This window comes from Canis lupus, chromosome 16, assembly GCF_003254725.2.
Source record: "Canis lupus dingo isolate Sandy chromosome 16, ASM325472v2, whole genome shotgun sequence".
NCBI lineage: Eukaryota > Metazoa > Chordata > Mammalia > Carnivora > Canidae > Canis > Canis lupus.
The window spans coordinates 31,830,469-31,894,392 of NC_064258.1; the positions used below are offsets into that span (position 1 = coordinate 31,830,469).

Sequence of the window (63,924 nt, forward strand, 5' to 3'; positions counted from 1 at the left end):
TTCATCCTGCTCAGCACTAGGCAATAGATCAAATCATTTTCATTTTCTCAGAAGAAAGTAAGAGAGATAGAGCCATATGCCCAGGGGAACACTTAGTAAATGAGAAAAGCAGGACTTGAACTTTAAGCCCACATTCTCAGCAACTTACCACACTTGACCACCTCCCTTGAAAGCCCATGTCAGTGTGCCCCAGTGGCTAGTACAGTGCTTGTAGCATAAGTTTGCCTTCATTCCTTGGTTCATTAATATAACACCTTTCCAAGGAAATGCATAAATATTTTCACGTTTCAACCAAATATATTAAGACACACAAAAATGACATGAGTGTCACATGGATCTATGGTAGCTTTTGAAGGGTTAAGCTGACCCAGCTTTCTCATTTTAGAAGTGTTGCCATTTCCTCTTCAGGAAGGAAAAGACATAACAGGAATAAATTGTAGGCAGATGTCTCATTTCTCCAATTTATTATTCTGGGGTGAAAATATTGAGTGACATAATGCATCACAGGACTGTCATGACTAAGTATGGGACAATACATCAAACAGGCATGGCTCTTGGAAAAACTACCAAACAGACCTCTGCTAATGATGGATTAAGTTGTTGGGATGTTTTAAGGTTATTAACATTATGGGGGATGGGAGAATTATTTTAGGAAAGATTGCATATTCCTAAGCAGAAGTAATATGTGTTTCAAGTCAGGCTCAATGTAGGATCTCTGAAAAGTCACAGAATACAGATACCCTTCAATAATAAATGTAATCTGTTGGGTTCTCTGCCAACAAATAGTTTCTGAAGTGAGGATTTCAGGGTTTGTGGAAAGAAGGGAGCAGCAGAAAAATGGGTGCGGGGTAGGCAAGGAAAAATGGACTAAGGACCTTGACTAATATGTCAAGGAGCTTGGCCTTCTTCCCATGACAGCAGAGAGTCATCACCTTTTTGGGGAGAAGGAGTGACATTGAGGTGCCACATAACTCTAGATGATATAAGGGGGCATTGGGAAAAGAGAAATTTAGGGGCACTAGGAATGTAAAGAAGAGAATAGATTTAAGGAGATATAAAAGAGGAAGAATCAACAGGACTTAGTAGCCACTTGAATAACAGCAGAAAGGAGAACAAAACAACAGGTGGAAGACAAGAAAAGAAGCAGGAACACATTTGGGAGAGAAGGGAAGATAATGATGTATTAGTGTGGTTGGGGCAGGGGGAGAAGGATGGATGGAAAGAGAAATGCACTTGATGACCAGTCCTTGAATATGATAGCTTATGTGCTCCTAGACTGAGAAAGAAAGATAACCTCTGGGGTCTCTGACCATGTTGGTTTTGCCGCACTCACAGCTGGCCCATAAATATCTGTTGTTGGTGCTGGAGACACTAGAGGCAGTAAGGAATTGGAAATCAATCATACATTATCTGTGTTTTTTTTAAGATTTTTTAAATTATTCATAAGAGACAGAGAGAGAGAGAGAGGCAGAGACACAGGCAGAGGGAGAAGCAGGCTCCATGCAGGGAACCCGACATGTGGGATTCAATCCCGGGACTATGGGATCATGATGTGAACCAAAAGCAGATGCTCAACCACTGAGCCACCCAGGTGTCCCCATATATTATCTGTTGATATCACTTGTACCTCTGTGTATGCGGCTTTTCACTTTTTGTTTGTCTAGGCCTGGCTCCCACCTATGGAGTTAACTCCATAGGCATCGCTGCCAGGGATTCAGTCCAGGGCCTTTTGCATCCCCTCGAGAAAGAAGCTTTGTTCTTGTTCTCCTTTCTGCTCTTATCCAAGTGGCTGCTAAGTCCTGTTGATTCCCTGTGCTCTTTTCAAAAGAAAAGTAACCTACAAAGTACAGGGACAAGTGTTCATGATAGTAGTCTGCTCTGCTTCAGGTGATGTGGGTAAGGGGGAAACAAAATAAAAATGTTGCTGAAGGCATCACAGGAAGAGACTATTCTGAATGCCCTGAATGCTTTCTAAACGGGAATTCCTTGGGTTTTATCAGACTTAGGACAATGTGATGTCTTTTTCAATCCTCACTAAACAAAACACAGTCTCCCTTCTGAAGACTCCCCACTGAACTTATGTAACACATGTTCTCCAAGGGCTTAAAGAGAGACCTCTGGCAGTGCTTCTCTTAAACTTCCCCCATTGATGAAAGCTAGTGTGAGATAGTGTAGAGTCAAAAAGACTCAGATTCAAATCTCAGTCTTAACCCCAAGGCCTATGGGAACCAGAGCATTGTACTGAACTGCTGTGAACATCGGTTTTCTAACAGTTAAAATGGAGAGAATATCCTTTACCTTCAGACTTGAGTACCTAATAGATATTGAGTACTAGTAGGCTGACCTAGCTAGAGTAGGTGCCTAAGAATTCAAAAATTCATAACTGCAATTATTAGTACCTGGAAGGGATGGCTGGCTGGCTTAGTCAGTAAAGCATGCAACCCTTGACCTCAGGGTTGTGAGTTTGAGCCCCATGTTGGGTATAATTAATACTTTAAAATAAAATATTTGTAATCATTATTATCTGGAAGATGTAATTATTATGTGAGAAATGACCAAGCAATATTCCCCCTACATTGTAGGGCTGTAAAAAAAACAACCAACCAACCAACCACAGACCTAGAGTCAAGAGAGCAGGGTCTCTCCCTCTTGCTCAGCCTCTCTCTTAAATAAAGAACTCGCCAGAAATGTGTGCTGGGCAATGTGAATAGAAGCATAAGGCACAGAAGCTGCTCAGCATGGAACAAGGTGCTACTTCCTTCTCTTCTACTTGGTTCTCTCATTGGAACCCAAATTATCATAGTCACCTGATTCTAACAAATGCTATTCCTCACAAGTTATCTACTCTTTTTTCTTTTCTTCTTCTCATTCTCCCATTAGTTACAGAATAAAATGTTCTACCCAGGTCCTGTCAACTAAAGGCCAACACTTTCTCTGGTCACTTGGCACTTCCGGTTCCCTACTCCAACCGGCTGGTTAAGCTAGTGCTCGTTCTAGTCTCCACAACTCTGCATTTGAGCTGCCTCAGATATTATGGTTCTTCCTTAAAATAATAAAAGATATAAGCTATTTGACATACGTTACCAGTAATCGTGACAACACCATCACTATCTACCTCTTCCTCCAAGGAAACCCAAACTTAGAAAGGGTAAGTAACATAGGTTCGGGAAGTTAGACAGGTAGTAGGGAGCTGAGATGCAAACACTGTCCACCTGCAGGGCTCCCATTCTTCCCACCTACAGAAGCTGCATACTGGCAGCCCACACATGTGTTTGGTTTTAGCCCATATAATCCTAGCCTTATGGTATTTCTCAAAAAAATAGGAATTCATTTCCAACATTTTTTAAAAGGTAGATTTATTTTTAAAATCCCCCTTTTTTTAACTTCAAAAAACATATCGGAAGAACTGGCAACACTGAGCTTGTTTTCCTCTGGGAAACTATTTGGTGGAGCTGAGAAGCAGCAGCTCCCTTCACACAGACAGGATACATGGCTTCCAGCTGGCCACAGTCCTCACCACTCCCTTATGCTTCTGCACACCTCGCTCCCTTCACTCTTGAGTTCCCTGTTTGGTCCTATAGGCTTTTGACTTTGTCCTCTGTGTGAAGTCCTGGTCCTAGGGGAGAGCAGGCCTGCCTCCTGTTGTGGGTCTCAGAATGAGATACCCCCATTCCAGTCTCTGCACTTGGACCTTGTGCCTTCCCCACCATTCTCCTTCTCCTGTGGTGACTTCCTGATTCTGTCTGCTTGTCTGACACTTCAATGCATGCCTAGCCCTACGTTTTGCTGATATATGCTAAGCCCCACATTGGCCTGCAGTCAGGGTCTAATTCCCTAACTTGCTCTGATCATCCATGTTATATTGAGCTCCCATCTGAATTCTTCAGTGAGTCTGCTCTCTCATTCATCTTTAACTAATCCCATTCTACCAATCCAGTCCAAGACTCCCCTGTCATCCCAGACTGCTCCCTCCCACCTGCCCCACATAACCAGCTAGCAGTTGCTGGCTGGCTCGGAAGTAGTTTCCTTCTTGTCAGCTCTCCTGTCCCCCACCCCCATCATCTTGGCTTCCCCAGCAATGCCCTCACATCAGAGCCAAGAAAGGGACTGAAAGACAAGAAAGGATTGATAAGTGTTCCCTGAATAGTACAAGCCAAGGAGGTTTTCAAAGCCCTCTGGACTTTCTGCATTAAGGATATTTCATAGAGAACTTGACAAAGACTTGCAAAATAAATTTCATATAAGAAAAAAAAGTTGAAAAGGGCAAAAAATGCTGCAAGTCTGACAAGAAGAAAAAGAAAAAGGTACACACCAAAATATTGAGACTGAAAACCCTGTTGAAAGCAAGGCTGCCTCTGACCTCCGTGCCTCCCTAAATGAAAAAGCAAACTTCTCCTCCTCCTCCCTCATCCCTGAGTTTGTCAAGCATGATTGATGACATGGCTTTGGCTAAGGACACTCCTGAAACGTTCCCACATATAAAACGAGAGCTCACGTAGCGCTTATCTGCAGAAGAAAAGGCATGCTATTGTAAAAGATAGAGGCCTGGCAATTAAAGAGAAAAGAGTGGAAGGGAACGGGTTTGCTGGCAGGATGACATGCCACCTAACTGATGTCCCCCATCAGACTTCACTGTGACAGGCGCCAATCTTTAAACTTTGCAAGCAAGAATCATAAGGACACGGTCCTCGGTACTCTCCAGATAGACTCTGTAGTGTTGAAGAAAGAACCCAGTGATCTCCCTTTCAAACCTAAGCTATCACATATGTTCCTACAACCACCTCCTAGATTACAACTGGCCCCTCATCTTCACCACTGAATCTTACCCATCTTTTAAGACTCAATCAAATTCTATCCATTTCTCAATTATCCCAACCTCCTCCACCTTCTCCCTTCTCTAAATTTAATGAAAAATGCAACCTATGCCCCATCATTCACCAACCAGAGGGTAAGCATGTTAGAATCAAAGAAAAGACCTGCCATTTCATTCCTACTCCTGTGGTCCTGTTGGGTAGCATTCAATAAATATTGAAACCAATACGGCCCTCTGTGGTATTCTTCATTACTTCACTTTGAATATCTTTGTTAAGTCCAATAAGATTACACGTCCCTCGAGGCCAAGGATCATGACATCTGGTATTTCTTTGGTAGTCTAGATATTATCAAGCCCACAGTAGGAAAAAATATATTTACTTGGCAGAGCTGGTTGATTGACTAGAAGGAATTTTGAGCTTTCAAAACAAGTTACCCATTGTAGTGTGAGACATCCTCCACTGAAATAGGAAATATCACTTTATGACTAGCACAAAATTATGCAGGCTATGGACAGCTGCGCCGTCGTTCAATGCCATAATTTCACTAAGCTCCAGGGTAAAGCCCTGAGTTTGCCTCTGGGATCTTCAAATACCACCTCAAAATGAGTGACTGGCATCTGAGCAGCCATCCTAGGAATCTTACTTCAGAGTTCCCCAAGCTCATCCTCGAAGGGAAGAGCACATCACACTTTTTCAGTTCACACGTCAAAAGGCAGTTTTGTTTTTTAAATGCTTTTGCTATGAGTTCCACCTGGGACTTGCAAATCCATATGAGATCTTGATTTGCACATCATTGTTGGATACAGGACTCGGTGATGAGAGCTCAGCTGTCAATGGAAAGTGAAGCAGAATGTCAGCCTGCTCCTTCTTCCCTGCTCCCCCCCACCACCCCTTGAATCTCCTGGGCAGATTCAGGGGGAAAGTGGTGAAAATAAGCAGAGAGGATTTGAAGGCCTGGGATAAGACTGCATGTGGAAAAAGAAAGACTGTCATTAGGTTGTTTTGCTGTCTGTAATAACTGCTCTGAGACCATCAGCTTTAAGTAATAAGTTTTTGAAAACCAAAAATTTTAGACACAATTTTGTATAAGCAAATCATTTGTGTGCACAAAACTCTGTATTTTCTTGTGCAAACAGCATTTTCACATGCAAATTGGGCCGTTAGAGCTTGAGCTAATTGCGCCTATGCGTGGAATTCAATGCTTTTTGCAAGCACAAGTGGGAAGTGAAACTGGTATAGCTACAGAGAATGTCTGAAGATGAGGCTGGCCGTCAGCAGTACCGTCTGCCTTCAACTGAGTGGCCGGGTCTCCCTGGAATGCTACAACACTCTTGAGAGGCCCAGTTCATTCCAGACAAATTGTCTGAAATGAATACATTTTCAAACAAGTTGCTAGTTAATTATCACCAACTGCCCTCTGCATCAACTGGGTTCATTCCAGGCTCAAACTCCACATGCCACCTGAGTTAGTACTCTGACGTGGCCCAGAAGAAATGGCCTGACGGGCTGCTCTGGAGTGAAGGTAACTGCTCCAAGCCCTTCCGCCATCTTAGAATTTGCATTAACCTGGAAATGCCAGCATGCTGAAGTCAGGTACCAGAGGAGAGTGTATCAAAGGCACTCTTTACAAAGGAATGGGCAGGGATTAGGAGAGGCAACAAGGTTTTGTGCAATAGCTCAGGATTAGTAAGTGGTTGCAGTCTCTAGACCTGCAGGGACAATGAAAAGAGTCAGTTAAAAGAATCTGAAGAGACAGCTTTAAAGAAATAGCCACTCAACAGGAGCTGTGACCTGTCAGTTAACGAAGGCAGACAACCCATCATGACCCCAAAGGAGAAAGCCAGAGGGATCAATACTATGACTTCATTCCTTGCTCTCCTTCTGGTGTCCTGCCAACATCTCCCATTGACCAAATCCAGCTGGAAGGCAGAAGGCTAAGGCCTCTCTTGATAGTGTCTATACTGGTCAACCTCCCAGACATGAGATGGGACCTAGAAAAGGTATGGAGGGACAAACCAAAGATATCCTGCACAGGTTCCCCAGGGCCAAAGATTCTGCAGCAGACATTTTTCTTTATTTAATATTTCTGTATCTCTAGGCCCTAGGCTCCAGAACATCTCTGAGAGCTACATCACAATTATACCTTACTCTGCACTATTCCCCAGCCTCAGTGGTAATTTTCATGATTAACAATAGTCTGTCTTAAATCTATAAAGATCATTCTTAAGATCTCAACAATTTTAGTTTATAATGCTAATGTGGAAATGGCTGCAGGGTTCATAGATGGTTATGGAATTGACTGATTTTCCTTTATTCCCTAATCGTGGTCCAAAGCCATTTCCTGGCTAACAGAGGCCAAATATGAAGAGGGACCTCTTCTTGTAATTCCTCATCTCTTCTTCTCCTTGGTACGTTTTCCTATGAATCCTGTTCTCATTAGTTTCACTCTTTTTAAATGCCTGTTTATTTTTTAAATCATCATCACCACACAGTTCAGATTTAATTGTGTAATAGTTCTCTACTGTGTGCTCTTTTTTTCTCCCAGTCTAAACTAAGAACTCCCTGAAGGAAGAGGACGTGTATGATATTTATTGAGATATCTATAAGGGTCTCAATAACTACTTTTCCTTTAATTCCTCAATAATGTGCAAGTTCTGATAATGAATGTTCATAGGACATTTTCTTTCTATGTACCTAGAACTCTGACAAATTGTAGACTACTTGTAAGCAAAACCAACTATGCTTTATCCCAGGACCTTAGTGCAAAGAAACTTTCTATATAGTAATAACTATAATTGATCCTTGAACAATGTAAAAGTTGGAACACCAATCCCCCAACACACACAGTCAAAAATCTGTATACGAATTTTGACTACCCCCATCAAAATTAACTAATAACCTACTACTGATGAGAAGCCTTACTGATAACATAGTCAATTAACACATTTTATGCTATGTCTATAATATACTTAATTCTTACCATAAAGTAAGCTATAGAAAAAAAATGTTATTAAGAAAAATCATAAGATGGGGCAGCCTGGGTGGCTCAGCAGTTTAGGGCCACCTTCAGCCCAGGGCCTGATCCTGGAGACCCAGGATGGAGTCCCACGTCGGGCTCCCTGCATGGAGCCTGCTTCTCCCTCTGCCTGTCTCTCTCTCTCTCTCTCTCTCTCTCTCTCTCTCTCTTTCTCTGTCTCTCATGAATAAATAAATAAAATATTTTAAAAAAGAAAAATCGTAAGAGAAAATATGTATACAGTATTGTACTGGAAAAAAATCTGCATGTAAGTGGACCCACACAGTTAAAACTTATGCTGCTCAAGGGTCATTTGTACCCATGAAGGTTGCACAAAACAAGGCAGAGAACAGAAGAGAAGGAGAGAAGAGAGATAGCTAAACATGCTCCTTGTCTGTAAAGACACTCTCTGCCTTAGGTGCATGGGCAGTGGTCAGATACAAAGCAAGCAGATTGCTGGAGAATAACTTGATTTATAACTTAACCCAATGGGGTCACCTAGGTGCTGTGAAGATAATTGGCTTCTGGGTATTTAGAATATTGTCTTTGTCCTTCCTTTTATAGATGGTTCTATACATCTTTATGTATAAAAAGCCAACTTGATGTGGGTGATACCATAACTCTGATATGTGCATCCTAGAAGTTATAAAGAGATGGCAAATATATGTATAAATACCTTTGAGAAAGTATGTAACGAAGAAAACTTCCTGACAAATTAGTCAGGGCATCAGAATGCAAAGCTAATGATGTATTATTAACATCAACTCATTGATGTAAACACTGGGCAAGAATGGTACTAGGTTGAAATTAATCGGTCTAATACAATCTGGAAATTTTAAGGGAAAAAATCATTTCTTAAGGAAGATATTTTTCAAAATATATTTATTAAGACATAGCTTCATCTCTCCATTCCACTTTGGGGGCCCTGCCAACACAAGCTCTGAATTAAATAGCAGTCCTGAGGGCTAGCTGTTCCTTAAGGCACAAGATTTGTCAGCACTGCCAGTATGTTTTCAAGCAAACTACATTTGAAGATAAAAGTTTCTGAGGAGGCAAAGAGCTGCTCATACAGTGATTCTCCAGCCAGTATTCTCTGAGACAATTAGTATTTCATGAAATTGTACTCATTTCAATATATTCAACAAATTAATCATAGAACAAAATGTGATTTTATTTATTCACTTTCTTAAGATTCTTTGAAACAAACTATAATTCAGAAAGCAGAAATTTTTGTCAGATCATGTGTCAGAAGTAGTTATTACTGTAACAGAAAGTTCACCCAACTTAAATAGGACACACATACCACCACTCCCTATAATTTAAAAACACAAATTGGATTGCACTCTGTTAAGTTTCAAGTGTTGGAAATGAAAGAGTTAACAAAACAGGGAACCCTAAAGAACGTTTTATTTCAATACTGTAGGGCGACTCTGCCTTCACATAGAAAAGTTAATTCTAAGTCTACCTCTGCTCCTTCTATGAGAATGATGGCACCCATTGTACTAGCCTTCCGAAATCAATATCAGCCACGGACTCTCTAATGCTGCCCACCCTGCTAATTCAATCTCAAACCTCCAACCCTGTTCCATCTTCTCCAGGACCTGCAGGGCCTCATGACATGGATACAGCCTCTTGCTGCCCCTTCTGGGTAAATGTGTGTGTGGAAGACTGTTGCTGTTGTTTGTTTTGTTTTGCCATTGTTTGGAGAAGGGAGATGTGAGGATCAGTGGTGGACTAGGCAAAGTAAGGAAGTGGATCGTTATAGTTGCACAGTCTGGCCTAATATGGTAGCCCCTAGCCACCATGGGACTATTTAACTTAAATGAAAATGAAAATGAAATAAAATTAAAAATTTACTTTTTCAGTTGCAATAGCCACATTTCTAGTCCTCAACAGCCACATGTGTCTAGTGCTGACATGTTGGATATCATAGATATAGAACATTTATTTCTATCATCACAGAAAGTTCTTTTAAAATAGCACGGCACTATAGTATGTTACTAAGCCTTCTGGAAATCTATCCTCCTGGCTCAAGTTTCTTTACCATTTATATAGATAACAGTTTATATTCTGTCTAACATCTTCTTCCTTCACTGTGTCTCAAATGACCAACATGTTTATGAGCAGCTAATGCTTTTATAGTTTCCTCTGTATGAAATTTGCTCTTAATATTACCTCAGATACTAATTAAGTAGGATTTGAAAGTGAGAACACATTGGCACTGTTAAGGTTAATAGCTTAATCCTTTAGCACAGGAGACAACTTCAAAAGCTTGTTTGAAAGATTTTTATGAAAGCAGAGGCAATGCACTGTTTCATTATCCATGAGCATTGTCTATTCTGCTCTCCTTAGGAACTGTGCCATCTATATGTCCTTCAAGTAACAGATGCTTAGAAAATGTTTATAGGGCTTACCATTGCTTATCAGAAAAAGTAAACTGCTAATAAAATAGATTTTTTAATCTATTTCTCAGAAATAAATTTGGAGTATACAGTTGATTTTTATTTGGGAAGAGTATATAGGTAAAAGATAAAAATAGTTGATGGTGTATCAAAAAATAATTTCACTGGTTGCCAGGAGCTGGGGGATGGGGGAAATAGAGGTCAGTAATGGCTATAAACTTTCAGCTATAAGATGAATAACGCCTAAGGATCTAATGCATAGCATGGTACTATAGTGGAAAACACAGTTTTTTATAATTGAAATTTGCTAAGAGAGTAGAACTTAAGTATTCTCTCTCACATACACACACAGATTGTAAACCATCTCAATAATATTGTTTGAGGGAAGCCTGGGTGGCTCAGTGGTTGAGCATCTGCCTTCAGCTCAAGGTGTGATCCCGGAGGTCCTGGGATCAAGTCCCACATCGGGCTCCCTGAGAGGAACCTGCTTTTTTCTCTGCCTATGTCTCTACCTCTCTCTCTCTGTCTCTCATGAATAAATAAAATCTTAAAAAATAATAATAATAATTTTGTTTGGATTACATAGTGAAATAATATTTTACAACATTGATTAAATAAAATGCCATTAATTTTTTTAAGTAACGTCAAAACTGATTGTTATAATAATTCTAATTCTTGTATTTACGTGATTAAAATATTTACAAACAAAAATTTAAGGACATGAGGGGACAGGGAATGTTGAATCAATAGTTTGGAATAAAACTATTCTATTTTTGGTTGTTTTAAGACATTGCTTGTTCTTTTTGAAACTTCACCTATACATGGAATACATATGATATGTTAATCGTGATGAAAGTGTCAGATATGCATTCTAAGATATGCATCATAACTAACTTAGACAAGCACAATGGTGTATCAGACAAGAGAAATGAGGAATGAGGTGGATTGAAGGTGCATATTCCCACCACACAAATACACACATAACCCAAATTTGATGCACACAAGCTGCCAATTTGTGACCTCCATATCTTAGAGCACCATTCATTGTCCTGTATTACCCTTGTTCTGCAGTTAACTAGCATCTGTATTAGTTGAGAACAGGCTTCATGTCCTATCCATCTCTTGTATCCTTCATTGCATCTATCACAGAGATAGGTTCACCAAATGCTCGCCAAGGACTGCTAATTGTTGGCTGATGTCATAGGCAGAATAATGCCCCTCCCCAAAGATGTCCACATCCTAAACCCCAAAACCTGTGAGTATGTTACATAGCAAAGCAGAATTAAGGTTGCAGATAGAATTAAAGTGACTAGTGAGCTGACCTTAAAATAGGAAGATGATCCTAGATAATCCTAAAGCATTCAGTGGAATCATGAGGGTCTTTAAAAGGAAAAGAGAAAGGTAGAAGAGGAGTCAGAGTCACAGGAGGACATGAAGACAGAAGCAAGAGTCTGAGTGACATGATGTTAGAAAAGTCTTGACCAACTTTTACTGGCTTTGAAAATGAGGAAGAGGACCACAGCCAAGGAAAACAGATATCTCTTCTAGAAGCTGGAAAAGGCAAGGAAATAGACTCTCCCCCTAGAGCCTCTAGAAAAGAATAGAGCTCTACTGGCACCCAATTGTAGCCCAGTTAAGACCCATGTTGGACTTCTAAACTATAGAATTGTAAGATAATAAATTTCTGTAGTGTTAAGCTACTAAGTCTGTGATCATTTGTTATAGCAAACATGGAAAACAAATATAATTGAGAATCTTTTTTTCTTTGATTTCTTGAAAGAAATGTCAATTCATTATACTTATTTCTCCTAACCACTACTAAATATTCAGTTGTCTGAGGAGAGTAGAATGTTGACAGAGGTATATGCCAAAAGAAAATCTGGAATTTTACCCAAAGGAAAAGCTGCCTCACCAATTTAAAATAGTATCTCATGTCCTACGTCCAGTGATTTGCTTATTTAAGAAAATTGTCCATCTAAAACTCCTTTGAGGGTGGGAACTCAGTGCCATGTGAACATTTGTTTGCTACCATCTCTCTCCCAGGGCCAAGCATCAGCTTTACACATGGCTTATTCAATTGATTGTTATTAAATAAAATTGAAAGAACCATGATTAGCAGACTAATTGTTGACTAGTAGTTATTTGGATTTGTCTCCAATGCAAATGTCTCCTCTGCTTTTGGCTCAATGTAATCAGGCTTTTTTTTTTTTTTTTTTTGCCTATTATTATTATTATTATCATTATTATTATCTTAATCAGAAATCTTTAAAGTGTTTCTGCAGACTCCAAAGACTCCCTCATTGATATGACAATTTTCACTTGAAAGCTGGAATCTGAAGCTTTTGCCTCAGGGCAGGGAAAGGAATTTGGCAGACCTGGTTGTATTGTATTATTTTCTTAGCTTCTCTGGAGATAAGAGGGAACTGATAAAGCTAAAGAGAACTGATAAACCAGTTACCCAAGAAAACTATTTATAAGAGAGAAAAGAACCTGATAATCAAAACAGACAGGTGAAATTCAATATTGAGATAGAAATTTCTTCATGGTATGGCATATCGTACTAGATAGGGTCTATGATCTCTTACAGCAGAAGGATTCTTAGACTGATTCTTGACATCATTCTGGCAGCCTATACCTTCACCCTACCTTTTCCCATGTAATACCCCCTCTCTCATGGCTGTGGCTTACACCCCATACCTCACCTAGTCAGGGATGGGACTGTTTCATGACACCACCAGCCCTGGAGTCCTTTCTTAGTCCTTTTATTCCTGCTCACATTTCTAAACATCACCTCTTCCTTTGATAAAATCAACCTGGCACATGGCTTATAAAAATTTCTAGCCTCTACTCATGGAATTATAATAATAAGTAATGAGGCTGTCCCTTGTTACAGCCTCTCTGCAGGTACGCATGGATTGTGCATGGATCACTCTCTTTGGCCTAACCCAGTCAGAAGTCTAAAGACAAGAGAGCTGGGTAATCCAGCCATTGAAGTCAGCCTCCCAGAGCAAAAAGCAGGGCGGAAAAGAAAAGAATGGATTCAAAAGGGTGAAGCACAGACCTTTTTGTCATGAGCTATAAATTTCCACTTTTGGTCTTTATTGAAACCCTAACTCATCTTGGTTACATTTCTACCATGTTTGGGGCACATCTTTCTCTGAAATAACATAGAATATAAACATTCTACAATTGTCCCCTCCTCTTTTCACCGTCCTGTTTTTCTTCAAGGATTTCTTAAGTCCTTTTACACCTACAACATAAATAAACCTAATGTCTCCCTTCACCAGTATATTAGATTCTCCTTCACATGCTAACTGTCTACTCAACATTGACAAGTACGTTTGGCAAATGGTAAGCATGCAATAAACATTAGCGATTTTTATTTTTATTTCTCTTCTAAGCAATCCATGTCTGATTAAAAAAGAAAAGCCTTTGGGATAACAAGGACATTTGTAAGATTAAAAAAACATATATCTGGTTAATCTAATTAAGATTTTAAACCTAACTTCCAGTTTATTAAGAAACAGAGGAGATAGAGAAACAAGTTTAACATCACAAAGAAAAACAAAAGATCATACAAATTAAGAATGTGCTTCACTCTACAGGAAACCTGCTTAGTTTCTTCAACTAGGGATGAAAAGTCAGCATGGGAAAGAAAGGGAGTAAAAAATGGGGGGTGGGGGAATAAAAGAGACTTTCTAGATGAGGATTCAGCAAACTTTTCCATAAGAGCCCAGATAATAATATTTCAGGCTCTGTGGGCCATGTTCGATCTGTGGTAATTGCTCAACTCCAAACACCATAGATAGTACTTAAACGAATGGCCTGGCTCTGTTCCAATAACAATTTATTTACAAAATGGGCTGCAGACCAGATTTGGCTTGCTGCTGACCCTTGTTCTATATTTAAAGAGCTTAAGAAACATGACGATTTAACCAAGTATAAAATGGGCACTTTTAACTCAAAAGTTTTGAATAAGGTGCGGGAATCAGGGAAAGGAAATGGAAAGAAGTCAGAGGTTTCAAGGGCCTTGGGAAGCCAGCCAAGAAATGACGTCTACATAGTACTTTGCTGGAGGAAGAGCATACACACAAACAACACCACCCTGTGACTATATTTGTTATTTATGTATCTAGTGGCCCTGCTTTCACTTAGCTTCCTCTAACATCTTTCCATTATGGCTCTCAAAAACAGTAATGACAGCCTGTACCTTTTACACAGTTACTAAAGATGTAGAAATCTGGACAATGTACTGAAAGGGGACATTTGCTCTTCCCTCAGTCCTTCTCTCCCAAACCTCATCCTCAGGGTGATGGGTGTGATCTCTTTATTCCCTTAATCAATCCTCAATACCACCCCAGTTCCTCTTTATATAGTCAAAAAGAACCAGTTAAAATGGACACTTTTTCAGAACAGCAGTAACTTATGGAATCCATTAAACTCATCTGTCCAAAAAAGATTAGGACCCCAAATGGTGAAGGTCTCTTTTGTTCTTGCTTAATGTTGACCACAAATTTTAACATCTGGGTGTTTTAGTCAGTTCAGGCTGCCATAGCATATATCATAGACAGTGCGGCTTCAACAGTAAACATTTATTTCTCACATTTCTGGAGACTGAAGTCTGAGACAGGGTACTAGTAGTTCTCATGTCTGATGATGGATACTTGCAGGTGGCTATATTCTCACTGTATCCTGACCTGGTGGAAACCAGAGAGAAGAGACAAGCTCTCTCACATTTTTTCTTATAAGGGCACTAGTCTCATCATGAGGGACCCATCCTCATGACCTAACTACTCCCAATGATGCCATCACTAAATACCATTGTTTTGGGGACTCGAATTTCAACATACAAATTTTGGAGGGACATAAACATTTAGTCCTTAGCATTGGTTCCTTAGCCTCATTTTTGTTTCATTTGTGAAAGAAAGAGTTTGAAGTAGAATATACGGACTACATTCTTACATTCACTAGAAACTTTTAACTTCCTATACGTATAATAAGAACTTGCACTTTCAGCAATAATCTAAAACTATATTAAGTTGTGCTAAGATTTTTATGGAACATTCATATATGAGAAATAAAAGGATCCAGATTTCTTTAATTATTTAGAGCAACACGAAAAACATGTCAAAAATGTTAAATAAAAACAAGATCAATGAGTCACAACTTAGAAAAACTTTGTACCTGTGAGCTCAGAATCGAAGATGCAACAAGAAAAGGGAATTGTTTCCCAAACAAGAAGAAGCTGTTCTCAGACAATTAAGAAAATAAGTCAGTAACATGAACAATCTGCTTTGGAGGAAACATCCTTTGCTCTATCTAGACAAAGAATGAGAAAGAAAGAAAGAATAAGAAAGGAAAAGATAGAAATCATTCAGTCAAAGAAAAATGGAATCAAAATAGAGGAAATCACATCATAAAGTGTTTGGAGCAGGAAATGCATCACTTTTGTCTCACCTACTTTATAATAACAATACATTAACTATCGGTGGGTTTTTCTTTTTTTTTTTTTTTTCGGTGGGTTTTTCTACAGACATTTTCAAGCAAAGTGAATCATGTTTTTAAAGTTGTCTGTCTGTACAAGGTCCATATTGGTTAGAAGCAAAATACTATGCAGATCTAAGACATAAAATGAGTATCATTCGTGATGCTTTCTGTTTAATTTTAAGATTAGAAACAAACGCTATTGGATGAGCTAGCCTTCCATTCTAGAAGACACTGGCATGATTCAGAAATGAAATATCCATTTTTCCTTTCCTTCTATAGATTATCTTCCATCCACATCTAAAAGCTGGCAGAGTATACAAACACACGCACACAGATTTTAAATGAAAACACTTTATTTACCATCAATTAATTAACATATCATGTATTATTAGTTTCAGAGGTAGGGTTTAGTGATTCATCAGTTACATATACTTAATGTTTTTAAACACAAAGTGGATGGTATGGTTTATATACCTGTGCTTGATTTTGTTTCCATTATTCTTACCTACTCACTAAACCAGGTCCTCTCTCAGGGCACCTGGGTAGCTCAGTTGGTTAAGCAACCAACTCTTGGTTTGGCTCAGGTCCTGATCTCAAGGGTGTAGAAACTAGCTCCTCATCAGCCTCTATGCTCAGTGGGGACTCTGCTTGGGATTCTCCTTCTCCCCCACCCTCTCCCTCCATCTCAAATAAAAAAATTAGTAAATCTTTAAACCAGGTCCTCTCTCACTTTCACACCCCATAGTCCTTGACCTCTCCTTATGCCTCTGCTGGCCCTCAGTAGAACTTGGCAGTAATCATTCAAGGCAACACCTGCAATGACACTGCTCTCTACCAAGACATGTACTATTGTCTCAATGGTGAAATCATTTTACCATTGGGCTACCCAGAGGCACCCATGCCCAATTCACCACTCAGGACGGTGTTCTTTTTGCCCACGAGCAATTAGTCAGACCCAAACCATCATTTTATCCCTGCTTTCTCAGACTACTCTTAGTACTATGTACATTAGTTTGGATCTCCTGAGAAGATGTCGAGACAGGATCAGAAGTATAAGAGATTTATTAAGGAAGAAACAGGATAAGATAGGAGAACCTTCAGATTAGAATGCTGGTCTAAAGTGGTGGAAGGAGGGTTGGCAAGAAGAGCCTTGAACTTCTGCATGGTCCTAAGAAAGATTCAAGCAGCCTGTGAGGATGTCCAGAAGCAAAAGTCCTCTGTTGGAAAAGTCCTATAATATTTTCCAGAATGAACTTACTTTAAATCCTTTGTCATCCTCACTCAGTAGCTGAGAGCAGCCCACAAACATGTAGATTTGGCATGAATGTGACAGTGGATCAAGAAGAGTCATTATTCTGCCCACAACAAAAGATCTACGTGGCATATACTCACCTTTTTTTCCCCTGACTTCCCCTTGAGATCATCAGTGTCATCAAAACATGCAACAAGTTTCAGAAGTAAGCCAGATGAAGGAAGTATAAGTGAGGTGGTATTTTGGAGGTACCTGAAGGACCCTCTTGCTTGCATCCAAAAGTCCTTAATCATATATTTGCCTCATGAACTTCTATTAACCCAAGGTGAAGATAGACATTTTTCCACTTGAATAGTGTGAGCGTACAGTTCATTTCTTAAGCATATTTACATTTTATGGCTGATCTCTCAGTGAACTAAGGGATAGTTAATGTAGAGGAAAAAATCTTTAAAAATTAATGACTAAAACTAAGCTCAGTTTTGCACTGCCACAGATATACTATCCAACTTTGGGGAAGTTAAGTAATATCTGTGGACTCATCAGGGGTTCAACATTGAGTTAAGAAAACTAAGTTCCTGGTACTATGCTAATTTGGGGGGATAGAGTCCCTGCCCCTTAGGAGCTCGGTTAAGAGAGCTCTGAATCAAATATTCTCTATACCATCCTCCGCTTTAAAATGAACGGTATTATTTCACAGCTTTCCTTAAAAAGGAATTTTAGCTAGTTGGTGGGATAGCTGTCTATAGTATCTCACATGAAATCATTTGGAGATTAGATAATTTTGTTAAGTCTTGGATAATTGACTATTATCATCAAGGCAAGATTCTCCAGAAATCAGTCATAAATTCTTTTTTTTTTATTTTTTTTTCAGCCATAAATTCTTAAAGGGAAATTATGTATTAATTTATTTCTTACTGCAATATTCTGAAACAGTAAAATTTCTAGAACCAGGCATATATCACCAAGGCTTAAGGGTTCTGCCCATCATATAACAGAATGTTCTTCAGCTATGTCTGAATCCATTTTTCTTTCTCCCCCGATTAGCAACAGAGCATTGGAAATTCATTTTTCTAAGCTTTCAATTATTTTCATCCATAAAATGGGGATAAATATATTGGATACCGCACCGGGATATTTTGACATTTAAATGAGATACTACATGTAAAATTCTTAAAACAGTAGCTGCCAAAAGCATTTATTAAATAGTCTATCATTTTTCTCAAAAACTGCTGAGTATTTGCCTGAAGAAAGTGATATCTCTTAGCTGTATATATTGTGTTTGATTGGGTTCTCTGGAAGCAAACTCAGACAGTGATGTACATGCAGAAATTTTATTAGGAGTCTCTCTGGATCACTTGGGAAGTTAAGGAAGCGGGTATGAGCAGAGAAGGAAGCTGAACTGTAATGCATTAGCAACAAAGAATTTGAACAAATCCAAAAGGTGCTCTGGAGCTGGGACCACCCTTCAGAGCTCCACATTGACCAGCCATTAGATGTGCACTGCCCCACATTCTGGATGTGACCTTAGAAGAGAAACTTGTGTCCTCTTTGGCTGAGGAAACTTCCAGAGAACAACTCGGCTACTAACACTACCAGCTTTTGGGAGAGTCAGTCTTGTAGGATAGATCTGGGCAGCATGCCACAGCATCCACTACAATCCCATTTATACCTCTTAGATCTAGTTTCTTCATGTACTAAGTCCTTAGAACAGACCTTCCAGGATTATGGTTGATCTCTTTCCCTAAAAGAGGAGGGAATCCCTGGGTGGCGCAGCGGTTTAGCGCCTGCCTTTGGCCCAGGGCGCGATCCTGGAGACCCGGGATCGAATCCCACATCGGGCTCTCGGTGCATGGAGCCTGCTTCTCCCTCTGCCTATGTCTCTGCCTCTCTCTCTCTCTCTCTCTCTCTCTCTCTGTGACTATCATAAATAAAAAAAAAAAAAAGAAATTTCTAAGAGGAAGACAAATGGGATCTACTACAGCCACCACTTCTGAAGTGAGTCTCAGACTTTCCTCTGATACTCATCATTTCCCCTCTCTAGGACCCATTCTAGATTTCCCTCACCCTTGGCCAGTACCTCTCCAGAGTTAGGGGGCTTTTAGAGTGGAATAACCCAGAGTGTCAACCCTCTCAGCCTGTGACTACTGCACATGACCATTTGTCACTGAGATTGAAAACAGGAGAGGAGTGCCAAGAAATACATTCCAGAAGATCAATTGAGTGCCAAACATATTCTTCGCTGTCCTGTTGTGTAACAACCTTACCTCCTTCTGATAATGAAGGAAAATTGCCTATGCCAGGATAGTCACTCCTTTCTTGCCTGTTGGTATCTTGTTATGAGGATCCCAAAATAATCAAGCAGAAGTCACAATGTAAAATGTAAAGGAACCTTTTCAATGTCCCCTGTTGTAAGTGTTCTCTGGACCAGGATCTTTAAAGCCACAGAGCACATAGTTGCAGAGACAAGCAGTACAGATTCCTTAAGTGGGACACTGGGAATGATGATAAACCCAGCCACTCTCACTTCCTTCCACTTACCGGTTTCTAGACTCATGTCTTTTACCGTCTAATGGCATAGCACCATATAATGGTCATTGCCTCCAAATCACTGGTTCGTCTCTTCGAAAGATAGTGCCATGGTAGGAGCCCAGCTTTGACCTTATGGCTGACAAATTAGACAATTGGCAGAAATTGTAGCTTGATGAAGGCAGAAATTGTAGCTTGATGAAGTTCGGTAAGTGGAAGCTATGGTGTTTAGCCATAGCTCACAATCTCATCATAGGTAATAGGAAAGGGAGAGATATCATTATATCACCTTGAGAAACCTACTTTGTGATGAGAAACATCACATCATTCTGACAGTGATGGATGACAGGAGTCCAACACATGATGTTGACTAGTGCCCTCTGGGTTTTTTTTTTGTTTGTTTGTTTTGTTTTTTAATGCTTGATTCCAAATCCACCACTTCCTTCTTATGATAAATTATTACTGGGCCTACCCTACCTTATGATTTGATGGATCTGCCAGGACCCAGGTCATGAGGAACAATTCTGGTTGCCTATTCACATAGCCCAATCCCCCTGGACTATGCTATTAGAGAGAGCAGGAGAACTAACATAGCCAGAGAGTAAGATTGTAAACGTATACACTATTTTCAACCCAAAGTAGATGTGAACTATTTCTGATTTTCCTTCTTGGTAGGAATGAAAGAGGAGTGCATCGCATTGGCCACATACAAAGACCCTGTTAACTTTAATAAACATATCAGGCAGTGGGCTACTGCAATCTTCCAGGATATGATTTTATAGGGGCCAAAATGATAAATTAGTTCTCAAATGAGGACAACTACCCTTATGACTTTTAGAACTTTGATGGCAGCACTGATTTTTTTTTTTTTTTACTTTTCCTTATTTATTGTTCACCATAAATATTACAACATTGGTTTTTGTTTCTTATTTAATATCTTGGCTTGTGGGGTATTTCAGAAGTTTCCACATGGCTTCCTCCACTATTCTCATGTCACAGGCATAAGAGAGCAGCCACTACTGAGTTTCTCAACAAATCTGAGAATCCTTTCATTAGTGAATTCTTTATCACCCCAATAAACAGTGTTTTCTGGGCTCTCCCAAGAAACATAGTGGACTAGTAGGCTACAGGGTCTATCCAATCTAGTATGTCAAATTCCCTAAGCCTCTTGATAACTACTGCTACTGTCTTCCTCAGTAGCTCTGGCATTTCCAGCTCATCTAGGATGGCTATCACTTTCTCTGAGCTCTTAGAATCATGCCAACCCAGGTACACATTAATTCTATCTTCTAAAGTTCTTGCCAGTTTGATTTTGTATTACAAGGTGCTTCTACATAGATAAACTCTCCATTATCCAACCTTATAGGTCACAATCTACCTTGATCCAGCATCTCAGGGCCCAGTCTCATATGTGGCCCAGGTGATGCCAGTATGTATGAGGTAGGTCTCACAATCCCTTCATCTTCTCTTAGCTGACCCAGCACTTCCCTAACCAAACTATGTTGTAATTTAACCCTCATTATATATCTGGCAACTAGGATGGGGGGGTTTGAGAGGTTCTGAGGGGGCTGCATGTGCCTTTCAAAGCGGAGACCTCTGTGTTATCTTCAAGCAACACGACATTGTTAGCCTGTGAGGTAAACCCTTAAGGATTTTAACAATAACCTTTAGTCAGTCACTTATGTGAGCCCAGGAAGTTCAAAGAGATCTGAAGATTTGAGAAATTCAAGTGCATCTAACTCCAACATCCTCATCCCAAGTCTGATAAAGCGTCTGATTTTATAGAGCAGATTCACTGAGCCTGAGAATTCACACTTTCCTGGAGTTCTGCTACTCTTGTAATTAAGTGCCGGGCATAAGCCCCAGCTTTTTCTACACACTGGTGAGTGTACACTCTACTCTATAGATGCGGAAAGGAAATCTGGCTTTCAAACTTAACATTTCATTGTTGATCAATCACCCCAATTTTGTGTTCCCTAATACTTACATTACCCCCATAAATCCCAATCTTAATCATTATTCTCCATTCCAACCTCCCAGACATCTAAGATGCCACCTCCACCAACATCTAATCAGAGGTCAACATGGTGAAGTTGTAATGATCACATCATTTCAGCATATAGGAAGCCATCTATGCCCCTCTTTCCAACAGTGACTGGGTCCTCATTGCCAGCTCCAAAAGCCCATTTTAGAATCTGCCTCCTCAGATAACTCTTGGCATCAACAGTTCAGAAACAGACTCTGAGATGAAGATTTGCTGGCAAGAGTCTTAGTGGGGATGTCCTCAGGACCAACACAAGTGGGAGGTAAAGACAGGAGGATTACACAAGAGCTGAACTGCAATACAGTCACAACAAAGTCCTCTGCCAACCCAATGCTGAGCTCTAGAGCTGGAATGGCCCTTCCAAAGTGTTCTGTTCAGAGATAAGGGGCCATTAATTGTACATCCCCACATCAACCAGTCATTGGCAGTGAGCTGCCTCTGGGAAGGGAATTTGAGGTTGGGGGCAGCAATTCTCTTTAGTAGAGAACAACTAGTAGAGGGAGAACTCAACTGAGATTTGTTAACTGCCAACACTTTCAGAAACTGGGGAAATGAGTGCCTCAGTACTGCAGGGGGATCTAGATGGTGCCACACCATCCAATACACATAATCCTGCCATGGTAGGCAGAACAATGGGCTCCAAAGATGTCCACATCCCAATTCCCGGAGCTGTGAGCATGTTACATAATAAACATAATATATTATGTAATACATAGGCAAAAGATACCCTGCAGATGTGATTAAGGTGATGTGGTTAAGGTGAAGGATGTTGAGATGGGAGGAGTTTCCTGGATTATCCAGGTGGGTTCAATCTAATCATATATGTCTTTAAAAGAAGTTTTGTGGGGTGCCTAGGTGACTCAGTCAGTTAAGCGTCTGCCTTCCGCTCAGGTCATGATCCCAGGGTCCTGGGATCCAGTCCCACATCGGGCTCCCTGCTCAGGAGAGAATCTGCTTCTCCCTCTCTCTCTGCTCCTCCCTCAGGCTCGTGCTCTTTCACATGCGCACTCTCGTTCTCTCTCAAATAAATAAATAAAACCTAAAAAAAATTAAGAAATTTTGTTAGCTGAGGACAGGATCAGGCAAACTAGCTTTAAAAATGGAGGAAGACACAACAAGCCAAAGACTAGAAGCTTCTAGAATTTGGAAAAGTCAGGCAAATAAATTCTTCCTTAGAGCTTCCAGTCAGAGATGCAGCCCTTCTAACACTGATGTCAGCCCAGTAATACCCATGTTGGACTTCTGACTTCAGAATTTTAAGATAATAAAATTTTGTTGTTTAATGCCACTGAATTTGTGGTCATTGAATAGAAACCTGCTTTGACTATAAAGGAAATCTTATTATCAATTTTTACATGAGTAGCTCAAGTATTTATTATCATCTTAGAGAACTAGTTTTTATTTTATCCTTTTCCCCTCTTATCTGATGCTAATATCATGAACAGAGAGCCTGCATATAAGATGACTGAAAATACTTTTATGTAATCCAACCATATATAAGGGGCTCTCAAACAGGTCTTCCCTAGGCTGAGTACCATGTTTTCATTATGAGTGAGGGCCTCCCCACCCCCACCCCACTGTCTTTGGACCTAATGTTATCTTTTTTAAGATTGTATTTATTTATTCATGAGAGACACAGAGAGAGATAGGCAGAGACATAGGCAGAGAGAGAAGCAGGCTCCTCGCAAGGAGCCCGATGCAGGACTCAATCCCTGGACCCCAGGATGACACCCTGAGCTGAAGGCAGGCACTCAACCATTGAGCCAATTAGGTCCCTGGACCTAATTTTAGACTTTGAAAACCATCATAAAAAATGTCAGTGGTAATCATCAAGAAATTGTATTGTTTTCAATTTTCTGAGAAAATTTAGAAAGGTTGGGGGATCAAGTATCTAACTTCACTGTTTATACTCCTAGAGCCTAGTTTCTCGATGGCACTATTCACATTGTGAGCCAATTATTTACTGTTGGGGCTAACTCCATGAATTGTAGGATGTCCAACAGCATCATTACACCTTTACCTGTGAAATGCCGGTAGCAGCCCACGGTCCATCTTCCCTATCCCAGGTTGTGACAATTAAAAATGTCTCCAGGCATTGTCAAACATCCCCTGCAGGCCAAATCACTCCCCTCCCCTCCTAGTGAACCACTGTCCTATGGAGAGTGTATTATAGAATGAAGGATTGACAAGAGCTTTAGAAACAATTCAATCCTGCAATCTAACATTTAAAAATAGGAAGTACTTCTCAAGAGTTTATGTGACTTGTCCAAGTTCACCCAGTTAGTGGTATGACAGTGGCTACATACAAATCTAACATCTCCCTGAACCACTAGAATAGACTATTTGAAAACTAAACATCTCTTGTAAGAGTATTAATTAGTTTCCGGAGCTTCCTTCACATATGCAGACAACTCAAATAAAGCACTGTGAGTTGACCCAGTTTTCTTATCCTCTGTGCTTTTTAAGGTTTCATTCTTCAGAACTTTTGCAGATAAAATTGCTTCTAATAGTGGTTGTCAGGAAAGCATTTCTGCTAATTAGTGGTGGTGACATGACAAAGATATATGGAGCCAAATAGGAAACTCCCACAATACCAATCTTCCACCCCTTCCTTGAGTAGAAATGCCTTGTTACTGTGTGTGTGCAGGGGGAAGGGACTGAGGAACCCTTCCTTTCTGGGCAAGGAGGTCATTCCTCAAACTTCCTCAGAGATTTGATCATCAACAAGCCATCAGTTGCTGGAGGTTGGTGGGTTTTGTTAATTTGCAGCTCCATTTTCACTGAATAGAAAGGAGCATCAATAGAAGCCATGGAGATTTGTAGGTTGTTCCAATCTTGATTCTTACTTGTATTTAAAGGCATAACAATGTCAGTAGAATTAATTAAATTGCTGTCACTATTTCTCTCTCGTAAGTCACTCACTCACACACTCCTGCGTTAGCGCACATTGAGATCAGCAGAATATACATTTACATTTGCACCCACCTACACACGAAGGAAAATATGCTAATACTTTTTTTCATCCGTATCTTTTATCTGTGGTTTTGGATCACTTTGCAAGCATATTTAAAGAACACAGAGATTGTGAGACAACTAGGATTTCTGAAAATGCTAAACATTTAAGCACCCTGAGGAGCCTGCTTCAGTCCTTCGAAAACACGGGGATTTACTAAATGATTAATCAACAACCTAATCAAATATTGATCTATAATTCAAGAAAAACAGGATGCCATATCCTATTCAGTGTATCTGGAATAACTAGCCTCATGCCAGGGAGTTTGATCCCTGAAGAGAAACAGCATCGTGCAGGGTTCTCACTCGATTCAACTTTCCTGACTTAAATACTGCACAACATCAGGCAAGTTTCCAGTTGTTAAACTCAGCTGAGGAACTGTCGGGAGATATATGCACTTATATATGGTTATGTGCCTCGCCCCCAGGAAATGCTGACTAATAATGCAGCTCCCCATTGCATTTTCACAAATAGACCCAACTGAAAGGGTAAAGCTTCTGTCTGAGATGATACGTGTTTCTTTGCAGAACTGTCAAAACTCCTTTGGTGGTAGCGCTCCCCCGCCCCCCACCCAGTCTCAAGAAACCTGGCACCTGGGTTTCAATCTAAAACTACTTCAAATCATGCTCCATTCCAGGCTCCTTCAGTTCTCCAGGGATACTGCATTTACTGGTAGAAGAGCCTAGATGCTCCTTTGCTGCCACTGCTAGTTGACACAGGTAGGAGCTCTGAGCTTTGTTTCAAGACTATAACATGCCAAATCTACACCACAAGCCTCTACCCCACAAATTTGTCACCAGCTACCTCTGAATGGCAGAGGTACACCCAAGAGTGTGATAGTCTGTGGCCTGAAAAGGTAAGGCATTCCCTTCTCTTATGTGACCTAACTTCTGCCCTGAAATCCAGGAAAGCCAACAGTACCCTATTTACAAAGAATAAGATGAACCATATCTCAAAACTTTCATTTGACCTCTGCATTGTGACAATATGATTGCCATTGTGGTGTCTTTCAAATTTGTTATTATCTGATGCCCACGTCTTTCCTATAAGGTAAGTACTATTAGAAAGCATGCCATTTTTAAAAAGAGGATAGGATACAGCCTATATTTATCCAAAGGCTGACACATTTTCCCAATTCCTTTATTTCAATTGTCATAAAATTAGGAGTATCAGAATCAAAAAGGTCTTCAGACCCAGGGCATCTGGGTGGCTCAGTTGGTTAAGTGTCTGCCTTATGCTCAGGTCGTGATCTTGGGGTCCTGAGATGGAGCCCGGCAACAAGCTCCCAGTTGAGCTCCCAGTCTGCTTCTTCTTCGCCCTCTGTACCGTCTTCACCCCCACTCATGTTCTTTCCTTCTCTCTCTCTCTCAAATAGACAAAATCTTAAAAAAAAAAAAAAAAAAAGGTTTCAGACCCATATTCATGGAGCAGAAAATAGCTATGGAAGTAAACTAATACCACTCTAACTACATTTTACAGCATAGGAAATGAGGTCCAAATTGTTAGAATGCTTTCTACATAACCGGAGAGCTGGAAAGATGTAAGGCAGTTTCCAGTTGCTATCTGACCCATTGCTGTTTCTACCACCCCACCAACTATCAATCTGTAGCAGATACTGGCTTGTACTCTATCTTCAGTCTTCATACCATTCGCATGTGGGTGACTGGAATGAGTTTGGCTTGTGCGATGTACAGCAGGTAGGGAGCAGTCTTGGATTTTTCTGATGGGTGGTCAAAAGGACTAAGAAAAGTTGTGAACTTATAAAGATTTTTTAAAAGGAGCTTTGAAAAACATAAAATATCTATACAAATGATGTTATTTTTTCACCCATGGGAAATTCAAGTGTCCAATAGAACTTTCCAAGACATAAGACCTTGAAAACTCCAATTTGAAACATCCCCATGTATACTTCACAACTGTAACTGGTCCCCAGGCCCTCTTTCAATTTGAAAACCAAGGATTAGTACTGGAAAAATCCTTTCCTGCCATGTCCTTTTCTGTCTTTTATGGTTGGGCAACTGGGCTTTCATTTCTAGCAAATTGGGGAGAGACCCAAACACTCCCTCAGTGGGAACAAAAGCAGCTAAAGGACAAATAATGAAACTGCCTTTCACACTACAAGCTTCACATTTCACTTTTCTTTCCCCTTTCTCCAAGTTTTGCTTCATTGGGGAAGAAAACCTATTTTTAAAAGCACCAAACCCCCTTTCTGTCAGGGAGCTTGGCAAGATTGATAAATAAGGGGAGTCATCTTAATGGGGGTGCTGTCAGCAAACTCCTTCTTTGAAACAAATAAATGTGAGAAATGAGAACATTCAAGAGGTCCCTGTGCTCTGTAAGAGAAAAGAAGATTCATTTCCACAGCAATACCAGCCTGGACTTGGCCCAAAGGAACCTCCCTCATTATTGAAAAGGCTTGCTAATTAGCATATCAGCACTAATCCGGTCCCTTCCTCCATATGCCACAGAAATGACTTTGACAAGTTCTGGGCTGTCCCTGTCTTTACACCATTCTCAGTCTTCCTATCTGTTTTCTGGTGGGCTCCAGGTGTTGCTGTCTGCTTCAACACATGTCTGGTTACCATAGATTTTCTGGGTTTAAGTACGAATCAGACTGCTCTCGTTTATCTCCATGAAGACAGTGCCATTTGTCAAGTTCAAAAATGCCCATTGGTGTAAAGGATTTAGGGAGAGCAGAGGATTAAGTGAGGAACAAGAGACTGGTGTGGCAGATGAGCCTTTGAAGAAAACCAGTTTGATCAATCAACTGCTAGACAATACTGGTGCCCGTCTCCACCTCTAACAAAATCGTGCAGAGGCTGCTTCATGCAGCTTTTTCCACACAGAGTGGGCAGGCCACTCAGTCTCCTCAGATAAAAGCAGTAGACTGGTCCATTCAATTGCAAAGAGGAACATTTCCACTTACTTCCTAACTGAGTGCCCTACGCTCTCAGCCTGATTAGAAAGAATCAGATCCCTGGCTCCAGTTTGAGAGTAATCTGGTAAGACTGGGGTCTTAGCTCCATGGGGGTGCCATGCTTTACCACTGAATGCTCCAGAATCTCCTGCACATGTGAGACTTTCTCAGTGACTCAGTGGCTTGCCTTTATATTGTTGTAGTTATTTCCAGGAAAGTCTGCATCATAACCCTTAAGGAGATTTCAAGTTGCTTTTAGTCTGTGTGGGAGAATTTCATTAAATGCTCATCAAACTTGTTTCTTTTTTTCTGCAGGCTCACAGTTAAACTACAGTTCCAAACCTCCCTTGAAATTAAGAGAGGTCATGTGACAGAACTGTGGCCAAAGAAATACAGGCAGAAGTGCTTCTTGCCACATCCAAGCCCGGCTCACAACAGATCCCATGCAATACCCCCTTGCTTCTGTTTTCCCTTGCCTGGTAACTGATGAAAAAAAGAAAAAAGAAAAAATCCCAATGACTTCAAGACCCCAGGAGTTATGAAGAGGTCCCAGAAAGAAACTTGGATCTACGAATGTGCAGAGCTTCTCCACGAACTTATACTGGGCCAGGACAGTGGTACAAAACAAACCCTTCTGAAATTAATCCATTGAGATTTGAGAGTCACTTGTCATATACTTAGGCGGCCCTGCTGAGCACAAACAGGTGAGTGAAATATCTGTTAGTGGCACTACGTTAACACTACACTGTCATTAGCTTGAAGCAGGCCAAACCTTAAGTCACTTTTATATCCCCAGCCTCTAATAGAAAGTATATCATAGAACTATTTGGAGAGGATGAGAGGGGACAGGAGAACAAGGAAACATCTATAAAATATGGTAACATATGTTATTATATGCCATATGGCAAAATTAGATTAGCTCTATAGTCGAGGTAAAATGTGCAGTGAATAAAGAATATAGAACAATTGTTTATGACAGAGAATCTAAAAAAGCCTTCATAGAGGAAGTACAAAAGATAAGTAGGCTTTCTACAATTAGAGAAGTGGAAAGGGTTTTGGAGGAAGAAGAAACTGCTAGTTAAATAATATCATCTGGAATTCTGTGGCTGTTCTAAGAATGGCAAATGGTCAGCTGGAGGAACAAAACATCTTTCAAAGAAATAGCATAAACTTTACCAGAGTTTTAGAAAAATCAACCGCAGCAATAATACAAAAACAATGGATTTGAGCAGCCAAAGATTGGAGTAAGAAATCTGCTAAGAGGACACTGTAATTGTAAGTGGTGTAGGGTCCTCCCAGAGACACAAGGAACTCCATGTGGCCTCAGTTATAAGAAATTAAGTAAAGACATTTGGATTAGCCACTGAGTTGGCACTGGGCACAATAAAACCACCATGCAAATGTAGATAAAACTTAGCTGTGGTTGGAGAAATTTTAAACCTGAATCATGACTATATAGTTCAACTCATCATGAAGGATTTTCACTATACATTCCTAGCACAGAGAATCTTTGACTTTCTATTAGCATTAACATTAGCTCCTGTGGGTACCAGCTGTGAGCTACCAATGAGGAGTACACAAGACCCAGTTATCTACCATAGCATTAGTAAATGAAGCAAATTAATGGAAGAATTCAGCTAGATCAGGGTAATGCAATCCTCTAAGACAGTCTCTGACTTCAAAGCTTCCCAGAACTTCTTACAGCAATACTTCTCAGTTGGTGATTCTTGGACCCCCTGAATCTAAATCACCTGAAGTACCAAAAAGATATTCTCACTGTGACCTACTGAATTGTCATCACAGTAGGCAAGACTTAAGAATTTGTATTTTAAACCACAGCCTCCCCTTCTCCCACCTGGTGACCCTTGATCACATTAGAGAAACCATTGGCTTATAAAATAATTCATGCTTTTCACTATGGTCCATACAAACTCCTTCATAAACTTGCACCAGCTACCTTCTATCCCTCCTCATCCTCTCCTTCTGGTCCCACGTTCTAGCTTACAGAATGAATAACCATTTTGGAACATGCTAGGCTTTCCCCCAACCTCAAAACCCAATGAATATTGTTTCCTTTGTCTAGACAGCTTCCTAATCATTTGGCAAGATCTCATTTATTTCCATAAATGGTAGATACTCTATTACTCTTTGAAAAACATTTAGAAATCAGTACCTAACGTTTTAACTGGATGTTTGCTGCAAGCTTATGGTGATGCCTTAGTAAACTCCATATGCAAGGTATGAAAAGAGAATGGCTGAATTAGGCCTGGGTTCTCCATAGTCAAGCTGACTCAACTGTGTAACAGCAGTCTCAACTCTAGAAAGTCCTCTCCACTGGGTAGAAGTAGATGGGGTCAATAGCATAAGATAGGCGCTCGTCAGATGTTTGAATGAAAGATTAGAATAATTGTCTTGATTCCCCCCCCATTTCATTGTGGCTAATTTAAACACTTTTTATGCTTTTCAAAGTATGGCTAAGTCAGTTAAAAGCCTAAACTGTTTAAACATTCTGAATACTAAATAATGGATTGAGATTTTTCACTCTTCAACTGGGTAGGTTTGCTACACAGAGCCATGATCTAATATAGAACACAAAACTGGCCTTTTGTCTTTGCTGACCAGCCAATGCAGGTGCTGTTCAGATCTATGGATGATTCCAAATAGGCCTGGATTATTTATACAGGTGGAACTTAGCCCACTGTGCCTGTAGCAAGCAGGTGAGACCATGGGGCAAACACCACGTGCACCTGTCTCCGTGGTTATGCCACAGCAATGAGCCAGCCAAATATGAAGAGGCCAAGAGTTAAGGAACGCTGCCCTTTCTCAGAGGATGCTCTCCTAGGGCAATTTGCTATAGCCCACAGCCTGCTGCTGGCATCACTGGATTTTTTTTAGACATAATTGCAAAATAGAAAAATGTGTATTTGCTACACTTCCTTTATTCTTCCCTCTGGCCATGGCTCTCACAATGACCACAGACTATACACCAAGCTTTGCTTTTACTTAACCCTACTCCATATCCAAAATTACTTTTGACTTTTGCTCATTAGTGAAAAACATGTATCCCTTCAAATACTTAGATGTTAGGAGACAACCTGATTAGGATATTGGTTAAGACTTTCCCACACATTGTCCTCTCTAGCCCCATTGTTTCCCTCTTGCACATAAAGGTCATTCTAGCTCCTCCTATCTCAGCTTAAATGTCAGCTTCTCTCATTGAATCTTCCCTCTTATCCCACCTAAGGATGTGGCACTCTTCTCCATCCTCCATCAGGTCACCCTGTTTATTTCATACCACACCTACCATTGTTCAATTGTTTATTTACTTGTTTATTGCTCATCTCTTTTAGCATATGGTAAGCTCCATGAGAAAAGGAATTATGTACTATTTACTGCTGTGTTCACAGCTGCTTGTGTAAGTGCTTGGCACATAGAAGGCACCTAGTAAATATCTGTTGAATGAATGGATGATTGGCATAGCCATCTCAAGAAGGACTTACTTTTTTTTTTTTTTTTAGGACTTACATTTTTAGAACAGTAACTCCTTAACAACTCAGATCAAGTAATGGTTAATGAGCAAAAACAAGTGTTTCCTTTTACACCTTCCCTTTTGCTATTGTACCTATCTTTGAGTTCACATTGTTCGTGGCCGTGGATCTGTGTTACACACACACACATACAGAGTCAATGTGAGTTGTGTTACCTAACACTCTAGAACAAAGTTTATAAGTGAGGCAGAGGTTATTTCTGTTCAGTGGGCAGTTGGGTTATGCCACAGCTGATCTTTCATTCCCTTTTTCTTTCTCCCTGCTACTGATTGTCTGGAACAGATTAATCATGGAGTGATCCAAATGGATTGCAGAGCTGGATGAAATGTCTCATTTAGCCCATGTGCACATTGCATAAGTGTGCATACAGGCAAAAGAGTATGAAAAAAAAATCCCCCTTAAATCCTCAGTTCTCTGCCTATTAATGTTGACTATCATTCAACCCTGATAATATAGAAGTAAAATATTAATGCACCTACTTAACACTAATGTCCATAATGATAATGAACGCCTTTGTAGCCAACGTAGTGCCTGGAGAACAGAATGTTATAAACATAATTTCTTAGTTTTGTTTTATGATAATTGGTAGTGGTTGGCATTAAATCATAACTACCCAGCTTCAAGACAGCATTGAAAAGCACCAACCCTCAAGGAGAATTGTCCTAAGGGTAAATATATGCTGGAGTCACATGATGAAAAACCTACTAAATAAGACAAACTTGCTTTTCCCACTTCTCCGCATATAAACACACACAGTTCAGGAAACAGACTACAAAGCATGTTAATGGAAAATCAAGCCTAACATGGCAAATCCCAGAGCTACCTACCATCTTCTCCACAGCTAGAAATCATCACACTATGCAAAGAATAAACCACCACAACCCACAGACAGGTGAAGAGTCTATCTGAAGCAGCAGCCAAAACAATAGAGAGAAAAAAGGGGAAGAACAGGGAACAGTGGCTACCTTCCTCTCCAATGAATAAAAATAAGATTCTTAAAGATGCAGATCAGGGGGACACCTGGGTGGTGCAGTTGGTTGAGCATCCAACTCTTGGTTTCAGCTCAGGTCTGATCTCAGGGTCGTGAGATTGAGCCCCATGTTGGGTTCTGTACTCAGCAGAGTCTACTTGAGATCCTCTCTCCCTCTCCTTCTGCCCCTCCCACTTGCACATTCTCTCTCTCTAATAAATAAAATAAATCTTAAAAAACAAAAAAGATAGGGGTCAGAAAAAGAGAGCTGCTTCCACCAACCTAAAAGAGACCACTCGTAGCACTTCTCCAGGCCAATCCCAGCAAAGCCCATGTAGCTCTGCTCAGTGCCCTCTCAGGGTCAGCAGGATTTCAGCACTGACCTGCGTCAGAGGTTGGCACTCAATCGACAACGAGCAGTGATCCTGGAAGTGTACTCTCCAGAGCAGCAGCAGTGGCAGCAGCAGAGAACTTATGTGAAATGCAGTTTCTCAGTCCCCTAACCCAGACTTACTGAATCAGAAACTCTAATCAGCAAGCTGTTTCAACAAGGCCACCAGGTGATTCTACATGTGCTCAAATGGGAGAAGCACTGCTCCGGGCAATGGCAGAGTGGTATGTAACTCCGAGATCCAGGTTAGCCCCTCCACATTTCAAATGGCCCTCATTAGGGACTGAATTGTATCCCCCTTAATCCATATGTCGAAGCCCTGACACTCGGTACCTCAGAATATATCTATATTTTCAGATAAAGCCTTTAAAGAGGTAGAGGTCCTTAGAGCCAACTCTAGTCTAATATGACTGATGTTCTTAGAAAAGGAGATTAGGGTACAGGGTTCACCAGGCTTGTGCACACACAGAAAAGGCACCAGGAGAAAGCAGTCATCTTCAAGCCAAGGAGAGAGGCTTCAGGAGAAACCACAGCTACCAACATCTTGATCTTGGACTTTCAGCCTCCAAATTTATGAGAAAATAAATTGTGGATGTTTATATTCCCTGATCTGTGGGGTTTTTTTTTACAGTAGCCTAGACAAACTGATACAGCCCTCTCCTCATATTCTCCCCCTTCAGCAGAGACCCCATCTCACAGGGAGTTCTCACGGGTTTCGCTCAGATTTTCTGTCACTGTGTTTAGCAAGTTATGTGACAACAACTTTATTTCACCCCAAAGTTCATAGCAGCAGTGTCCACAATAACCAAACTGGAAGGAACCACAATGTCCTTCAATGGATGAATGGATAAAGACGATGTGGTATAAAATATACAATGGAATATTACTCAGCCATCAGAAGGGATGTTTAATTACCATTTGCATTGATGTGGATGGAACTGGAGGCTATTATGCTGAGCGAAATAGTCAATTTTGTCTTTTGACAATTATCGTACAGTTTCATTCATATGTGGAATATAAGAAATAGTAAAAGGTACCATAAGAGAAGGAGGGGAAAATGAGTGGGGAAACATTAGAAAGGAGGACAAACCATGAGAGACTCCTAACTCTGGGAAACAAGCAAAGTGTTGCAGAAGGGGAGGAGAGTTGGGGGGATACAGTCACTGAGTGATGGGCACTAAGGAGGGCACTGGATGGAGTGAGCACTGGGCGTTACATTATATGTTGGCAAATTGAATCTAAATTTTTAAAAAAACAACACTTTATTTCAGCTCTATCTGGCTTACAAGACTGTCTCATCCATATTCAATTCCCCAATGCTCAGTGCTCACCAGCTCAGTGTAACCACTCAATTAATGCAACAAAGAATGATAGTGGCTTGGAGAATTACTAAGGAAGGCTTCATGGTCTACCATGGATCCTAATATACACAGCAGGGCATTCCGTGACAGCAAATTTCTAGAAATGCAGAATACCTCTGAGATTGAGAGGTCAGTGCTATATTTGCCTGTGTTTGACCATATTAAAATGGCTGGGAGGATCAGCTGACCTAGACCACTGGATTAAGCAAGATAATTTTGCCAATGATTCAGTATCATTACCCACATAACTGACATTTACTGAGTGCACAGTTGATGAAAATATTCCATTTTTGGAAGAAAATAATTTACCTAAACCCAAGGAATACGATTTCTGAAAATACAAATTCCATGGATATAATAACTTATTTCCCACATTCCCCCTCCTTTCCCTTCTTCTCAGTCTGTCACTTCTCATCCTCCCTGTTCCCTTCCTTTCTTCCCAAGATGACTGTGCATTGGTCTGCCAGTTTCCCAGTTTTTGTCCTCTTGATCTATATAAAATAAAATAAATTTATGGTGATTTACTACAATCTGAAAAAGTTATTTTCTTTTTAAAGTAACAGAGGCAACTTTGTGATTCAACTGCCCAAGCTTGTTTCCATTCTCTTTACTTGTGAGAATGGAACAGCTGTTAGCAAGATGGAAGTAATGAGGTGACATACTAGAACAAAAATAATACAAAGCTAAGTGGGAAGAGCCTGCATTGTGCACTGGCTCTTTCACCAACTTATTTTCCTTACCTGTAAATGGCACAGTGGACATTTTTTTTAAGGAGGATTTTTTAAAGGTATTTTTTGTTGTTGTTGTTTTGTTTGTTTGTTTGTTTATCCTATTATCTTTCAATCAAGTGAGGAGCCTGGACAGCTCATGAGTAGTAGTGACAAAGAGGTGGGACAAAAGATGAGACTACGAACAATGAGGTGCTAGCTTGGTTCCTAATATCAAAGCCAGAAAAAGGGTGGGAAGCAGAAATCAATCAGGAGACATGATGATGGCTTTTAGTTATAAGTAAGGCACCATGATCTACTTACATATCCTCATCTATAGCTAGTGATCACCTACGCAGGTGAAAATCACATAACCAGGAGATATGTTCAAAGCAGAACTGTCACTGCCCATCAGATTCCCAGAAAAAGAAATCTAGAAGGAAATTTAACTGAATCAGGAATGCTCAACTGCCTCTACACTATCAGATGCATTTATTCTAAGTATTTCTGTACAATCATCAACTTCACATTTTTAGACTTATATAATCATTGGGTCTTATTCATTATGATTACCATCTTTGTACTTTTCTCTAGTAAGTGAAATTAGCATTCTCTTGTGAACTGTAAATGCTAAATTGCTAATAACCTCCCTGGGGTTTTCTTCACATGATGATGCCTTCAATGATTTCATCATAGCGTATTAAAATATCACAATTTACACTCCTAAGCATAATAATTTCCCTAAGGCTTGATCTAAAAATGGTAGTATATTTTTAAATAACTCAGTAAAATCTTGGATAAACACTTATAAGTAACCAGTCTCAGAGAAATAGCCTTCTTTTTTTTTTTGAAATGACATGATAAGCAGAAACTAATGATTCTTAAAGAATTCAAAATTGTGTAACAAAAAAAAAAAAAAAGATGTCTGAAGTCTCAGACAAAAAAAAGGGCAAGTTACAAAAATCATTTTGAAAGAACTGTTGTATGTTAATTATTGTCAGCAAGGGCCAAAATGCATGAAATTTCACACTTTGTCAGACTAGTCTTGGATAGAAAGCACCATGGAATCTAATGTTTATTCCATTGGAAAAGTAAGAAAACAATTTGCAGTAAACCAATGGAAATAACTTCCCTTTTTCTCTACCATTTTATGGGCTCTGGGGAACCAAGATATACCGAAGGAGGTAGAGCGAACAAGAAAACAAATTATAGCACATGATCAGGGAATAGAGGGATGCTTATTTGCCTACAGTTTCAAAAACACAACTCTGCTGTGTTTGAAATCCCAGTGAGACCGAACTTCTAACTAAATTCTAGTTTAGGGGAAGAGAAAACTTTGGAAAAATCAAGTGTAAGCAATGTCAAAAGAATTCACATAAACCTAAAATTCCAAGAAGACTATGTAGCAAATTGTCTTTTTCATATTTTCAACTAAGGGGGTTAGGGTGTGTGTGTGTGTGTGTGTGTGTGTGTGTGTGTGTGTCCCTTTCTGGAAATAGGAGAATCATTAAGAATGAAATTGTGTGTTCATTCACAAATTCATCCATTCACTCATTCAGTTTATATTCATTTAGAACCTGCTCTGTGCCAGGCACTATGCTGGGTATGAGAGATATAATGGTGGGCAAAATTGAAGCAAACTCTTCCCTGGGAGCACTTAAAATCTAAATGTACAGTGAAAGGATCACCCACTTACTCTAACTGCAAAGAAGGAGGCATTGCTTGGAGAACCTCTACTGATAATGCGACCTAATTAGGATGACAAGGGAGGTGAGCCCTTAGGAGAAATGCAGAAGTTGTCATCTCAAAGGAAAATAGTTTCCACCTAAATGAAAAGGGAAAAAGAGCATTTGAAGCTGGGAGCTACAAGGAGGAAGCAGGAGAGATGGTGAGCCGGGCTCACTGCCCCATCCTCCAGGGACCAGTGACCTCCATGACAGGAGGCCAATGAATGGAGAGAGAGACCTACAGTCTTGTAGGACTGAGCCCTTAATTAGCCTGTGGGATCTGCCACTATCTACTTGGAGATAGTGTCAGAACTGAGTGGAATTCTAGGACACCCAGCTGGTGTCGCAGAACTGCTTAGCTTGGGGGAAAGAACCCACACATCGGAACTGTTGTCAGAATAGGGAAAGGAGACTGCAAAATTTACTCTAGCTCTTGAAGCAAATAAGAAAACAGAGGAACTGAGAGGAAATGACCCATGCACTTGAATGGACCCAATGAATTTACTCACCAGGAGACAGATAGTGAGATAGAGGAGAGAGCAATCAATGTGGAAGAATGACAGTTTCTTGAATAGCACTTCACTTCCTTTTTTTTTTTTTTTTTTTTAAAGATTTTATTTATTTATTCATAGAGACACAGCTAGAGAGAGAGACAGAGACACAGGCAGAGGGAGAAGCAGGCTCCATGCAGGGAGCCCGATGTGGGACTCGATCCCGGGGTCTCCAGGATCACACCCTGGGCTGCAGGCGGCGCTAAACCGCTGCGCCACTGGGGCTGCCCAGCACTTCACCTCCTCAAGGAGTGAAGACTATACCAGAGGATGGAGAAGCAGATGTCTGGGAGAGGCAATAGGAAAGAAGAGGATATCCTGGAAAAGTGTACTCTCAAAAAAAAAAAAAATAATAATAATAATAATAGTATTTTTTTCAATTCATCTCAGAAGCTTTCAGATTCCCTATTGTCTGTTAGCTAAAGCCTAGATCTGAACATTCAAAATTCCTGGAGTCAGTCAGTCTCTGCTTTCCCTCTTACCTGTAAAACATTGGATGGGTTATTTAACCTTTCTGATATTTGGTTTTCCCCCAAAACAGAGTGGAAGTAATCGTCTTATCTCTCAGAACTGTCATTAGGCTAAAATGAGATTAGTAACGAATATCAGAAGAGTGCCTGGCATAGAACAGGCACCTGGTAAATGTTTGCTATTATTAACTACAATAGTACTGAAGAATGCTTTATATTTTAATAATAAAAGACACAGATTTGGTTTATCCCAATAAAGTAGAAATTTCTGCTAACGAGAAAACCTTATTTCAAGAGTATTTTAATTAAAGGGTTTTCCTGTGTATTTTGTGATGGATCCAAAGTAATCCTCTTCTGACTCAATCACCCCAAAGGAGATTATAGGATACTGCCACAAAACACTGTCCCTGGGATGCTCTGAGAATTAGGAGGGACTAGCCCCAAAGAAGATGGAATGGAAATGGACCTAGAACAGTACAAGGTCCTGGCACCTCTTCTCATACAAGAGAAGCTGGGGCTGCTTGCATGAAACCTTCCCCAAGTTCTGTGGCAAAATTCCATTTCTGAGAAGCACCAATATCCTACAGTGAATCCATTTCTAGGAAACAAGCCAACATAGGGGTGCGGCTTCAGGAACTCAGGTTAGCAACACTAGAGCCTGGCTGGCCTCCTTGGTCAGGGGAATCAGCTCAAACACCAGCAAGAAAGAGCAGCTATGAGAGTACTGCTATGAGAAAGGACTGGCAGGGGACCCATAGCAGGACAGGCCCGGTTCACTCAGGAGAAGGAAGATAAAAAAGGAGGAAGATGAACAAGACCACTCTGGAAACCCCCAGAAAGTAGTGCCACCAAACGAATGTACTGATCACATCCAAACCAAATTCCAACTGAAGCTCTGCATGTTTAGAAACAAATAAATCCTAACCAGAGACAATCCCCCAATGTAGGTGGGCCTTTCATCCTCCCTTGCCTGGGACCGTCCCAGTTTATAATTGCTATCCCACCAAAAGTATTTGTGGGGCCCTTTTTCACCAACCCTGGCTTGAAAAGAGCAAAATCCTTGATTTCCTAGAGCTGTGGATCCTTCTAGAAAAACTGAAATCGCTGACCAAATTCAGAGCCACTCAAGATATTCCTAGCGATTTATCAAGAAGAGACTTAAGAGAGAGAGACAGGCCGATGGCTGATACAGGACAGCATAGCCTCTTGTGCCAACAGGGATGCTTAATGTGAATGGCCCTCGGGGAAGCCTTATAGCAAGAGATTCTTCATCAAGAATCTAGCTGGTCTTTGAAAAGCTCCTTGTGCATTTTCCAAGTTATGAGGCATTGTGATTCTATCAGTTATCATAACTTGATTTTGAAGAGTCATAGATGACCATGTGTTTGCACGTGGACTTCTGAGGTCAGCCTAGTAGGAAAATCTTCTTAAGGGAATTGCATATGCACAAGTGAGACTCACTGGAGGCAATCTGAGTCCTTGGTAGTTATTTCTTGCAAATGTTACATTTAATTTCTTCCCAGACTCTTTCCATCAGAGAAGCAAAACCTGCATCTGGTTCACCAAGTCTATTTCTTGGCCCAGACCAATATTCTATGCTTGTTACTAAACTAACTTCGATGCCCTCATGCCCTCACACAATCGGGGGGCACCTGGGTGGCTCAGCAATTGAGTGTTTGCCTTCGACTCAGGGTGTGATCCCAGAGTCCCAGGATTGAATCCCACATCGGGCTCCCCTCAGGGAGCCTGTTTGTCCCTCTGCCTATGTCTCTGCCTCTCTGTGTGGGTGTCTCTCATGAATAAATAAATAAAAGTTAAAAAAATAGAAAGTCACCCAATCATCCCCACCACTGTGATTTTCATTGGAATCACTGTAATAATTACATAAGGTTGAACATAATTTTGTTCCTGTCATTGGGAGAGAAGGCAGTTATTGCCTCAAAATGTGAGCTATGTCACTTGAGCACTAGACTCAGGTTTCAAGGCAACAAAGGCACATCCAATCCACATTTGTCAGAGACCTGTACTGTGCTAAGCGCTTGCTCCCTCATCTTCAGGAAACTTACCACCTACACCACCTAAAACAAGAAATCATGGGACAATATTAATTTGAATGATAACTCATTTCATGTGAAGGAAAAGGACATTATACTGTAGATTTCATGGCCGTGACTTTTGGGACCCAGTCAGTTATGATTAGCAAGTGAAGCTTATGTTTTTTCTTGCACTTTAGTTTTATCCCTAACTACCAAATAAAAGACAATATTGAGCTAAAACGTACTAAGAGGGAACATTGACTTACTACTGAATTTTCAATATGTAAATACACATGCAAAATGTGATTAAAATAAAGCAACTTTTTTGTAAAAGAGACATATTAGAACAATAGCATCAATGGGTATTTTTCCGTTTAAAGTGATGGTTATGCATGTACCTACTCTGGTTATACTGTTATTGCTCAAATGTTTTGGAAATCACACTCTAAAACAGGCATAGAGCAGCAGGCTCACTCTCTCAAAAATGCCCAGTGGTTGAAAACTTCCTATAGTGGTGACTGGCTTTTGGAAGCAATCATAAGGCATAATGATGAGTAACTTTTATTGTTAAGTAAGTAATCAGAATAAAGGCAGGACTATAATATGGAAAAAAATAATTTTTTGTCATTCAGGAAATAGTGACAAGTGGTAAGGCAAAAAATAATATCTGGGTGAAAGACATTAAACACAGAACTACTCAGAAGAGAAAATAAACCACCATTGGCTCCCCTGGAATTTAGCATTAAAAACTGTAGAATGTTGAGTCCACTGGAGAAGAAAGCAAAATCTTCCATTTTTGAATATCTAGTGTAAAGCATAGTGAATAACACGGAGTAATCACCCAATAAATGTTTGAAGGATGAGACTTTAACAACTGGTTCTATCACCTTCCTGAAAGACAATAATTATGCCTCTAAATATACAAAAGCAATACAGATAACATTTTGCATACTACTATCCCGTGATGTTGTTGGTTTACTCTTCATAGAGTCTCTTCAGTGGATTCAAATTCTCAATCACATTTTTAATTTAGAATTTGTCATAATCGGGGCACATGGGTGGCTCAGTCAGTTAAGCGTCCAACTCTGGATTTCGGTTCAGATCACAATGTCAGGGTCATGAGATAGAGCCCCCTCATCAGGCTCTGCAGTCTGAGGAGAGTCTGCTTGAGATTCTCTCTCTCTCTCTCTGTCTCCTCCCACCCCTCCCCGACTGCTCACACCTGCTCTCTCTCTCTTAAAATAGAATAAACTTTTAAAAAATTGTCATAATTTTAAAATTCAAAAAGGTACAAGAAATTATATAACAACCACCCAATCCACTCATCAACCAGATTCAACAACTGTTACTGTGAGCCATTTTTTAGGATTCAAACATACAAGAAAAGTCATAGTTGATATTCACTAATGTTGTAGTAGGCAGGACAAGTTAAAAGTAGCAAAAGTGCACTTAAAAAATAGTGTCCTTTCCCATCTGATTGCCTCTGTAACTTTTTTTTTTTTTGTACATTCTCCTGACTCTTCAAATTACACCTTTAAAACTTTGCTTTTACTTTGTGCCTCCGCCTGGCTCTTGGAAAGACTTTTGTAATTTGTTGTTAATGGCATATTTTGGACTGTAATCTCCATTTCACTTATTTGGAGTACATTTTTCTCCCAAATTTCTCTTCCTTTCCATTCGGCCCAAGCTGCAAATAATAATAATTTCCTCCAAACTCCCACCTTGACGGCCCTTTTATGCACTCCATCTTCTTCCCAGCTATGTCCCCCAATCAGGCCCTTTAGAATAAAAACAACAAAAAGCCTCTCATTTTAAGAGAGAATCAGGCCGTTTATGCCATGTTATTTTACTGTATTTAGGGACCATGTTTATCATGTTCTAATGTTCCATGCTACTTGGCATCAAAGAACATTGCTTTATTGTGACATTTTCAAATGAAAACTACATGACAGTAACAGTTTCCAAAGAACTCTCATTTACCTTGGCAGCATTTACGAGTGGTGGGGGGAAAATACATAAAACCACCGCTTTGAGCAAAACGCTACAATGATTATTTAGCAAACAAGCTCACATATTAGAACGGCGGAGGGAAGATTGCTTCTACAAGACTAAATTATACTTTACACACAGGCACTGCTGAATGGCTTTCTGCAGAGGTTACGTTTAAATTATAGCTCTTGCTAAGCAAACATCTCACGGTTTGTGTGTGAATTTGAATTATGCATCGAACAGGCAGCATGTTTATGGAAAAAAGTCAAGTCGATAGATTGCTAAATTGCTAAAACATTTGTAAGAGACAGAAATAGCTGTGGTGTTGGACAATGAAGAAGGTTTGAGAGAGGTCCCGCTTACTCTCCAGTATGAAAATGGGTTGGCAAGGCTGGACCACAGGGAGTGATCAACCTTCGGCTTCATTCAGAAGCATCCAAAAATTGCTAGCATTTTCTCTTTAGAAATCTAAGTTGATATCTTATGCTGGGAGATTCTAAATCTGGCAGAGTGCATTGTGTGACTTCCAATTTTATTTTAATTCCTAAAAATAAGGCAAATCTATAAGAGCTGTCCTAATTCAGGGGAAATACACCATTAGATAGCCAAAACAGGCAAATCAGGTAAAAGATGTCAGGGAACCAATGAGCTCCATAAAGGGTTTTCAACCTTTCCAGAACCTGCCAAGCTCCCCAGTAGCTTCTGGAGAACAATGGAGTTTACTGCAGCACAATGAGTCTTATTTGGGTCAGTAGGTGTGCACCCACCATAAAGATGCGGCAAGTGACTAATGGCCTTTACATTCCCATAGAACTCGAAGAGTGTGTGTTTCTATTGCTGCTTAATTATGCATTTTTCCATCCATAACCCTTGGGAATTTTATGATCTTTCATTTCTTAAGATTTACAACTCCTGCACATGTTGCAAATCCCAGTCAAGTTTCTGCCACACTAAGCAAGGGTTTACCCTGGAGGAGTATGGCGGTAGCAAAGCTTCAATCTACTAACCAGAGAACAAATATTTCTCATGGTCTCCAGTTCTTCTTGGGTAAAGAAAGTAGGAGAAAGAAGGAAGAAGTGTCAGTGACTGACACTATATGGATTAGCAAAGAGCCCAGAAGAAGACAACTGGAGGAAGACAAGCTATAAAACTTGCCATTTGATGGTCTAGAAAATTCTCAGGTACATACAACTACGTGTGTGTGCGTGTGTGTGTGTGTGTGTGTGTGTGGTCTGTATGCGGGTGGCTCAGGAGGCTAAGCAGTCAACTCTTGATCTCAGCTCAGGTTTGATATCTGGCTTGTGAGTTCAAGCCCTGGGTTGGGCTCCACAATGGGTGTGGAACCTACTTAAAGAAGGAAAAAGTAAAAAAAAAAAAAAAAAAAAAAGGAAAAAGTAGTCTGTACGATTTCATTAATAAAACATTCTTCAAATGACAAAATTATAGAGGTGGAGAAAAGATGAGTGGTATTCCAAGTGTGGAGTAGGGGGAAGGAGAAGGAAGAAGGTGTCCATGGCCTTAAAAGGATGCTTGCAGTGATGAAACTGTTTTTACCTGGAGTGTAGTGGTGGCTACACATATCTACACATGTGACAAATCACATAGAGCTTCTTACAGGGTAAAATGCATCCCAGAAAGAGATATGTTAGATTGAAACCCCCCAATATTTCAAAATGTGACCTTATCTGGAAATTATATTGTTGCTCGTGCAGTCAGCAAAAACGAGGTCATATTGGAGCAGGGTGAGCCCCTCATCCTGTAATGTAACTGGTGTCCTTAAAAGAAAAGGAAAATCTGAACACAGAGAGAAGATGATGTGAAGCCACATTGGGAGAAGGCATGTAAAGACAAAGGCAGAGACCAGAGCCATGCTGTCACAAACCAAGGAACACCTGGGGCCACCAAAAACTAGAAGAGGCAAGGAAGGATCCTCCCCTGGAGGCTTTTGGGGGGAACACAGCAACACCAACACCTTAATTTTGGATGTCTAGCCTCCAGAATGATGAGAGACTAAACTGCTATTGTTTTAAGCCACCGAGTTTGTGGTACTTGTTATGGTGGCCCCAGGAAATTAAAATACCACTAAATGCACACCCATGCACAAACAAATGCTAAAACTAGCATTTTAAACTAGTGAGCTCTGATAAGGTCAGTGGATTGTATCAAGGCCAATTTCCCAGCTGTGATATTGTACTGTAGCTGCACTAAGAGTTACTGTGAGACAAACTGGGTGAACATATACAGAGTGTCTCTCTATTTCTTATAACTGCACACTAATCTACAATTGTCTCCATGTAAAAGCGTAAGAGTGGTCTGGCTTCTAGTTAAGTTGGCTCCTTAACATAGCGTCAGGAAGCAGGCCAGAAAGCTAAATCTAGCCCGTTTTAAAAATGAGAAAACTGAGGCTCAGAGAAATTAAACAGATTTCCAAAATTCATAAGCATACCAAGAAATTCAGTTCTTGAATCTACACCGTGCAAAAAGCAGTCCATCTTGTTTAGCTATGCTGTGGTTTTCAGAGGCATAATTCGATTAAGTTCACTCGGCATGACAAAGGTTTCAAAGTGAGAGGGAGGAACCATGCACAAGGTCATGGAACCACTGGTGATCGCAGAAGAAGGATGATAAAGAAAAACTTGAGGGAAGAAATGTAGCGCATCCTGCCTTTTTTCCCCCAGAGAAGGGAGGTCTGCTACGTTTTGTAGATATTTGAGTAGGAATGCTGAGGAGGAAGCCGGCTTTAAAGCTGATCCCTAAGAAGAGGCATTGCATCCCACCTGGCCTATTTCCTTTTACAGTGTCAAGAAAGGAAAAGTTAAAAAAAAAAAAAAGAAAAAAAAAAAAAAGAAAGGAAAAGTTGACTGCTATGGGTATAGGTCATGTGAACATCCCTCTGGAAACACAGCCAGGTTAAGACAGGAAGCCATAGAGACCCGGTGGCGCAGCGGTTTAGCGCCGCCTGCAGCTCAGGGTGTGATTCTGGAGACCCGGGATCAAGTTCCACGTAGGGCTCCCTGCATGGGGCCTGCTTCTCCCTCTGCCTGTGTCTCTGCCTCTCTCGCTCTGTGTCTCTCATGAATAAATAAAAAAATAACATCTTTTAAAATAATAATAAATAAAAAATAAAGAAGAGATAGCATCTAGAGTTTATTCACCACCAAACCCTAGCAGTACTTCCACAAGCTATAACTTCTTAATTGCATTTAAAAGCGTCAGAAACAGGGAGCGATTTGTCAGCCTTATTACTTGCATTGGGCAAACTATGGTGCAAGCCTCTGGGGCAGCCGGAGGGGTTTATATGAAGTGCAGAAGACACAGCAGACAGCAGCAGCGGGGCTGTAATTCTGGAGATCAATGACTCAAGGGATGAAAAGTCTCCCACTTCTTGCCTAGGCTTAGCAGGAAAATGGGGTGAAATGCACCAATTATGTTCGCATTAATGTGTAGATCAGAAGTAATGGGGAAAAGACTCCAGCGATGCTGGCTACCTTGAATTAACATAGATCTTTTTATCCCCAAGAAGTGTGATGGATTTGGAAAGCCCAGATTAGACATCTTGGAGCCAATGACTCATGGGGAGGGAGACGGTGAAACATTTCTCCTGAGGTGGATAAAAATTATAAGTCCTCATAAACCAGAGTTTGAGAAAACCCTTTTGGCCCCTTGGGTCTCCGTAGCCATCATCTAACCATGTTTCTGGAAGTCAGGATTTATTGGATGGCAATTCAGCTCTGTTGGTCAGCTGTCTACTCCAGGCAGCGCAGGGAAGCTGTTCGAATGCAGTCTGCAAATACTGAGCTGGCAGGGGAGATCCAGAACAGATTCCTGTGGACATTTGTTTCTTTTCCCTTTGAGGAAGCCCCTTTATTTTCCTGTAATTGTATCTGATGAGAGGAAATACAGAAGTAAATGGAGCAGAAGCCAATATGAATCTTTGCTTGCAGGCTTATTGTTTATTGACTCATAAGCTACCTGTCCTGAGACAAATATAATTATGGAGTGATTATACTATGTTCCTGAGTGAAAGAAAAAGATCCACGGATGTATTATGTCCTGCTGTTCAAATTTACAAAGTTTACAAAGACTGTGTCACATAGTCTTGGTTGCTACATTAGGAAAGAGACTGGACAATTATGCATGTTTCCCTAAGAATTCAATTGTCAATTTCTCTTACACACCAGTATCTCTCAAAATTTAATGGGCAAGTGGATCACCTGGAGATCTTGTCAAAGCGCAGATTCTGAGTCAGAAGGTTTGGGGTAAGGCCTAACGTATGCTGCACTTCTTTTTTGTCATGGAGGGATTTAAAAAAAATTACTGAGGTATAATGGAAATATAAATTGTGATTACCACAACCGAGCTGATTAATATATCTATTGCCTTATTATTTTCTTTTTTCTGCGTGTGTGTATGTGATAAGACCTAATTTAAGATCTACCCTGTTAGCAAATGTCAAGTAAATTTTACAGTATTGTTAACTATAGTCACGATGTTATCCATAAGATCTCCAAAATGTATTCATCTGACATAATTGAAAGTTTATACTCTTTGACCATCACTCTATTTCTCTCTCTCCCACCCCTATTCCCTGGCAGCCAACTTTCCATTTAGTTTCTATGAATTTTACTATTTTAGAGTCCACATATAAGTGAGAGATCATACAGTATGTGTCTTTCTGAGTCCAGCTTATTTCACTCAGCATAAAGTTTATCCATGTTGTTGCAAATGGCTGGATTTCCTTCTTTTTAAAAGCTGGATAGGACAGCCTGGGTGGCTCAGTGGTTTAACGCTGCCTTCAGCCCAGGCCTGATCCTGGAGATCTTGGATCGGGTCCCGAGTTGGGCTCCCTGCAAGGGGCCTGCTTCTCCCTGTGAGGGACCTGTGTCTCTGCCTCTCTCTGTCTCTGTGTCTCTCATGAATAAATAAATAAAATCTTTTTTAAAAATCTGGATAATATTCGTGTGTGTGTGTGTGTGTGTGTGTGTGTGTGTGTGTGTTTAGACAGAAGGGAGGCCAGGGACTAGGGTGGGACAGACAGAGGAAAGGGGAAAGAAAGGGGAGCACATACAGCAAAAATGTTGACAGTTCTTGACTCTAGTGGTATTTCTACATCACAATCTTTAACCCATCATCCACTGACAGATATCAAGGTTGTGGTGACCAGTCTGCAATGAACGACCCTGGGGATTTGCAGAACTACTTTGGTTACCAAGGCTCTAAGCGCACAGTATCTGGGATATAATTCAAGTACAAGGGAGCTGTGTGAGTTGGCTTCTTTCTAGCTAGGTCCTTTAGTTCCCCCAATTTCATTATGAACATGAAATAGACACAAAAGTTGGAAGAATAATACAATGAACCTGTACACCCACAACTTGAGTCGAGAACTGTTGACACATTGCCATATTTGCTTGTTCCTCTCTCCTTTCTGCTTTCTCCATCCACACCCCCCCCCCGCGTATATATATATTCTCCAAACCATGTACAATGGCAGATATCATGACAGTTCACCCATAAATACTTCATCATTTATTTCCTAAGAGAATAACTTCAATGTAATTGTTCCACTTTAGAGAATAAATAAGAATTCCAAGTCCATAACATTTACTAATACCCAGTCCACTTTCAAGTATCTCCAATTGTTTCCAGTATGCCTTTTATAATTCCTTTACTAAAAAAACAAAGGTCCGGTCAAGGTTCAGGCATTGCCTTTGTTGAAAAACACTCCCTCAACCTTCTTGGGTTTTTTTTTTTTAATTTTTTTTTATTTATGATAGTCATACAGAGAGAGAGAGAGAGGCAGAGACACAGGCAGAGGGAGAAGCAGGCTCCATGCGCCGGGAGCCCGACGTGGGACTCGATCCCGGGTCTCCAGGATTGCGCCCTGGGCCAAAGGCAGGCGCCAAACCACTGCGCCACCCAGGGATCCCCACCTTCTTGGGTTTTTTGTTCGTTTGCTTACTTTTCATGACATCGACTTTTTTAAAAGTTCAGGCTATCTGTCTTTGAGAATGTGTCCTAGTTGATGTCTACCTAACTTTTCTCACAGCGTTATTGAATTTTGACTTTAATTGAAAATTATGCCTAGACACTTGAAGGATTCATTCAAGTTAAGCACTTTTAACAAGTTAAACATTTTGGACAGGTATAGCTCAAGGGTGTTGCATACTTCAGATTCCATCCCACCAAGAAATTCATAAAGTCAGGTCATCCCACTGTTAATGATGTTAACTTTGTTCATTTGATTGCCCTAATAAGAGACCCAGATGTCTCTATTTTAAAAGTGCATTTTTTTTCTTTTGCATTTGGCAGTCAGTAATTAATCTGTGAAGTGGTATTTCAGCCATTTGTGAATATCCTGCTTCCAAACATTTCATCCAATGGCATTAGCACTGATTGCAGAGGCTTACTTGAACCAGTGAGTCATTTATTTCATTGGGGATTGGAAATGGTGATTTTCTAATCTCTCATTCGTCCTGCACTTATTAATTAGCATTCCTCTGTAACAGTCAGCCCTTCCCTCTTCCCTACCCTACAGCCCCACTATGATAGACTCATGACATTTTGTGGATTTAATGCATTGTAATTGATAAAAGGCATTATTGTATTTGATGTTCAAATTGTCCCGAATTTCTCAGTGAGCCCCTTCAAGCTGACTTTTGTGTCTCTTAGACATAATCTCATTAGTCTTTGAACGTTTCCTTTTTTTCTGGCAAAAAATGTCCCAGGCCTACTTGTTCTTTCCTGCCCAAATTGGAATCCGCTATGTCTACAAGGAGCCCTGGTTGCCTCTAATGAAGAATGACATTTAGAACCAAGATCTAGGCAGTAGGTGTGTACATTGTTACTCAAGCATCATTGTTTCCAGGTATGTTCAGTGACAAAGCTTGGAATTGTGGGTGTTTTTATAGTGAGAGGTTCATATTGATATGTCAGATTTGAATTTCAACTACAGGAATTTTTATTTTACATTTTATTTTCTTATAAAAACTTTAATATTTATGTATTAATTTGCTTTAATCCCACAATATATTTTTTAAAGTTTAAAAATTACAACTGTTACTGCTAACCATAAATTACTATGAGAAGTTTGAGATTTCTTTGAAGTCCTTTTTATCTTAAAATAAATTCCACTAAAAGTGTTCAAAAGTTATTCGCAATAATTATTTTCCTAGATTTGCATTATTTTATTTGTATTCAATTTTCGCTGAGTTTTTGAATCTCTAAAACATATGTGGCTTATATGTAAGTGATGAATCACTCAATTCTGCTCCTGAAACTGATATTACACTGTATGTTAGTTGTCTAGAATTTAAATAAAAACCTGAAACAAAATTAATCAAATTAAATTAATAAAAGTCCAAACTGAATTCTCAAAGAAGTCTCAGCCCATATCCATCTGCCTCACCCCATTCCCGCACCCCCTATTGTCAACTATTTTCATTAGTTGCTAGTCTAGCCTTCCTGTATTCCTTTTTGGAGAAAAAAAAGAGTAAATTTATTTATTTACTCTATTTTCTCTCCTTTCTTACACAAAAGGTAGCATATTGCATATTCTGCTTTATGACCATATTTGCGGAGTATTGTCAGGATAGACTCATGGACTCTGGGTCATAGAATACATACATAAGCAATTTATCAGATATTGCCAAATCCCTCACCTTGGGGCTGTACCTTTCTAGAATACTGACTGTCTGCATGGATGAATGCATCTTCTTCCACAGACTTGCCAACCCACTGTTCTGCAGACCATTGACTATTTTTAAAGCATAACAGATGAGGGGCACCTGGGTGACTCAGTCAGGAAGTGGCCAACTCTTTATTTCATCTCAGGTTGTGATCTCAGGGCCATGAGATCAAGCCCCGTGGACTCCACACTCAGTGGAGAGTCTGCTTGAGGATTCTCTCCCTCTTCCTCTTCTTCTCCCCACCATTCATGTGTGTTCTCTCTTTCTCTTCCTCTCTCTCTTTCCCCAGCTGTCTGTAAAATAAATAAATCTTTTTTGAAAGAAATTTATAACAGATAAGAAAGTGAATCTCCACAGAATTTTTATCTGCATAACTCCTAAGAGTGAGGTTAAGATCTTTTCATTTATTTAAGAGCAATTTGCCTTGATTTATTTGAAAAATGTCTTTTGTCTTTTTGTCCTTTTTCCTATTATGTCTTTGGTCTTTTTCTTCTAATTAATATTGCTATATGAGTATCAGACAATGTAGATACCACTTTGTGGCAAAAAAAATCATACAGAAATTTTAGAAATTTCTTAATGATGGTAGGCCTATTTTACCTCAGAAAATATGACAACTCTAAATTTGCATCCACATATTAATATTGCCTAAAACCAAAAGAACTGGCTGCAGTCAACACACCTACAACCTGAGTGGGAGATCCTAACACACTTCTCTCTGTAAGTGATACGGTAAGAGAAAAAAAGCCTCAAAACTGTAAAAGGTTTAAACATTGATACTAATAAACATGATCTGATTGACATATACAAAATTCTGCATCCACACAATTGTAAAATGCACATTTCTATATTAAATAAGTAGTGGGGGAGTTCCAAACAAAATTACACACAACGTGAGACTCTTCTCATAAAGTATAAGATGACTAAAGACATATAATTTTAGGTGTTCATGAAGACATAATAAAACTATATGGGGCAGCCTGGGTGGCTCAGTGGTTTAGTGCCGCCTTCAGCCCAAGGCGTGATCCTGGGGACCTGGGATCGAGTCCCATGTCAGGCTCCCAGCATGGAGCCTGCTTCTCCCTCTGCCTATGTCTCTGCTTCTCTTTCTCTCTCTCTCTCTTTCTCTGTCTCTCATTAATAAATAAATAAAATCTTTAAAAAAAAACTATATGAAGAAGAAAGAAACACATAGGATCCAGGATGATGGTTCATCTAAAGTACAGGAAGAAAGGGAGACAGGTTAGAAAGGCCACAAGGTTAGATGAAGAAAGTCCAGATCCTAGGTCTTATTTGGGGTAATAGTTTTATAAGAGCTTTATATTAAATAAAAAAATTAAACAAAGAAACCTGAGCTGATGGTAGGTCATGAACCAAAACTATGCTTAATCTTCTTTTATGCATCTGAGATCTAGACAGAACCAACAGAAAAGAAATATATTTCCAATCCATGAAAACTAATGAAGGTATAATATCCAAGGAAAGAAGAGAGATTAAGATAAAAATAGACATTATGAAATAAAATAATAACAATGAAAACAATAGAAATGATCAATGGGAGAGAAAAGTGTGTTCTTTCTAGAGATCAATAACAGAGACAATGCTCTGGGGAATCTGATCCAAAAAAAATGAGCAAAAGGGTCAATACTGTGCTAGGACATATACTAAATATGCAATAAATCAGAATTTGTCTCACAAAAAGACTATTCAAATATTCTGGTCTACTGAGTAGATTGGTAGAGAAAAGAGAAAGAAAAAAAAATTTTTTTTTTTTGGAGTCAATAATCATAATTCTACCTCAATTGCTCAATAGCTATTTTTTTAAGTGATTTCCAAACATTTTGCTTATCTCTACATGCATACTGGTTTTTACACCTTGGTCTTTAAGTCAGCCTTGATGCCATTGTGGTGACTTTAGAGACCATGAGCCAACTCTCAGTCCCCAAGCATTTGGCTCAGACACAGATGGAAGGAGGGGAAGAAGTTTGGGGATTTATCAGAGGAATTCCAAGTAATCCTTGTTACTATATTTCCTTTTACTTATTTATAATGCAAACAAGAAGTTAAAATCATAATTGCTTTACCTCTGCCCATTAAAATATGCCATTAAAAATCATCTTAATGAATAGATATTACTGTCTGGTGATGACTACTCTGACCCCCTGTCTAACAGGCTCCATTTATGTCTTGTTTGATGGAAGTTCTCTGCATCTGCAAAGCAAAAGGGCAAACTGATTTATGAACAAGACTTATTGTCACAGAGGCAGATTTGTATAATGAGAAATATATTAAATCTAATGAAGGGAGAGCGTGCCTACCAAGGCAGAAAGTGCGTTGTGATTAAGTGATTCAATATCCCTCAATGGATTAATTTAGACAATGCACTGGGGTACGTAGCCACTGCCAGACCCCTTTGCTCTAATGACAAATGTTAAGCAATGCTGCATACTTGTGCATATGTATTGGCTTTTTAAGGTGTGATGACAAAGTAAGGTGTCACCCTCAGACCTCTACATTAATAAGATGAATCCCAGAGATGCACATGTCCTACAGATAGAGAACCAGGAAAATCTATCAAAAATGTCATCTTTTAATATCTGCTTACAGTAAAGCATTTACTATAAAATAGACACACTCTTACCTTTTCAACCAAGGCCAGCTTACTGTATCTGACAAACACCAAATGCAATCCATGTTAATTCCCTCTCCGGTCCCCAGCAGGGCCCAAGTCAGACACAGGACAATCAGTCATGGGCTGTGGTTTCCAAATAGGAGCATGCCAGCTACTGTTTAATTGTCTACATGTACACACTCAATACAATAAGCGATGTCATTTGCAAGATTTGAAAGCCACAACGAACCTGTCAGGGCCCAGCAGTCACCTTCCTACAGTTTGGAACAAGTCCAGTTTCCAGTTGTGACTACATAAAGCAAAACCCTGTAACCTTCAGTGACAGCACAAAGGGAGCTGAATTCTGCATTACTAACAGCAATGACCCCAACACAATGCTCTTGGGACACACAGGTATGCTCAACCTATATCCCACAGAGGGAAATGAGCCATCTTAGGCTCTCAGTGCCACAGGAAAAAATATTCGGCGCTCTGAGGGTCTGCAGGTAATGGATTAAAAAATTCTAACACTTTTTTCACCCTTTTCTTTTTCTCTAGGAGAAAAGTATCTCAAGAGTACTGGCACCAGAATTAAGAAACTAGGAAAAAAATAGCCACTTATGTGGTGTCCAGCAGCCTTAATAAGGAAAAGCAGAATTTCCATCACCTTGGGCATCCATTCTGATGACTCAAGGGCAGAGAGGAATCTAACAAGCCTATGTTCCTCTCTTTATAATAACTGAAAGAAAGAAAGAAAGAAAGAAAGAAAGAAAGAAAGAAAGAGAAAATGTGACTTCTATACGAGGCAGGTGGTGAAAAGAAAAGGCTGTCCCACACACCAAAAGTAAAGGTGAAGAGGTTTCAGCTTCTGTTTTTGGATTCCCCTAGACTATTGGATCCCTCTTGGCCTAATGAAACTATGTGTTTGCTGTGAAGTATATAAACAAGCTGAGGTCAGAATCCTATTCTGCAGCGTACTGTCTATGTGACCCTGGTGGTATTCTCTGTTCTTTAAGGAATGATTATTCCTAATAATTTCATCATATCTGAATTACTTATATTAACATAATTAAAAAAACACATTTATCTATTAATAAGTCCTCAGTGAGCTTTAAAGAGGGTGGCTTCTTGTACTAAAGAAGCCTTTTTGATGAGATATGGGGTAGGAAAGACATGCAAATGAGGAAGTAGAAGCAGGAAAAGAGATAAATTGCCCTGCATGAGCCAGTTGTAATGGCTTGAGAAGCCTTGGAGAAGATGGTGTAAAGCACACATACTGAAACCACAGGGACCCTGAGGTGAGTCTGCTGTGGAAAGACAGAATTTACAAAGAGGTGACCGGTGACCAGCATACACCATGAATACCACTACATAGGGCTGTAAATAAAAGAGTTTCAGAAACAAGAAGTCCAATAGAATAACTAACAGGTGTTAGGCGTTGCCCAGCAGCATGATTCTTCTTAGGAGCTGGACTGCTTATCCAGAAAGGCTGCTATTCCTAAGAAGATATGTGTTGATTTGAATAGAAATTTTCATATTTTTCCAAGTCACATTCATTTCCTATTCACCCCAGGAAACTGTAAGTTCACTTCCAGATGTTTCTGAAAGCAAGTTCAGGTGCTAGAGGTTCAAACCCAACAATGTTGGGAGCTTGGTCCCAGGGACTCAGTAAGACCTTTCCCTGTAATCAGATATAGCTACTAACACAATGTATTTTATTTTATTAAAGTTTTTTTATTTATTTGAGAGAGAGAGAGCATGGGGTGGGTAGAGGCAGAGGGAGAGAGAGAATCTCAAGCAGACTCTCCACTAAGAGCCAAGCCCTGCACAGGGCTCCGTCCCAGCACCCTGAGATTCTGACCTGAACCAAAATCAAGTCACTTACTGTGTACCAGACATGATTCTACATGCTTTACATATATTAACTCACTTATTCTTCACCACAACCTTATGAGGTAGACAATTACATTTTACAGGTGAAGAGACTCAGGTACGTAAAGATTAGATAATCTTCCCAAAGACTCAATATTTGGTGGAATGGGATTCAATCTGAGCTGTTTGAATCCAAATGCTGTGCCCTTAAATGCTAGACTAGACTGCCTGTTCATATCTATATTAATATAGGCAGAAAGGGAGATAGGTAAGAATATAGGTTGAGATAGATACATAGATAGAAATAAGACTTAGATAAAGAAATACAAATATAGAACAAATATAGATATTAATATGGGTATAGATACAGAAATACAGACACAGGCAGCAAATAAAAAGAACTAGATTAAAGGGCTACTGAGACAGACCGGAAGTTACCATGTGTTCATTCTCTCAAGAAGCTTGGTCTTACATTTGAGACTTTGTGTTTGTATTTGTTTCCATTTTTGTACATATGAACACACCAAAAAAAAGTTTTTTCAGGATATGATGTCTCATAAGATATGATTAGATCTGAAAATGGTAGAATTTGGAGATGAGAGGATTAGGGAAGTTTCTTCTGGCTACGATGGAGTGGCCAGACTTTCTCTGCTGCTGTTAACAACTAGAAAATTGGACAAAATCTATGAAACAAGAGTTTTTAAATGTTGAACAACAGATGACACAAAACAGTGACCCCTTAGAGAGCAAAAGCACACAAGGTGAGTTTTCTAAGCACCCCAGCTTTGTTCCAACAGGTACTTTATGGTGTAAGTCAGGGAAGGGAAGCTCACACAGAGCACAATAGTGTCCAGGGACACTGAGGCAGCTGAAAAATTATGGGATAGAGTACTAACAAGAAGGAAGCTACAAAGAAAGAGATCCAGAAAATTGCCCACAGGTTCCCCATAAGTCTGTTGCTGAGAACTGAGCTGTGTTCGTGCAGGTAAAACTCCATGAGGCAGGACAAAGAATTGCATTTAACTTCTCATCTGTCAGAATAAAGAGGCCTCATTGAACACCAGGTTATTCAGGAGATCTGATCAGGTCTGGGTAGGAGTAAGTACTACACTTTGGCCCTTAACAAATTTATAGACAAGTATAAAAATGTATTAGGTTGATCTGTAAATAGCTTACCTCTCTGCCAACATAAACTGAAGTTATTTAGAGGAACAACAACAAAATCCAGATACTCAACAACATAAAAATAGCCAGCATACATTTTGCAAAAATAACCATGCATGCAAAAAAAAAAAAAAAAAAAAAAAAAAAAAAAACAAGAAAATTTGACCCATAACTAGAAGAAAAACTGACCAATAGAAACAGCCTCAGCAATGGCCATGATAATGGAATAAGCAGACAAGAACTTTAAAATCATTATTAGAAATATGATTAAAGACAGAGAGAAAAACATCATGAACATAAGGAGAAAAAAATTACATTTTTAAAATGGAACTTCTATAGCTAAAAAATACAATGAAATGAAAAATTCATTTGAATGAGATTAAAAGCAGGTTAGACACTGCAGAAGAAACAACCAGTAAATCTAAAGACATAGTAATAAAAACTATCAAATTGGCAAAAGACAAAAAGAACAAATGAAACACATACACACAAGAGCGAACTATATGGCTATATTAAGTGCATCACATTTATGTAATTGTAATTTCTATGAAATAGAAAGAGAAAAGAGGGGGCAGGGACAGAAATAAATAAAGACATAGAAACAATTTTTAAAAGGTCCATATGGTTTCCGAATTTGAGAAAGTGATATTTGATGAAAACTTTTGATGAAGTTCAATAAACTCCAAGCAAGATAAACACAAAGAAACCAACATATACCAAGAGACATCCAAATCTTAGGCAGCCCCAGTGGCTCAGCAGTTTAGTGCCGCCTTTAGCCCAGGGTGTAATTCTGGAGACCAGGGTCGAGTCCCATGTCAGAATCCCTGCAGGGAGCCTGCTTCTCCTTCTGCCTGTGTCTCTGCCTCTCTCTGTGTGTCTCTCATGAATAAATAAAATCTTTAAAAAAAAATCTAGTGACAAAAAAGTAGTAAAAAAAAAATCATAAAGGAAGAAAAATAGAGAAGAGCCAAAATAAGAAATACCACTGAGTTCCTGTTGAAAAAATGCAAGTCAAAGAAAATGGGGTACTTAATATATGTAGACAAAAAATGTCTGACAGCAATAGCACCAAAGCCATTATCAGCAGAAATTCCTTATAAACTCCGTGGAATATTCAAAATACAGTGATTCATGATATTTATATTATGTACATTATACGACTTATATTCTACTTTTATTGTCTATATACTAATGAAACACTAAAAATAGAAAGGAATAGTGATCGTTATATACAACAACATGCAAAATTTCAAAAACATTATGCTGAACAAAAGAAACTGACACACAAAAAAGTATATACTGTACAAAATTCTAAAAAAGACTAATTTATAGGAACAGCAAACAAATCCAGATTTGCTCAGGGTCGAGACTAGTGTGGGAATTAACTGCAAAGTAGCCCCACAGAACATTTTGGAGTAATGGAAATGTTCTGTATTGATTTGTGTGGTGGTTGGTTACATGGATGTAGACATTTGTCAAAACTCATTGCGCTGGATGCTTAAAATTGGGTCATTTTGTTGTATGCAAATTATACTCAATCAAGTTGATTTTTTTTTTTTAAGTTCCTAGGAGATCTTTAACTGCCATCTCCCCCACTCTCCCTTTTTCAGCGGGGAAGCTGGAGACCAAAGAGATTAAATAATTTATCCAATGTCACATTGCCACGTTAAGCACAGCTTAGAGTGGTGTTTAAAACCTGAATGTAGAGCCCATTCCTCTTTACAGCCAGAACAAGAGAAAAAGGAGGGAAAATGGAGTGATTATCCTGGAAAATAAATGTATCACAAAAGGGAATGAAAAAGCCCTGGATTCTGTTTGTTGGGGTGGCAGAAACAACTTTTGGGGGCAGTAGTTATAGGTATGAAGAGTTTTGTTAGACCAGTTTGCCTCACAATGTCTTCACCAATTAACTCCTCGTGTTGGCTTTCCTTCCCTACGTCCCAAAAAGATCCCACCAAAAGTGTCCTTTCTACGGAGACAGACGGTCTTTACACTCAGAGTCATTTATTTTATTACGTGCTAAAATATTTGAGTGCAGTATATCGGTGTTTTCAACTTTCTTTAAAATGATTTGGCAAAATCAAATAATACACATATGTTTACACACATATATCTCTACATATGTGAAGAGGAGAAAGAGGAAGGATGAAAATGAGGAAAGAGATGTGAAGAGAATCGTAAATAGAACATTGGAAGTGGCCAGGGTCAGGGCAGGAAGAGAAGAACCAGCAGAAGGTAGTTTATTTGTTAGAACCTCACACTCCTTGCAGAAGAAGAAAAGGGTAGAAAGAGTTTAAGGTGAAGGATGGAGGGAAGAAAAGAGAGGGGTGGGTGTGGGGGGGGTGGAGGGGAGAAAGATAGAAAACTAGGGAGGGGGGAGCACACTCCTTGCAGAAGTGCAAAGCTGTCCTCCTCCTTGTAAGCACTGGCATTGCACACACCATTCTTCCTATAAATAGTGGCACAGGCATGGTGTGATCAGATGAAATGCTCTATTTTCCAGGCAGAGATGTGCCTGTACCCTTAAACTGCAGAATCACTGAGGGCCACATCTGTGCTCTTCTTGGAGTAATTAAAGAAAGGCTTTGGTGCTTTCCCAGATAGGCTCAGAAAATGCTCAACTCCCCGACTCAGATGAGTGTACCCTTTTTTGGATGTCTTCAGTGGTGGGAAGCCCCAGTGCTACCTGCAAGAGCCAGGGTCCCACCTCTCACCACCTGTGGGTGGCTGGTGGGTCTCAGGGAACAGCCAGGCCCAGTGCGAGGGGCTGGCCCTGCCCATCACCTTCCTCCCCCCTCTCCACCCCAGCTCGCCCCGACCCAACCAGCTCCCTTCCTGGGAAACAGAATAAAACAAAAGTCCTCTTAAACAATAGAGCTGTCGGGGAGAGTCCAGAAAACGAAGGCTAGAGAGGCCAAACATTGATAAACTTAATTAAATTTCTAATGAAACCAGACACAGCCTGTAGTGATTACTCTGTGTAACTGAGACTAATATTCCAATTAGGCTAATTCATCCCCTGATGCTCTAAACATAGTTATGGGCTCAATCCATATTTCTTCCCTCTTGTCAACAATAGATATCCATTATTTTAGGAGCTCCGGTCTCAAGTATAAAAGCGGGGGCCCTCGATCTCCTCCGAGCGGTCTGTGCCCGGCTCAGGGCGGCCGGTGCCTTCAGGCCAGCAGGGTGGGTTTTCTCTTGCCTCCCTTTTTGGAAACACCAGAATCTTTTTGCTGCTCTCAAAAGCCCCATTTCAGATACCCTTAATCTTGTTTTCCTTCTCACTGCCAAGCTAATCCTCCTCCAAAATATAAAAATAAAATAAAAATGTGGCAGAGAAAGGGTTTCATTCTTTCCACTGCCTCAAAGTGGAGACAAACGGCTGTGTACCTTGCCTGTTTCCTAATGCAGTGGAGCCAAGGGTACTCATCGGGTACTCATCAGAAAGCACCCCTGTCCTCATGGGGTGCCCCAGGCATAGGCCACGGCACTGGCAGCAACCAGACAGGGCACAGTGAGCCCCTGTGACAGGTAAGCGTGGGCCGGGGCCACCTGCGTCTGCATCCCTGCTGCTCCATGTACGACTGGAGAAATTACTCAGTATTTCAGAGCCTATAATCTTTCATGTGTAAAATGAAAACATAAAAGTCCTCTCAGGTTCTGTTGGATGGGCTAAATGAGACAAAATAACAACTTTTTGTTGCTTGTTATAGATCTAGGATAGCAAAAAGCACTTTACGTACATCATTGCATTTAATCCTCTTAAAACCTCTATGAGAAAAGAAATCATGGCTTTAGAAAGGGAAGACCAAGTTCACCGGCAGACCCAAGATGAGAACTTGAGTCTATCTGCTCGTCCCCTCAGCCACCACCTTCCAGATCCATTCCATTACTGGAAAGGCCCAAACCACAGGCCATCTTTAAAAGCACTTTCATTACCTTCAGTTAAATACATTTACTTGAACTGATCGTTTTGAAGTTGTCAAGCAGGAATCTTCCTCCATATGCTTTAATGAGTACATAAAAGTCATTTGTAATGAGCACATTGTTTATATGTCAAAGGTATTACGAAGTGCTTGAAAATAGTTTGTTTTCTTAATTAGATTAAACAGGCTTCCTGCAATCTTCCTTACTTTATTGATTTACTTAATGAACCTTTTTTTTCATAGATAGGACAAATGTAAATTTCAGCCTGGCCTGTGAACAAATTATCTGAAATTCCGAATCGGTAGGGCCTTAATTAATGAGGCTTTACTCTATATCACCAGTGAGGCACAAAGATTTATTACGTTAAAATAGTCATAATGAGAACAATTCTCCACATGTGGCTGAGGAAGATGGCCTTGCTCAGGTCACCGCAGAAGGAATGGGTTCCCTCCCGCCTCCACCCGGGCTACGCGTGGTGGCTGCCACACTGTCACATAAGGGCTCAGTCAGAAGCAACATGCATGAGCCAGGAATCAAAAGATACGAGCAATAAGGAAGGCGCTTCGAGAAAGATAGGTTAAAGGAAGCGGGGCACCAAGAGTAAATCCTGGCAAGTGTTGTGTCTTGATCACAACAAGAAGTGGAGCTCATGGAGCTCAGTGTTTCTGGCAGCAGAGTGAAACCCTAAAGTAAAAGGGAAAGTGTAGCAGGTTCAGACCCACAGGTGGTTGGAAGCCAAGGCAAGGAATACAGCCCTTGAGATTTTTAGATGAGGGTAACTGAAGTAAGGCTTCAGCTAAGGGGTAGAAACATGAAGACGGAATTACGAGGCTGCCCTAACTGCAGTTGTTCCCATGAGCAGCCACCTGGGGCTTCTGTGGTTCCAAACTATCAACCCCACTGGGGAAGCATCACCTTCTGGGGAACCTCGGAGGCCCCTGGAGCAGGTCCAAATGAGGTGGACATCCGAGACGTCAGCCACTCACTTCTCCTCACCTCGAGGACATTGATTGTCTAAGAGCTAAGCCAGACCATGCCCCAGGATACTGGTAGTGAAGACTGCTAGTCCAGTTATTCAGAGAAGGAAAAAGCTCCATAAAAAGACAGTCATCATTTAATACCAACCATTCCTGGACTGTTTTCTTTGTGCCTGGTGATGTGCTAAGTATCTTACAAGGATTATTTAAGCCCCACCTTCACCCAAATGTATAAATCTTACTAAACCATTTTACGCAGAGAAAATTGAAATTTAGAAATGTCAACTCCCCCTCACTCCCACCCCAGGGCCACACTAGCGGCAAGCGGCAGAGCTGGAATGGATCTGGCTGAAGGCTGACACCAGCACCCAAGTGAAACAACACAGTGATGTGCTACTGAGAGAGAAGGGGTCTGGAAATCCACCACCCTCAAGTACAGTTAGGGAGCCATGAGGACTTCAGGAAGGTAGAGCATCAAAGGAAGGCTTCCATGGGCCTCAGGACAACTATGGTCAAGGGAGTCATAAGTGCCAGCCACTGGTTTGACCCGAAGTTAAAGGTTTGACCTAATGTGGCAAACGGTTGTTTGTCTCAGGGCAGGACCCTGTGTCCATAGGAAGGCAGACCTAGACTCCATGGCTGAAGCAGGGAACTGTTGCCTGGGTCCCATTCATTTTGCAGATACCAACGGGACCAATGGGATCCCGGGAATTCCCAATAGGTGGCGCCGGAGGGCCTCTTTCTGCCCGTGGGAAATGAGCTGTCCAGGCCATGACCGATGTAAAACTTCACCATCCTTTGGAGTAATAAATTGCTTTATAGGAGGTAGTGATGGAAAACTTGAGTGCCAGTGGCTCTCAGGCCTAGGCTCAAATTCTCGTTCTGCCAGGATTCATTAGCTGTGCGATACTAGACAAGCACCTTCACCTCTTAACACTCTGTATTCCACTTTAAAATAGTGAGACCAAAAATAACAGTCGACTTCATAAAGTTGTCCTAAAGATTAAAATAAATCATGTATACAAAATGCTTAGCCAAGTGCCTGGTACACAGTGCTCATAAATGCTAGCTATAACAATTATTTATGCTTTTAAAAACTCTTTCACATTCACGGTTTCATCTGAATTGGGGAAATCCGGTAGCGGGCTCAGCATACAAATATGAGAGCATGTAGAAGACATCAGAATTTTCTTGGCTCTGTCTCTGTTCAGTTTTTTCAGTAAGTGATATTTCCAAACGGAGCTGGCAAGCCAGGAAATAGCGTGCCAGTGACCATTTACTGTTTCCTCTGCCCAGGTGGAAAAAGACAACAGTGAGGACATTATTCATTGAACTTTAAAGTGTTTTTTGTTGTTGTTGTTGTTGTTGTTGTTTTTAACCGCTAAGCACAATAACCTTATGTTCCAAGTCGTCTCTTGGCATCGATGCTGATTAAACACAAGGGAGCAAACCCATGCTGGCCTTTAGGAATTCTGATTCCTTACCTTCTCAGTACTTACAACTTAGCAGGATTTAGAGCAAGTCCTTGTCTGTTGGCTTGTCTGTTGACACAAATAACTGACTTGTGTTGTTGCTATTTTAAGGTAAACATGTACTGTCTCCTCAACATATTGTAAACTCCTTGAGGACTAAAACTTTGACTTTCCACTCTCTTCTTTATCCCTAGAGCATCTAGAATGGTGCTGTGTGCATTAAAAAGTGCACAATAAATATGTATTGATTCATTAATAGAGAGACTCAATATTCAGAAAACAGATGCAATTTCAATGAGGTGGAAGGCATCTGTGAACTCTTTGTTTACCCATCCCTAATAGCTCCAGGTAATCGGTGTGTCTAATTAAGAATTTTATGGGAATAAACAGGAATAATTGGAGTGCTTTCCCAATGCCTAGCCCAATGGTACGAGAGAATAATGTCCTGCCAAAGATGCCTGGCCAGCATGACACTAGGGCCCTCCAGGCCCAGAACACTTAAGTGTTGATTCAAGCCCAGTGACTTCTCTGTGACTCAGAGCAACCACCACCCTGGCTCAGAAGAGAGAAAATGCTGTCAAGTGCTGACCAAAAAAGCAGTTCCAGGAATCTTCCAGGATGAGATGTGACTGTCACAATCAGTGACTCAAAAAGCAATCAAATCTCTTTGCCAGGATATGGGTTTCAAAGAGCTGACTGCAGTATGGAAGAATAGATGGGCATTGGGAACCCCTTCTAAGGCCAACATCACAATTGTATTATGTCCCTGTCTACTGTAGACTAGGGAAGAGACTGACACCAAAACTGAAGCATCAAATAAAATTAAGCACCTGAGAGTTGAAACTTTTAAAAGAGCCATTTGGCAACTTCTATCACTTGCTTGTTGACAGTGTAAACTTTGCCTGGCAAGTTGAAAAGCTATACCAAACACAAACCTTATCTCTGACAATTAGAAGCACTTAAATAAGCTAATGTAATCAATTATGTCTTTTAATTTTCCAGACAGCATTTACAGGGTTTAATTTTCTGCTGCTACACCTTCCAAATTATCTTCAGGTGGTGTTCAGAATCTAATGGGAGGATATATTGTGGTTGCATCGATATTATCTTTGCCGAATTCCCCATATACCGTTCTCTCCTCCCCCCACCAACACCCTCTGTATCCCAGACCTAGAGGTGAAATGATTGTAAAGAAGAAAAGTCGGGACGCCCGGGTGGCTCAGTGGTTTAGCCCCACCTTCGGCCCAGGGCCTGATCTTGGAGACCCGGGATCAAGTCCCACATCAGACTCCCTCATGGAGCCTGCTTCTCCCTCTGCCTGTGTCTCTGCCTCTCTCTGTGTCTCTCTCATGAATAAATAAATAAAATCTTAAAAAAAGAAAAGGAGAAGAAGAAAAGTCATAAGAGGTTTACTTAATTTCTTATTTTACAACATTTATGTCATCCTCTTGTCACTTTTCCTATATAAAAATCAGTTGCAGTTATGATAGAATCCAAATACAGAAAGATACAGTTCAAAGGGAACATATGATACAAAAAAAGAAAAAAAGAAGAAAGGAAGGAAAAATTAGATGACTGGATCTCTTTCTCTCTCTCTCTCTCTCTTTTTTTTTTTTTTTTTTTAAGATTTTACCCATTTATTCATGAGAGACACAGAGAGAAAGGCAGAGACATGGGCAGAGGGAGAAGCAGGCTCCCTGCAAGGAATGTAATGCAGGACTTGATCCCAGGACCCCGGGACCACGACCTGAGCCAGGGGCAGACACCCAACCACTGAGCCACCCAGGTGCCCCTGGATCTCTTATCTTGAGCCGATATCATTTGAAAAGAAAGTTCCCTGGTAAAAAAAAATAATAATAATAATAATAAGATAGAGGACATCAGTCAGCATAAAGCAGACATATTGACCTATTTGATGTCTTTGAGTGAACCCTTAAAGTACTAATACCAATTAGATGATGGTATTGAAAGTATCATAATAGCTTAGGAATTTAACATAGAATGTGGATAAAGGACAATGGTCTCCCCACAAAAGAAGAATTACTTCTTAACTGAGGTACAAGATCCACAAATAATTCTCCCCTTCTATCTGGAAAGCACTAGAGTCCACATATAATGAACAGTGGTGCTTTCCTATGTATCATTGGAGATAAGCTACCATATAAAAGTCAGACCAGCTATCCTCTTAGAAAACTGCAACCAGATGGAGTTGGAATGGTAGAAATCTGTGGTAACTTAAAAAGCCTTAAATAAAGGAAAGGAAACAGAATTCATCGGTGCTTTTTCCAGTTCTCTCCATGGACTGCAAAGACTCATATATTTGACATATGTAAATATTTCAGTCCACCCAAAAGATATTTTATCAAGCAAGAGTTAGAGCCCTCACCCATCACAGTCAGTCTGTATCATCTGCAGAAAATGTTTCACCTGGCTTTGTCAAACTAAATTAGTTATCAGGAGGTAGTTTGACAAAACTTGGAAGCAACCAAGAGGTCCCTTAGTAAGTGAGTAAATTTAAAACTGCTGGTACATCCAGACAATGGAATATTATTCAGCACTAAAAATAAATGAGTTTTAAAAAGCCATGAAAATGGAAGAAATTTAAATGCATATCACTAAGTGAAAGAAGCCAATCTGGACAAATCCATACTTTACGATTCCAACTATGTGGCATTCTAAAAATGGCAAAATTGCAGACAGTAATATCAGTGGATGTCAGTGTTGAGGACGAGGGAATGGATGCATAGGCAGAGCACAGAGGATTTTTAGGGCATTAAAACTCTCTGTACAATACTATAATGATGGATGCATATCATTATTCATTTGTCCAAACTCATGAAATGTACAACACAGAGAATAAGCCCTAAGGTAAACTATGGACTCTGGATGGTTAAAATGTGCCAGTGCGGGTTCATCAACTATAACAACTGTACCATTCTGGTCCGAGATATTGATAATGGGGGAGGCTGTGCTTGTGTGAGGGCAAGAAGTT

The 63,924-nt window shown here is 40.1% G+C and overlaps 2 long non-coding RNA genes across 3 annotated transcripts; one reads left to right on the forward strand and one right to left on the reverse strand.

Annotated features, from left to right (window-relative positions):
- Positions 1 to 25,719: 25,719 nt before the first annotated feature.
- Positions 25,720 to 51,807, reverse strand: LOC112646195 (uncharacterized). Of its 2 annotated transcripts, none has more exons than XR_003127524.3 (3): positions 51,548 to 51,807; positions 48,880 to 49,199; positions 25,720 to 25,936 (listed from the first exon to the last, which is right to left on the reverse strand). It is a non-coding gene; the product is annotated as an uncharacterized LOC112646195 (long non-coding RNA). The 2 variants fall into 2 exon arrangements; XR_004805843.2 differs by lacking the exon at positions 25,720 to 25,936 and adding an exon at positions 44,449 to 45,105.
- On the forward strand, positions 51,561 to 54,713 carry LOC112646234 (uncharacterized). The gene is made up of 2 exons (XR_003127530.3): positions 51,561 to 51,931; positions 52,076 to 54,713. It is a non-coding gene; the product is annotated as an uncharacterized LOC112646234 (long non-coding RNA).
- The last annotated feature ends 9,211 nt before the right edge of the window (positions 54,714 to 63,924 follow it).